General features: G+C 43.5%; 1 protein-coding gene across 1 annotated transcript; it reads right to left on the bottom strand.

Moving 5' to 3' along the window:
* Positions 1-7979: 7979 nt before the first annotated feature.
* LOC116539686 (insulin growth factor-like family member 1) lies at positions 7980-37404 on the bottom strand. The gene is made up of 2 exons (XM_032262842.1): positions 37120-37404; positions 7980-8091 (listed from the first exon to the last, which is right to left on the bottom strand). Exons 1-2 carry the CDS (start codon positions 37371-37373, stop codon positions 7980-7982), a joined length of 366 nt encoding a protein of 121 aa, XP_032118733.1. The 5' UTR covers positions 37374-37404.
* Positions 37405-51966: the final 14562 nt, after the last annotated feature.

Genomic DNA, 51966 nt, shown 5'->3' with positions numbered 1-51966 from the left:
TCTCAAAGCAGACTCTGAAGGTGCAGTTTCCACACCCCCGGGTCCTGCCCAAGGGCACGACAGCATTGTCATAGCAACAGTGCTGCAGGGGGTCGTAGAACTTGTCCCCACATCTGAGGTGTGGCTGGCACAGCATCAGGTAAGGACTCATGGGGACCACTGGAGGAGACAGAGCTGGTGAGGTCCAGGTGGGGTGGCAGGTGGGTCCCAGTCAGGGGTCCCCTGGGAACTACACTCATCCCCCAGCTTCCCAGTCCCTCCTGGGCTCACCTGGGGCTCCATGTGAACAGAGGAGCCTGAAGATGCAGAGAGCAGCCAAGACAGCTGTGGGAGAGGGAACGGGAGGAGTTGGTAACCAGGCAGCCACAGGTGTGACTAGCACTGACATTTAGGAGATTGGGTGGGAGTGGGATCAGGGCTTGGTATGGCTTTGGTCAGTAGTTCAGGGACTAAAGCAGGGCTGTGGATGGAGCTGACCTGGGGCTGTGAGTGGGGAATTGCTGTGAGCAAGTCATCTGGGGAGATGGCCAGGCATGGGAACATGGATGAGGTGTAGGGTAGAGTGGGGAGCGAGCCCTGGAGGTGGCTGAGTTGGGAGATGGGCTCAGGTGGGAATGGGGTCCAGTCCTTCTTACTTAGGATGCAGCCTCGGGGAGCCATGGCTCTGGGGTAGCTGCAGTGGAGTGAGCAGGTGATCAGCAGATCTCAGCAGCTCCTGTTATCCCACTTTTTATCACTATCACTCCTTTTATTACCGGAGTTGCTGGTGATGTGATGACCTGTTCTGCCTGCAGAGACAGGCTGGGTCCTTGGGTGGGAGGGGTGCCAGGCAGAGTATGTGTCACAGTAGATTTGATCTCAGACATTTTGATAGCCAAGGGGAGAATTGGTGCACTCTCCACCTTCTCTGTTCTACCCACCTCACTCTCATGTCCTGCAGTGAGGCCTCTTTGGTAAACAGAAGGTGCAGGATGCTCCTGGCATTAACATCCTCTTACACTCACACGCAGCTCCTGGCATTCAGGTGGGAGACTGTGTGACTCAGGCACCTGACTTTCACAGGTTTGGAAGGTAGGAGTGGATCTGGAGGGACCCCTGGGACTCACACTCCTCTGGGGGCTCTCCAACTCCTTCTCTGTCTCATTAATGGTCATTTATCCAGGACAGATTCACTTGGAAGCCGACATGTCCCAGGCTTTATGTCAGACACTGGTGATGCAGAGCTGAGTAGAATATTCAAAGTCAGTGCCTTCAAGAAGTTCATGACAGTGAGAGGAGAGAGAGAGAAGGTAGGAAAATAAAACTCCTTAGTTTTGGTTATTGTGGTTCCTGTGTTCAGTGTCATTATCACTGTGGAGTTCTGGTGAATTTCCATACCTATCCTGAGATTCTCAAAGGCATTTTTCCTTAATGTGCTTTTTCAGAGGGTTGGGTTGTGATTTTCCCTGAGAAGAGCCATCCTGAGGCCATGATGTGAAGACAGAGGGGAAGGGGCTGTTTTGGGTCAGTTCTGTGGGCCCCTCCCAGCTTCTGCAGGAATTCCTCAGCTGGGAAGCTCATAGGTCATGCCTGTCATGAACAAGCCATTCTCCTCAAGGCCAGGCAAGGTGACCTGTCACCCTGTAGGCACCATGGCTGGGTCCTAGCAGGGATGGATGTGGTCAGATTTGTATGTGTGGAAGATCCTGCATCTGTGTTCCTGGGGAGCATGGATAGGGGCTCTCTCTGGAGGCAGGAGACAAGGGAAGAGGGTGACAAATACCAGAGTGCTCAGCACTCACCTTCTCCTGGGGCAGAGCAGACCGTTTCCAGCACCATCTCCCTGTCTGCTCCATTGGCCTCCATGCCTCACTAGCATGAGCTAGAGTGGTGTTTTCCAGGACACAGATTAAGACATGCTAGTAGCATGTAAAACCAATTCAGTTGGGCATAAACAATGTTATTTTTAATTGAAAAAAAAATGGATTAGAAAATGGGACAGTATGCACTAACCAGAGTGCTGTGCTGGATTGTTTGAGACCCTCTTATTGGGACTGTGTGTATTCCAGGCAATGATAGAATATTATTATATCATTGTGTCAGATTATATTATTACGTGATAAAATGTCATATATTTAGAACTAGATATCTAGTTTTTTGAGTGAATCACAAACAAGTAGTGATAACACTAGGAAGTACAGAAGGCTCCGGGTTGAGTAAGTCACAGATAAATGGTGAGGATACTTGGGAGCACCTCTTCCTTCTCTAAGAGCCACTGACAAAGCTGCCCTTTAGTGTCTTCCAAAAATGGGTGCAGTTCTCAGATTCTTGGTTCCAGGCATTTTCTGAGAAGTTGGAGTGGGGTCCTGCACTAGGTCCTAGTGTCTCTACCAAGAAGAGGGGAGGCTGGGCCTGCATATAAGTCAGTTAGAGAGGGGAGCCTCTGTCCTGGGGCAGGGGCAGGGTGGGCATCTCTGAGGAGGAAGGAGTCAAGCCCACCCTCATGGCCTAAGCCTGGTCTCTCAGAGCAACTGAATCAGCCCAGCATCTGGAAGGTAGAGGAAGACTGTAGCACAGCATGGGGGCCTCAGAGGCTGGGACATTGTGAGGGCAGTGGGGGCTTGTCCAGGGCTCCCTGGACACTAAGAGCTTCTGAGTAGACATGATGAGGCCTTGGGGCCATACAGCCCTTTGTTAAAATCCTGTCCCTGCTCCTTCCTAAGGTGTCAGAAGGGCCTATAAACACAACTCTGTCCAATCCCACCACCAGTTCCTCAGAGTCCCCCTTCCTAACATGCCCACTCTGGGGCAGCCATGTCTGTGCTTGGGTCTGTCTTCTGTCTGGGAGCCCAGTTGTGTGAGGCAGGACCAGGATGTCCTGGTGGAAGCCTGTCCTCGAGTATCTAGAGAAGATACCAGGTTTCTGGACAGTAAATGTAAACCTTGACCTCAAATGACCATCACCATAATTCTCTCACCCCACTTCCTGGATCCAAGCAAGACATGGACTGAGGTCCTGCTGCTGGTCAGTGACACAGGCTGAGCCAGAACCCAGGTCTCCAACCTCCTACCCAGGGGCTGCCAAACTCCCCAGGCCTGGCCCCTCTTGGAAGAGCAGGAAGACTGTTCACAGACACGCCTAGAGGACACCCAGGTCTGATGTTCCCAGGGCTCCTGGGCAGGACTGGCAGGTCTTGGCTCCTGGAATGTGAAATCCTGGAGGACACTGGCATTTCCTGCTGTCAGCAGCTTCCCCACTGCTTGCCCTTTTACTCCAGGAGAAAATAGAAGGAATCTCCCTCCTGGCAATTTGGGGTTGTCTTTCCAACTGCCCTCAGGGAAGCCCTGCTAGGAAACAGGCAGGAATGAGGTGGAATTTTTGTTGTGCAGGTATGTCAGGTACATAGAAAGAAGTCCAGGGTTCCCCAGGCCAGAGACCCCTCCACTGCTGGCTGACAAGGATGAGTCTGTGAATCATTTTGTTCAGACACAGTGTCAGGATTTCAGAAGCTCCCTGCAAAGGGGCTTCTGTTGACCAAAGCCTGATCCCTTCCCTGGCAGAATCCTCCACATGACACAGTCCAGTGAATTTTATCAGAAAACGATGGTGTGGTGGCTCACACCTGTAATTCTAGCACTTGGGGAGGCCAAGGCAGGAGGATCACTTGACACCCTGACTCTTTTTGCACAATTTAAAAAAAATTATCAGAAAATGATAGGATAGCCAATACAAAATTGAAGAAACTAAACAAAGTTATGGACTTACACTAACAGATCAGGAAGTTTTATAAAACTATAATAATTTAGAGTGTGGTTTGCACAAGGTAAACAAATTTATCAATGGATTGAAACAGAATTCAGATACAGATCTACATACAGACAGTCAGTGATTTGTGACAAAGGTACCATTACAACTTACCAGGCAAAGATCAGTCCTTGTAATAGATATCCATATGGGGAGATGTATCTTGACCCATATCTCACACCAAATGTGAAAATTAATTTGAAATGGATCAATTATACGCAAAAGATTTCAAACTATAAAGCAGGACTTGCAGAAGCCAGTGTGAAGAGCATGGGAGCCCTCCTTCCAGCAAAAGAACCATTTAACTGGTCAAATTTTTTTTTTTTTATGAAAACAATTAAGTCTCGGGAAATTGTCCTAAGGGCATACAGCAAATGAAATGTTTATTCAAGAAATTCTACTCAATCTATATAGAGCAGCGAGAGTCTGAGGGCATTTAAGCCACAGATTACTCCTATTCCCCACATCCCCAGCCAACAATGTGTAATTGAAGTTCTATGCTGGGCAATCACAGACAAGAAAATGGGACTCCATTTCTTCCCAGCTCCCAGCCTAGGGCTACAGTTTCAGTCCAGAAAGGGTAGCATCTTTTATGCTGCCATCTTCATGTTGCAGATGTCCTACATTAGTTAGAAATTGTGGCTTACAGGACTGGGGCTCCTTCTCCAATCCAGCCCCTCCTCCTAGCATGAAAGTTCAACGGCAGCTTTAGTAGGTCAGGCACACTGGGCTTCATTGATCCTGCCTGAGTTCACTCATGGCAGAGGTTCCCTGCAAGAAAGGGCAAATGGAGAAGACTAGCAGCTACCACCCCCTCCCAGTGTTCCAGCTGTGGAGCAAAGGCATCGCCACAGGAGAAGCTGACTGCTGTCCCTGACACCAGCTCCAGTCCAGTGGCTCAGCAGTTCTGCCCAGGGAGGAGGGAGGCCATCAGAACAGAGAGCACCACAGGTCTCCCTAAAGCGGGCTTTATTTGAAATGGAGTGTGGAGAAGTTCATACTTAAGAACATGTAAAAAAAAAAAAAAATGGAAATTTTGGTGCTGAAAAGCCGAAAAGAGGGTGGTAATTCCATGACAGTAGCAACAACAAACAAAGACCAGGCAGAAGCTTAACAGAGATAATCAGAAGAAGAGATAACTAAGAAGGGCCCTCCTGGGGTGAGAGACAACCTCAAACCCTAGCAACACTCTCACTTGGCAAAGAGGCTAGACTTTAATCAGCCCACAGAATGATTTATGCATTGTGCTGTAGGCCTATTAAAAAGAATAGAGCAATCAATTAACAATTAGAGGAGTCTAATAGAGGCAAGTCTTATATGTATGTTACATTATTATTGCTTATATGTAATTGTATAATTACTTGTAAAAACAGCATAATTGCTTATTTCTTACCTTTTCTTCCCTTAACTGGTTTTAAAAGTAATGGCATAGAACAATATGTACATAATTGCATTGCTGGAAAAAATAAAGAATCTGATTTTAAAATGGGCAACAGGTTTGAATAGCCATGTATTAAAGGAAGACATACAAATAGTCAACGGATATATGAAAAAATGTTCAAAAACACTTACCATCAGGGAAATGCAAATCTAAGCCACAGTGAGATACCTTACTCCAGTTAACATGGTTTTTATCAAAAAGACAAGGAATAACAGCTGCTGGCAAGGATGCAGAGAAAGGGGAATGCCCATAGACTGGAAATGTCCATCCAGACCCAGATACTAAAATTTACAACACATTTAGAGAAGAATTAATACCAGTCATTCACAAACTTAAAAAAAAATAAAAAGCTTTCCAGTCTACTCTGAGGTCTTATTACCCTAACGCCAAAACCAGACAAAGATATCACAAGGAAAAAAAATACAAACCAACATCTCTTATGAATGTAAATTAAAAAATCCTCAACAAGATATAGCATGCCAAATCCAGCAGGATATATAAAGAATGATACATCAGCCAGGTGCGGTGGCTCACACCTGTAATCCCAGCACTTTGGGAGGCCAAGGCGGGTGGATCATGAGGTCAGGAGATCAAGACCATTCTGGCTAACACAGTGAAACCCTATCTCTACTAAAAATACAAAAAATTAGCCAGGCGTGGTGGCGTGCACCTGTAGTCCCAGCTACTGGAAGGCTAAAGCAGGAGAATCTCTTGAATCTGGGAGACAGAGGTTGTAGTGAGCCAAGATCGTGCCATTGCACTCCAGCCTGGGCAACAGAGTGAGACTCCGTCTCAAGAAAAAAAGAATGATACATCATGACCAAGTGGGATTTATCCCAGGGATGTAAAGTTGGTTCAACATATGAAAATCAATCAATATAATATACCATATTACTAGACTATGGAGGAAAGACACATAATTCTCTCAAATGATACTGAAAGAGCATTTGACAAAATCTACACTCTTTCATGATAAAATACAAAGAACAAACTAGGAATAGAAGAGAGCTTCCTCAACCTGTTAAAGATCATCTACAATAAATTCACAGCTAACAACATACTTAATTGTGAAAGATTGAATGCTCTCCCCCTAACATCAGGAACAGGACAAGTATATCCACTCTTACCACTCTATTCAACCTAGCACTGGTGGTTCAAGCCAGGAGTTAGGCAAGAAGAGAAAATGCATTCAGATTGAGAAAGATTAAGTAAAAGCATTTCTATTTGTAAATCACATGATCTTGTATGTTAACAATCCTAAGGGCCAGGCACAGTGGCTCATGCCTGTAATCCCAGCACTTTGGGAGGCCAAGTGGGGAGAATCACTTGGGACCAGGAGTTTGAAACCAGCCTGGTCAACAAAATGAGACCCCGTCTCTATGAAAATAAAAACAAAAAAATTATAAGTACCTGAGGTGATAGATATAGTAATTAACTTGATTTAATCATTCAACAAATTAAAACTATATTAAATCATCACATTTTACCCAATGTGAATACACAATTAGTTTTTATCAATTTCTTAAAAAGATTCCTAGCAGAAAACATGGAAGTAAATCTTGATGACCTCGAGTTAGGTAATACTTTCTTAGATATTACACCAAAAGCACAAGAGACAAAAGAAAGAATAGACTTCATAAAAAATCATAAACCTGTGCACTGCCAGCAACAGCATCAAGGAAATGAAGACAATCCACATAATGAGAAAAGCATTTGAAATCATATATATAAGGGATGAGTATCTGGAATATCTTTTAAAACTTTTACAACTAAATAATAGTAAAATAACCCAAGCAAAACATGGAAAAAATCTGAATAAACTTTTTTCAGAAAGGAATACAAATGGCCAGTAAGCACATGGAAAAGACAGCATCGTTATTCACTAAAGAAATGCAAATTAAAACTACACAGGATATCATACATATCCTCCCAGATGACTAATAAACAGGAAAATAGAAAATAACAAAGGTTGGAGAATATGCGGAGAAATGTGAGCCTTCACAGATTGCTGGTGGGAATGCAATTGACTCAGCCTCTGTGGAAAATAGTTTGGCAGTTCCTCAAAATGGTAAACAGAATTACCAGGTGGCCTAGCAATTCCACTCCTATGTGTACACCCCAAAATCACTGAAAACAGGTTCTCAAGCAAATACATGTATATGTATGTTTGTAACAGCACTATTCACAATAGCCAAATGGTGGAAACAGCCCAAGTGTCCATCAACAGATGAATGGATAAATGAATGCTGATACGTGCATATAATTTAATATAATTCAGTTATAAAAAGGAATGAAGTACTAATACTACAAATGGGGATATGTCTTGAAAACACTAAGCAAAGCAAAAAACAAAGTGACACAAAAGGTCACATGGTGTGATTCCGTTTATATGAAATGGAAAGCGGACTGGTGGCTGCCAAGGGTGAGGGTAGAGGGGAAGGTGAGGAACAGCTAAGAGGGCATGCAGTCGTCAGAGGCTGTGGAGCCAGATGACTCGGAGGTAAAAAGCAATTCTGGAAGATGACTGTGCTACTCTTCCTTCAACTTGAGAGAGAATGGAAGAGAAGGAAAGAGAGAAAGGAAAAGACAGGGATGGGAAGAGAGGAGAGTGGGGCTGTGACGGGGTGGGGAGAGAGAGAGAGAGAGAGAGAGAAATACTGATGGTTGCCCAAAAAGAAGTTAGTGAACACAGTAGGCATTGCTCACCTTGATGGAACACACATAACAAAACTCCGTCTACTGTCTGGGTTGCGCTTACTTGAGCACACTCCTGGGGTAGTCAGGCCGCATGGCTGGGACCTGGAGCCTCACTACTGCCTGGTGCTGAGAGCCCAGATGCTCTAGGCAGCAGTGCTGAAAGCAGGGCCTGAGGCATCAATCACCACCTGCAGCTGTCTGTCCTGCAGACCCTGACTCATCAATGGATGAATGAATACACTCACACACACTAGAATACCATGAATCTGAGTGGGCTAGGGATGGTTGTCAGCTGCTTTCAGAGGACTATTGCAGCTAACTGACCATAACTTCCTGTAAGTTCTTTTATTTATTCAGGATAGATTTAATAACAGAGGTTCTAAGTCAACATTTTTGTGGACAATTAACATGGTTAAAATAGTGGTTTAACAAATGATAAAAGCTTTAGGTTCTGGGGCCCAGAGTAAACATGATTAATGGGTAATTCCCCTTTGACCTCCCCCTGAGCGGGCCATCCAGCACCAAGTTTACACGAGCCAACAAATTAGAGTAGAGACAAAGGAATGTGGGGTAAACAGACTTCACTGGGGAAGTTTTATTGTCCCTATCTTTTACCCTATAACTTAAAATTCTAACATAATGAACTGGCTGCCTTCAGCCCATTCCATCAAAACCTTTCAGCCTTCCAAAAGGTTTGAGACTACAATCTAACTTTCCCTAATATTTACCTAATATATTGCCAACCACCCCAAGTGAATCTCAATATCTCCCTCTCTCTCTCTGTCTCTTTTTCTCTTTCTTTCTTTTTCTCAACAGTGCCTCATTCGGTTACCCAGGCTGGAGTGCAGTGGCACGATCTCGGCTCACTGCAACCTCCGTCTCCCAGGTTCAAGCAATTCTCCTGCCTCAGCCTCCCAAGTAGCTGGAATTGCAGGCATGCGCCAACACGCCTGGCTAATTTTTTGTGCGTTTTAGTAGACACAGAGCTTCACCATATTGGCCAGGCTGGTCTTGAACTCCTGATCTTGTGATCTGCCTGCCTCGGACTCCCAAAGTGCTGGGATTACAGGCGAGAGCCACCACACTCATCCTCCCATTTCTTTTTGATAAAGTTAGGTTTTGTTGTCTGCCAGTCACTGATGCATTCAGTAATGTGTCTGTCAGGTGAGGTAGTCCTTGCTTTTATTCCTACTTTGCATCCTAGCATTAACAAATAACATAAGACAATTATGAGTACAATTAGCAACATTCTTTTTCCAGTCAGAGTGACTCCCAGGAATGGGGGTCTAACCAGGAGAGATGATCTTGCACACCTTTCCATGTGTCTGTTTGTTGGGTGTGTAGATCTAAAGTGTGAAGGGATTCTAGAATTTTAGTTTTAAGTTGCTTTACATCTGCTGTTAGATTGTCTTGGAAGATTCTCCAGAGGTGTTGTTTCACCTCATTTCAACCATGTACTGATTGATTCCTTGGTAGAGAATTGATGCAAATATGTTTATGTTTCCAGTCGCAGCTTAAGTGCTGTGGAAATGCCAGCGCATCCTGTTGCTCCCCACATATTCTACTGCAGCCTCGAGTGCTTGCAAATGTGCAAGAATTTTTGATCTATACCTTGCTGTAAGAGAAGTTCATTTGACACATTTCTTTGCCAGATTATCTACAAAGGCAGCTGTTTGTACTGACTCAGCAATAGATGCCACTGCAACGCTGGCAGGAGCTACGATCACTATGGCTGAGACTGTAAAATTTATAATTTATATGAATCTTTTGTGTCTGACTTGTAGTGTTACTAGGCATCTCAGTTTACTGTACGCCATTAATGAGGAACGTCACTGGGGGTATGTTAATTTCTTTTTTTTTTTTTTTTAACAACCCAGTTAGAAGCCATGATGGGGATGTTAGTTTAAGTACTCAGGGCAGAAAAATGTAGATAAGAAGATGGGCTTGATAGAATGTAGCAAGTACAGGTTGCAGGCAGAGTGAAATAATAAAAAGTCAACATGTTATTGGAGTGAGTGATGTCTGCCTCTTGCGTTGTCCTCTTCAGCATTTCCTACATGATGTTCAGGGCTTGCGCGTGGTCTGAGGAAGCTGCATCATCCTGCAGGGACTCTCTCAGGCTAGCTTGAGTTTTTTCTTCTTTCCATCCTTTGATAAGGACGTAATCTCCAGGCTGGTGTTAGTGTACTGGAAATTCTAGTGTTTGTGCCTGTGCTAAGAGATCTTTTATAATCTTTGTAAAAGAACAGGCTAGTACCTTAAGAAAAACCTGTTGTGCTTTATCTTAATGTCTAGTTTACAGAAAAACTAGATGATACTTCTTTAACTTTTAACCAATATGTTTACACACAGAATTTCTTCTACGGTTAATGTTTTAAAACTGGCTTAGACCTTCAAAACAAAATTTAGACAACTTACTTGTATAATTTATTTTCTATAACATTTTTCACGGCTTTCAGTGATAAACTTAGACATGCTTTAATTCTTTTTGTTTTATAACCTTCCTCACTAAAGGTACATTCTTATATCTATAACTTTTAAAATATTTCTTTCTCTGCTTTTTGCTTTATCTAGTTTGTCTTGCTTTTCTCTGTCTCTTTTGTCTCCTTGTCTCTCTTTTTCTCTTCTCCCTCTCTTTCTTTTTCTAGTCATTTTTTATACTATTTCTTTCTTTAATTTTTCTGTTTCTGTCTGTCTTGGTCAAGCAGTGATATCATCACTTGTAAATCTGCTTGTTTATTGCCATAAGCTAATAGGCCAAGCAGTGAGCTGTCGGCTTGAGATCAGACTTAATTATACCTGTTTCAAGATTTTGTGGTAGATAAACTGAGTAAGCCAAGTCACTTACTATATTTATGGGCTGAGTGGAAAAAGGTTTTAATGCCAGAATCAGGGCTCTAATCTCAGCTCTCTGACTGCTAGCAAACTTTGAATTGTTCTTTCCTTAAAGTGATCTTGATGATATCCTGATCATAACTTAGTAATTGACTACATAATTCACTAAGATGGCAAGTTGAAATTGGTAACATGAAGTTTAAAGAGGAAATCTGAAACCATCTCTGGAAACAGGGACTCAAATAATACACTTTAATCATGAGCTTAAAGCCACAGGCAGAATAGCTTAATCTTGCAATTGAGTTTTCAGGCTGGCCAAGTTTATGGACCTTAAACTTACAAACAGTTCTGAAAAAAGTGACTCACTAGCACAGCAAAGACTATCTCTAATAAGTCTTTCATGCATATGTTTTCACTAAACTTACATACAAATTTCATTCACTTTCTGAGAATGGGAACAACATTTTTACTGCTTAATTCAACAAATATTATTTAATTTGGTTTAAAGTTCTCCTTTAAAGGGTAATGTTTGATTTTACATCCTTAGCTTTTAATTGCTCTTTAATTTGTGGGCCATCTGTAACAATCTCTCTCCTTTCAGAGATGACTGTTTTACTTAGATTAGGAGAGAGTTATGTTAGAGATAACAACAATAGGTATTATTAGAATTATTATTATTGTTATTTTTGAGATAGAGTTTTGCTCTTGTTGCCCAGGCTGGAGTGCAATGGCACAATCTCCGTTCCCTACAACCACCGGCTCCTGAGTTCAAGTGATCCTCCTACCTCAGCCTCCCGAGTAGCTGGGATTACAGGCATGTGCCACCACACCCTGCTCATTTTATATTTTTAGTAGAGATGGGGTTTCTCCATGCTGGCCAGGCTGGTCTCGAATTCCCGACCTCAGATGATCCATCTGTCTTGGCCTCTCAAAGTTCTGGGATTACAGGTGTGTGCCACTGTGCCCGGCCAGAATTTTTATTTTAACTTAAATTTTAGCAGAGAATTACAATTTGGGATGTTGCTTGTATACAAGGAGCACATGAAATTTCACTGTGAGACATCTGTGGAGCCAGAGCACAGTGGCATGAGTCTTGGGATGGCATCCATGCAGGCCCTGCCCAGGTACGGCTCTCTATTTGCACAGACAGAGAGAGAGAAAGAGAGAGAGAGAGAAAAAATAACAAGAATACCAACTGCTGACAAGAAAGAAAAAAAAACGAATTCTCATATATTACTGATGGAAATGAAAACGGTCTTTCACTCTGAAAAACATTTTAACTGTTTTTTTTTTTTTTTAAATTTTACATTTACCACATGACCCATCACTCACTCTCCTGGGTATTTATCTCAGGAAGATTAAAACTTATGTTCCTACCAAAAAAGCACAAGTGTTCATAGTATTCTACTTGTCATAGCAAAAAACTGGAAACAACTCAAATATCTATCAACAGGCGAAATGGTAGACAAACTGTGGCACATATGTACAACAAACTTTTGAGCAATAAAAAAGCAAGGATCTCGGCCAGGTGTGGTGGCTCACACCTGTAATCCCAGTGCTTCGGGAGGCCGAGGTGGGCGTATCACCTGAGTTCAGGAGTTCAAGACCAACCTGGCTAACATGGTGACACCCCATCTCTACTAAAAATACAAAAAATTAGCCAGGCGTGGTGGTGCACGCCTGTAATCCCAGCTACTCGGGAGGCTGAGGCAGGAGAGTCGCTTGAACCCAGGAGGCAAAGGTTGCAGTGAGCCAAGATCGCACCACTGCACTCCAGCACGGACAACAGCAAGACTTCGTCTCAAAAAAAAAAAAAAAAAAAAAAGAGGCAAGGATCTATTTAAGTATACCATGACTTGGTGAGATCTCAAAGGCACTGTGTCAGACACAAGAAGTTGTTCTCAACAATTACATAGGTAAGAATCCATTTATGTGACACTCAGGAAAGGCAAAACTATAGGAAAGAGTAGATACCAGGGGTTGGGGTGGGGAAGGATGTGGCCATAAAGGATGTCATGAGGCTGTTGTTTGGGGTGAAGAGTGACCTAACTTGTATCCTGATTGTGACAGTGATTATATGAATCTATATCTGTGTTGAAATTGATTAAGTTGCACACAGAAAAGATTCAACTTACTGTGTGTGTGTGTTTTTTTTTTTTTTTTTTGAGACGGAGTTTCGCTCTTGTTGCCCAGGCTGGAGTGCAATGGCGCGATCTCAGCTCACCGCAACCTCCGCCCCCTGGGTTCAGGCAATTCTCCTGCCTCAGCCTCCCGAGTAGCCGGGACTACAGGCACGCGCCACCATGCCCAGCTAATTTTTTGTATTTTTAGTAGAGACGGGGTTTTACCATGTTGACCAGGATGGTCTTGACCTCGTGATCCACCTGCCTCGGCCTCCCAAAGTGCTGGGATTACAGGCGTGAGCCACCGCGCCCGGCTTACTGTGTGTTTTTAAATAAAATAATTAAAATCGGGGTGTGGAAACTAACCTTTGCATTCACTTATTTATTCAGAAATAATTTTGAATATATATTAATAGTAAGTGTTGTTCTAGCTGCAAAGAATACAGCTGTGAGCCAAAGAAGAGGCTTAAATTATGTTCAAGGGAGACAGAAAATAAACATCAAGTAAATATATGATGTGATAGCAACCAATGATGCATCCCATGAAAAAATAACAAAGGAGATTAGGAGATAGAGAATTACATGGACAGGTATCAGCAAGTCATGACCTGAGGGTCAACAGCCAGAAGCTAAGAATAATTGTATCAATGGTCAAAACGATCAAAAGAGGAGTAACATTTCATGACACACTTAAAATATATGAAATTATATGAATTCTATAAAATTGGCATTTCGGTATTCGTAAATAAGGTTTTCCTGGAACACAGCTGTACTCACTCATTCATTCATGTATTGTCTTCATGCTTCTGTACTACAAAAGCAGAAGCGATGGTTGCAAAAGAGACTTATGTTTTGCAAAGCCTGACCTTTTACATAAAAAGTTTGCCAACTTCTGCTGTAGACAATGCTAAGTTAGAGTGATCAGGGAGGGCCTCTGTCATGAGGTGTCTTCTGAGCAGAGGTGAGGGGTGGACACACAGGTTATTGGAAGAATCCAGTAGGGTTCTAGCCCAAGTTGGGGTTGCCTGCATTGGGCATTTATAAAATAACAAAGAGGCCATGTGTTGGGTCTGAGTGAGGGAATGCAAAGTGGGTGGTGATGGGTCAGAGGAGACCAAGAGCCTGTTTATATAGCTCAGTAGGCCATGGTGTACAATCTTGACTTTCTCTGAGCCACAAGGAAGCCATTGGAGGGGTTTGAGCAGAGACAAGATCTATAGTGCCTGGCAAATGGGAAGGGGTTTATATATGTGAGCTATTGTTATTGCCAGTAATACCATGTTATAATACAGTCGATTCTTGAACAATATATGGGTTAGGGTGCTGACACCCCTGTGCAGTTGAAAATCTGCATATGATTTTTTATTTCCTAAAAACAACTACTGGCTCAGCCTGGTGGTTCACACTTATAGTCTTGGCACTTGGGAGGTTTGCTTGAACCCAGGAATTCAAGGCTGCAGTGAGCCATGATTGCACCACTGTACTCCATCCTGGGTGATAAAGTAAGACCCTGTCTCAAACAAAAAACAAAAACAAAAACAAAAAAAGTAACTATGAATAACCTAATGTTGATGGGAAACCTTGTTGATAACATAAACAGTTGATTAAAACATATCTTGTATATTCTATATATTATACACTTTATTACAATAAAGTAAAATCAAGAAAAAATGTTATTAAGAATCATGAGAAAGAGAATATATTTACTATGCATTCAGTGGAAGTGGATCATCATAAAAGTCTTCATCCTCATCATCTTCACATTAAATAAGATGATGAGGAAGAGGAAGGATTGGTCTTGCTGTCTCAGGAAATGCATGTAGAAATGGACCTGCACAAAGTCAAGCCTGTGTATTTGTGGGAGTTAAATGAAATTACTTCTGACTTTGTAGTGTACAGGTATTCTTCATGATATAAACTTATACTATAAAAATATTTGTTATGAAGGCTTAACAGTGGTAAACTAAATGAGATTATCTGAATTGAAAGCTATTGTAGTGTATATGTAGAAGACAGTGGAAGTTTTTAAGTTGGCAGGAGTCCAGGCAAGAGTGTGCAGAGTGCAGCTAGCCCATGTCAGCGGCTCTCTGGGCTTGTTTGTACATACACTGCAGTATCTCTCATCTTCCCTACCATTTCCCTGAGGGTTTGGCCCAGCAAGGATCCCAGAGGTCAAATCTGCTGGCAGCCAGTGGTGCTAATTACTCAACTCCAATTTAAATAGTCTCTTGCACAATTTAAACACAGATAGATAGAAAACATACTTGTATATTTATATTACATTACAGAACATGGCTTTTTCCATTGCAGAAGGAATAGGTAGTTTGATTCAGATATTAGGCAATGTATTTGTTACTTCAGATACCCACACTCACCAGTGAGTAAATGTTAGCAATTAAGTACCTGTTTTCAATTCACGATTTCATGTAGAAACCCTGAACAGACTACTAGACAGACAGCTTTTTTTTTTTTTAGTCAGGTTGGTGAAACAACTTTATTTCACAATTGTGTTTAAAACCACAGAGACACCAATTTTCTTCATATAAAAACATTAGTATGGGTACCCATACTTTCTACAAAATGATTATACAGACCCTTTCAAAGAAAAATGTATTCCATTATATGATTTCAGTGAGGTTGTTTGGAAAAAACTCACATCTGGACTGATCCCTAAAACATAACATTCCACCACTCTGCAACTTTTGGTTCAAAGTGTAGATTATTGTCATCAGTATGTGGTGCCTGTATTCTTACATATTTGGTAGTACATATAGAGACTAGGTTATCACTTAATGTTCCATTGGTTCATCAGGCTTTTCTGCAGGTTTATCAGCAGGTTGAGCAGGCTGTGCCTGTCTGTGGCTTTCCTTCAAGACCTTCCAGGAATGGAGACACATCATCATCTTCATAGATTGTACACATCATCATCTTCATAGATTGTAAACTCCAAGCCTTTACCAACAATTCCAATGGAAACATTCTCTGTAGTTAGGTCCTGTTCTGCTGGAATTGTCTCTCTTAAGGCACGCAGACCATGTCTAACTAGTTCATTTAAATTGCACTCCATAAATTTAGACATAATTTCCTTCCTTTTACCTCATCCCTCCTTTTACTTCACCCCTCATTTGCTTGTTTGCACTCCTCAGAAACAAAAATAAAAACAAAAACAAAAAAACCCTAACTACAAATAGTCTAGTGTTGATGGAAGCCTTGCTGATAACATAAACAGTTGATTAAAACATATCTTGTTTTATCTAGATATTTATCTATATATATTTTTTTATCTATATATTATACACTTCTTACAATAAAGTAAAATCAAGAAAAGAAAATGTTATTAAGACTCATGAGAAAGAGAAAATATATTTACTATGCATTCAGTGAAAGTTTCTGCCTTCAGTGCCTTTGAAGTTTCCTATCATACTCTCATAAAGGAAAAGGAGAGACATGTATCTCCAAGTAAGTACGAGCTGATTGGGAATGGGCTCCAATGGACATAGCTCTGCAGTCAAAATAGTTAGCAGATGGACAGGTTTGGAAAATGTGAGGTCCCATATCATCATAACCGACAATAAGCAGCCCAATACCATATGATCTCCAGCCATATTGCTATGTTGGTATCTGGGTCTTGTTTCCAATTAGAGATACAATACGAGACACAGGAAGTGGTCTATTGAATGCAAACCTGGAATCCAAGCAGTCCTGACACATAAAAGTACATAACAGTCTAGCATCAGCAGTAAGCTCTGCAATTGAGCTACCAATATGGTTGTCAACATGGAGAATTTTTCTGATGAGCTTGCGAGCTCTGATTGTACCTTTTTCAATGCAGTCAACACTGTATGAGTTGTTTTATTTCAGGACAACTGTGGCTGAACCTTGTTTAACAGCTTCCATTGCATATTCAGTGTGATGAATCATGCCCTGAGGGCTCCAAACAGTGACATCATTTTTGTACTGATTTCAAAACATGGTAGCAGCACCGGCCTGGTTGTAGCCTCCAGCAAAACTGAGAATCAAGGAGCTAGACAGCTTTTTGAGAGTATTTTTGTAATGTTTGAGGAAATTACCTGGTGGTATTAATTGGGCCAGAAACATTATTGTCTTTTGCCAATTAAGATAATAGAATGCAAGTTTCTACATTCTGAAAATTTTCTGTCCAACATACTTTCCAAGAGGGATTCACTCGGCATGATAAGGGGTATGTGTGGGGTTCCTGGATCTTATACATTATCATTTCATTGTGCTTAAAGAGAAAACTGTAGCCCAGAGAGGTTAAGTACATTTTAAAATTCCATAACTAGTAATGTGTCCCTAAAGTCATGAGACAGAATTATGAGAGCATTCTAGGAAACTTCAAAGGTACAAAAGGCAGAAACTGTTAATAGCATTAGTCTCTGAGGAGTGCAAATGAGCAAATGAGGGGTGAGGTAAAAGGAGGGGAAAGAGATTTTTATTTTTAATTTTTAAAACCATGTGCTGGAAGTTTTATTCTTTGCATGCATATCTTTGATAATTTAGGGAGAATTCAGGTTGGACAAACACCCAGGAGAGTGACCAATGGCAGGACAAGACAGAGAGGTAAGCATGAGTCCTATGGGGACGCACAGAGGGAGTCCTTAATTCTCTATCAGTGAGTGAAGTTGGAAGCAGTGTAGGAAGGTGGGGAGGTGAGACCCTGATGGGAGGTAAGAGTTACTAGGTGGAGGGCTTCAAGCAGAGCGTCATGCTGTGGAAATATGTTTGGGGTGTTGCAGGTAGTGACTGTTGGGCTGAGGGAGAGCTTGTGAAGGTTTAGGTGAAGAAGGTCCTGGAGGGGAAGGCAGGCCCAGGTAGTGAAGGCCTTGTGGGATGAGCTGGGGAGCCTGGGTCTCATCCTAGATGTGGTGGGGAGTCATTCAATAATTTTAGGCAGTGAAAACTCATAATCAGATTTGCATTCTTCTAAAACCTGAGATTCTTCTCAACAAATCTTGTGGCAGTGGGTTACCCTAATATCCCACTCCTCTAATGGATAAAAGAAGAACCGTGATCCTGGCGTATCTTCCCAGACACCCAGGATTATCACAGTCACCACTGCTGGAAGGCAGCATTTTCCTGCACACTAGTATTATCTTGCTAATGTGTTTATTTACTTTTCAAAACTATTGGTTTGTTGGTGTCAGAGACAATGATCCATGGGTGTCTTGCATTTTTGCCAGCCTGGCAGTGAGGCATTGACTGTCCTTTTGTTCCACACTCTTTTCAATGATGTTTCTGTCGGAACTGCCTTGGAAGACAGAGGTAAAGTTACCCTTTAGAGCAAAGAATAGATGTTTACTGTCCTGGAAAAAAATGATACTCTTGGCTGGGCACAGTGGCTCACGCCTGTAATCCTAGCACTTTGGGAGGCCGAGGTGGGTGGATCACCTGAGGTCAGGAGTTCAAGACCAGCCTGGCCTTCATGGTGAATCCCCATCTTAAAAAAAAAAAAAAAAAAAAAAAAAAATGATACTCTTTTCCTCCAGGCCAGTTCAGCTCTGATAAAACCCTAATAATTTAGGCTCTGGTAAAATGGTTTCTCTTAAGGCGGAGCTTGTTAAGAACAGAATACTCTGGTGTGTTTCACAATGGTTACTTTCCCCCTTGCCACTTCATGCCAGAACATGAAAGAGATTTTTCTCCAATATTCATTGTGAGAACCCGACAGGACTCCTGGAGGTAAAACTCTTAGAAGAGAGCAGAGGCTTCCCTTTGACTGGGCCCCTGGAGTTTTAAATTCTCAAATTGGTCCACACTGGGCATCTGGGAATGCATTAATTATACTTCATGTTTTCCTATCTTGGTACTGGTTCCCACAGAGGTTTTTGATTATGAGCTCCTGTTGCAGTAGTTTTGATTCTCTGTACCCACTTGCCTGTTTCAGCAAATCTTAGGGCAGTGGTTTGCCCTGTGATCCCACTCTTTTAAAGGATATAAGAAGAATTGTTAATGTTTTTCTTTTTTCTTTGTTTGGTACTAACTTTGTGTTAAGATGTAGTGAAGATTTCCGAGCCTCTTACATGCTTGACTGGAAACTGAGAGCCCCAGAGAACATTTCTTTAGAGATGAGATCTCGCTATATTGCCCAGGTTAGACTTGAACTCTTGGGCTCAAGTGATCCTCCCACATCTGAGTATCTGGGATTACAAGTATGTGCCATAGTGCCCAGCTCAAAAACCTGTTTTTAATAATGTTCATCCTCTGGAAGCTGAGACTTTCTTTATGACGCAACATATGATCAATTTAGGGTAAATGTTTTACATAGACTTGAAATAAATGTGTGCTCTAACATTGTTGAGATATATGTATGTGTATATATACGTATATACATATCTGTATTTATGTATGTATGTGTATATATGTACGTACACACACACACACACACACATACACACACACACACACACACACACACACACACACATACACATAAAATTATGCCAGGCATGGTGGCTTACACCTGTAATCCAGCACCTTGAGAGGCCGAGGTGGGGTGCAGATCACCTGAGGTCAGGAGTTCAAGACCAGCCGGGCCAACATGGTGAAACCCTGTCTCTACTAAAAATACAAAAATTAGCCAGGTGTGATGGTGCACACTTGTAATCCCAGCTATGCTTGAGCCCAGGAGGCAGAAGTTGCAGTGAGCCAAGATGCGCCACTATACTCTAGCCTGGGCAATGGAGTGAAACTCCATCTCAAAAAAAAAAAAAAAGATAAAATATATGTGTGTATCTCATACTATGTATACATATATGTATATTATACACATATAAACACATATAGACATGTACACATATATATTTGGTTTTATGTGGTAGTTGCAGTGTTTAGATTTTAAGCCCATTCTGATTTTTTGTCTCCTTGTTATGTGAGCTATCCCCAAAAGTGTATTGAAGTCTTTCACCATCATTGTGAACTTGCTTATTCCTACTTTTATTTCAGTCACTTTTTTGAAGCTATGTTATGTATATTCAGATTCATAATTATTATATGCTGCTTTTAGATCGGCACCTGTGTCATTATTACTTGCTATAGCATTTGCTAAAAACGCTCTAGCAAAGCCTTTTGCATTAAAGCATACCTTGGTGCTCATTTAGCTACAGTAACTTTCTTTTGCTAGTGTTTGCATGATGTAAATACCTTTACCGCATATTAATTTTTAACATTTCTGAAAACTCATATGTAACATATATTTTCTGCAAGTGCATAGAGGTTCTTTTTAAAATTCAGCCTTATAACCTTAGAATTCAATTTGAATTATTTTGTTTAAAAAATAGTTTTGATTAAGGGGAGGAACTGATATGGCCAACTAGATGCAGCCAGGAGACGCTTCTCCCACCAAAAGACTGACCATCAAGAAGACCAGCATACACCAAGCAGATCTTCGAAAGGAAGGCATTGAGAGTGGGTGGAGGGAGGCAGACCCTAAGCTGAAAGGAGAGGAAGCTGGGAACCCTGCGCAGGGTCGCTGAGCATGAAGACTTGTTCCTGCACCTGAGCAGCTCCCAGGGAAGAGGGGAGTTAAATAGACATAATGTGGCCCTCTCTTGCCACAGGCCTCCAGAATCCCAGCTGCAGGATATCCCACAACCCCCATGGACATTTGAGCTGGCAGACAGAGCTGCTTGGAGAGTTGGCTGGGACAGAACTCCAGCCAATGTGGAAACAGCTACAGCGGAACATGGCCAGGGATGCCTATCCCCCAAAGCTCACCATGCTCCTTGGTATGGCTTTGGCCTTTGCTGACTGTCAGACCTGGACAGGAAAGGGCTATCTTGCCCAGGTGTTAGGGCTGGTTTGATCTGAGTGCCCTTGGGTGTGTCAGCCTCTCCCAAGTTCCCTACCTGCAGAACAGCTTCCAATGCCAAACTGATGTGCTTCCTAGGGACTACTGCCATAGCTCTTTCACTAGAAGTCCCCACCCAACAGAACAGCTTCCGATGCCAAACTGATGTGCTTCCTAGGGACTACTGCCATAGCTCTTTCACCAGAAGTCCCCACCCAACCATCAGAGAGCCTCTGCAGACAGGTCTTGCCAGCACTTACATACCCGGAGACACCCCGCACCACTTTGCTGGCAAGCAGTCACCCACAGCCTCCCTTGAACACTTTGCCAGCATGCACATGCACATAGACATCGATGCTCTACCACCACCAGGGCATGTGTAAGTGCACATCCCACTGCTATGGCCCAGATGAAATGCTTTCGTGACACCTACTTTTGGAGTGTTGTTGCTAGTGAATGGGGAACACCTCAGCCCCTCCATTACAGCAGGTGTTTAACCTTGAGGAGCCAAGGAACAAAGCAATGGGCTTGGTTCCAGCCCCCTGGAGTTAGAACAGTGAGCCTAGGAGTGCTGATCTGAGCCTTGGCCTTCTGAAGTTATCCAGAAATTAAGCCAGTTGACTAAACCCAACTTATACCATAGCCAAACCCTCAAGGGTATCAAAGAACATAAAACCCAAAGTCCCATCCAAAGGACAGCAGCTTCAAAGATTAAAGCAACTTCAGCCCACACAGATGAGAAAGAACCAGTACAAAAACTCTGGCAACTCTAAAAGCCAGAGTGTCTTCTCACCTCCAAATAACTGCACTAGCTTCCCAGCAATGGTTGTTAACCAGACCGAAATGATAGACATAGAATTCAGAAGCTGTATGGCAGTGAAAGTCATCGAGATCCAAGTAGAAAGTTGAAATTCAACCCAAGGAATCAAAAGAATCTACTTAAATGATTCAAGAGTTGAAAGAGGAAATAGCCATTGTAAGAAAGAACCAAACACATCTGATGGAACTGGGAAACTTACCAGAAGAACTTCATAATATAATCAGTATTCACAACAGAATAGACCAAGCTGAGGGAAGGATCTCAGAGCTCAAAGACTAGCTTCAAATAAACTCAGACAAAAAATTTAAACAAGAATAATTTCTTAAAATGAATGAAAACTCAAAGAAATGTGGGATTTTGTAAAGAGACAAAACTGTCCCAGAGTGACATTCATGTGAGAGGGAGAGAGAACAAGTAACCTGGAAAACACATTTGAGGATACTGTTTGCAAAAATTTCCCCAATGTTGCTAGAGAGGTCAACATTCAAATCCAGGAAATTCAGAGAACTCCTTTGAGATGCTACACATGAGGACCATTCCCAAGACACATAGTCATCAGATTCTCCAAGGACAATGTAAAAGAAAAAAATGTTAAAGGCAGCTAGAAAGTAGGGGAAGGCCTCCTACAAAGGAGGTTAACAGTGGACCTTTCAGCAAAAACCTTACAAATCAGAATAGATTAAGGGCCTATATTCAGAATCCTTAAATAAAAGAAGGTGCTTGCTGCCACACTTTGTAGATACTCCCTAATGAGTTTCAGAAGTGTTGACTGTGAGTGAGGTATGGAAGCCAAGAATTGTTCAATAATTACTAGACAATAAACATCTACATAACTGTTACTGGAAGAGAGATAAGGAATCAAAGGCAGTGAAATGTTTTCACTCAGAACCGCAACCTGTCCAGGCGAGTCCTCCCTTTGAGGCTGGAATTATTTTTAGATCTACACAGCCACAGAAACTGGAATGCAGCCCCTTACAGTCACTTCTCAACTTGCTATTCCTCCAGCATGTTCCTTGCATCAGTCTTCCTGTAGGACCTCATGATCTCACTCTCTTCTCTCCCCATGCACCCCAGTCACTCTCTTTTAGTCATAAACATGCTGTTTCTTTTAGGCTTAAGATCCCCCAAAGACTGTTATTACTTTTTCTTTCTGGACAATGAAGTACAAAAATTCTGGAATTTATGGAGCTCTTGAAAACATTTTGTTCAAATTATCAAAAATATATGTGTAAGAGAAATATGGATGTAGTAAGAAATATAGTAAGAGAAATATGGATAGACTAAGTGAGATATTGATATAGTAAGAAATACTCCTTTAAAATTTTGAAGAATCACTGTCAGAATACAAATACAATGCCAAGATTGCGCATTGTACTCCAGCTTGGGCAACAAGAGCGAAACTCCGTCAACAAGAACGAATGAATGAAAGAAAGAAAGGGAAAGGAAAGGAAAAATTAAGACAGGTATAAGTCTCATTATGATAGGGAGCTGTGTTCTGACGTCTTGGGAAAAGCTGTCCACAGCATAATGTAATCAACTTCTCATGCTGGTTTGCAGTTAGAGTTTCTTTGGTTATGGCATTGGGCATTTCAGTGAAATTTCTGTGTGGCCCACATATCAGACACAAGAATTATCCACTACCCCCCAGCCGAAATTTACATAAACTTCTCTAGCTCTAGCTTCTAACGCTTCAGGAACAGAGCAGCTAGTGTTCTTAGTTGAAGAGTTAGAGGAAACTAGAATTCAGGATCCAGTCCAGTCTACAGGTAGATAATCAACTCAGAAACAATGTGAGGTTGAGCGTAGTGGATCATGCCTGTAATCCCAGCACTTTGGGAGGCTGAGGCAGGCAGGAGTTCGAGACCAGCCTGGCCAACATGGCAAAACCCCATCTCTACTACAAATATAAAAATTAGCTGGGCATGGTGGCACATGTCTGTGGTCCCAGTACTTAGGAGGCTGAAGCAGGAGACTCGCTTGAACCCAGGAGACAGAGGTGCAGTGACCTGAGATCATGCCATTTCACTCCAGCCTGGGCGACAGAGTGAAACTCTGTCTCAAAAACAAGAATAAAAAAACCAATGTGAACAGGACTACTATAGTCTAACAACAGGTCTAACAACAGATGTACTATAGTTTTTTTCTGAAACTTAATTTTTCTCTCTATAGTTACCCACATTTCTACCAAAGATAATCAGAGTAAAACTAACTTGTTTGTAAAATAAGTTTAGTCTCACCAAACTTGGCCTGATTATTTCTATAAGTGCAGCAAGAACAGTGATTGACCACATAAACTCTTTTTAAAATTTGCTTTACTGGAACTTTTGATAAAGAATCTCAGATTGGACTTTTTAAATTTATTTTTTTGAGACTGGATATCATGCTGTTATCCAGGTTGGAGTGCAGTGTCATGATCACAGCTCATAGCCCAAACCTCCAAGGCTCAAGTGATCCTCCCACCTCAGCCTCCCTAGTAGCTGGGACCACAGGTGCACATCACCACACCTGGATAATTTAAAAAAAAAATTTTTTTTGACAGTCTCACTATGTTTCTGAGGATGATATCAAACTTCTGAGCTCAAATGATCCTCTCATCTTGGCCTCCCAAAGTGCTGGGATTACAGGCATGAACCACTGTGCCCAGCCTCAGACTGGACTTTTAAAAATCTCTCAAGGCTAGGAGGCCAAACCAAGGCAGGCTTCAGATTTCACCTGCAGTACCTGTAGATTTATTTTATACACATATCTGGAAGGACATGGTAGGAAAAGGAGAAAGTGAGTGAGAAATCCTAGGGATACAGGGTTGATGTGCTTGAGAACTAAAAGAATTATACAACATCACCAAGTTAGATTTATTTCTGGAATGCAAGGATAGTCCTACAAATAAAAATCAATGTAATACACCATATTAGCAGAGTGAAGGGGAAACAAAGCACGTGATAATGACAAATGGTACATAAAAAGGATTTCCTTTTATTATTAAAAATAATCAAAAACTAATAATAGAATAAAAATAAAAATATCAACATAATAAAGATCACATATGAAAAACCAGTGGTTAACATCCTACTTAATGATGAAAAACTGGAAGCTCTTCCTCTAAGATCAGGAACAGGACAAAGAAACCTGCTTCTTTCACTGCTATTTAATATTCTACTAGAAGTCCTAGCCAGAGCCTTTGAGAGAAAAAAAAAAGTTAAAAGGCATCCAAATTGGAAAGGAAAATTATCTGTTTACAGACAACATGATTTTATATGTAGAAAACACTAAAGATTACATACACACAGAGCCCGTTAAAATTAACAAATGAATTCATCAGTTTCAGTTATAAAATCACCACACAATACTCTCTTGTGCCAGGTGCAGTGGCTCAGGCCTGTAATCTCAGCACTTCTGGAAGCTGAAGCAGGTTGATAACTTAAGGTCAGGAGTTCGAGACTAGCCTGGCTAACATGGTGAAACCCCATCTCTACTAAAAATACAAAAATTAGCCAGGCATGGTTTTGGGTGCCTATAATTCCAGCTACTCAGGAGGCTGAGGCAGGGGAATCACTTGAACCTGGGAGGTGGAGGCTACAGTGAGCTGAGATGGCACCACTGCACTCCAGCCTGAGAGATTGAGCGAGACTCTGACTTAAAAAAAAATAAAAAAAATAAAACCTATATTGCATTTCCATACAGAAACAATGAACAAACCAAAAAAGAAATTAAGAAAACGACCTCATTTATAATAGCATGAAAAAGAATAAAGTGCTTCAGGCCAGGCATGGTGGCTCACGCATGTACTCCCAGCACTTTGGGAGGCTGAGGCAGGTGGATCACTTGAGGTCAGAAGTTCAAGACCAGCCTGGCCAACATGGTGAAACCCCATCTCTACTAAAAATACAAAAATTAGCCAGTCATGATGGTGCTCACCTGTAATCCCAGCTACTCAGGAGGCTGAGGCAGGAGAATTGCTTGAACCTGGGAGGTGGAGTTTACAGTAAGCTGAAATCTGTGCCACTGCACTTCAGCCTGGGCCACAGAGCAAGACTCTCAAAAAATAAAAATTTTTAAAAAGAATGAAATACTTCAGAATAAACTTAACCAAGAGAGTAAAAGGATAGTATAGTGCAAACCACAAAACATTGTTGAAAAAAATTAATGAAGACACAAATAAATTGAAAGACAGCCTGTGTTCATGGGTTGGAACATTTAATATTGTGAAAATGTCCATACTACCCAGAGTGATCTACAGCTTCAAATCAATCTCAAAATCTCAATGACAATTTTGCAGAAATAGAAAAAATCCTAAAATTCACATGTACTCTTGAGGGAACTTCAATAGACAAAATAATTTTGAAAAAGAACAGGTTGGGCACAGTGGCTCACACCTGTAACCCTAGGACTTTAGGAGGCTGAGGCAAGTGGATCACCTGAGGTTGGGAGTTCAAGATCAGCCTGACCAACATGGAGAAACCCCATCTGTACTAAAAATAAAAAATTAGCTGGGCGTGGTGGCCCATGCCTATAATCCCAGCTGCTCGGGAGGCTGAGACAGGAGAATTGCTTGAACCCAGGAGCAGGAGGCGAAAGTTGTGGTGAGTTACTCCAACCTGGGTAACAAGAGCAAAACTCTGTCCCCCTAAAAAAGGCAAAAAAGAACAAAGTTGGACTCATCAACTTCCTGATTTCAAAACTTGTTACAAAGCGAAAGCAATCAAAACAGTGTGGTACTGGCATAAAGACGGGCATATAGACCAATGGAATGGAATAGATATCTCAGAAGTAAGTCCTAAAATATATGGTTAAATAGTTTTTCAGCAAGGATGCCAAGACCATTCAGTAAGAAAGGACAAGCTTTTTCAACAAGTGGTATTGGGGAAACTGAATGCAAAACATGCAAAAGAAGGAACTTGGACCCTTCTCTCTAATCATGCAGAAACATTAGTTCAGAAAACTAATTAGATCCAAGGCCTAAATGCAAAAGTTAAAATTATAAAGCTCTTAGAAAAATACATAGGGAGAAAGCTTCATGACACAGAACTTAGCAGATTTCTTGGATGTGACACCAAAAGTACAGGCAACAATAGTAAACACAGATAAATCAAACTACATTTAAGTCAGAAAGAAGAACAAACTTCAGGACCATGTGTTGTGGACATTTACCATGCCCTACAGTAACGGGCACGACCTTGATTATTCACTTTTAGGCAACAGATCTGGTTCCTTGGCTAACCACTCTGGTTTCTTTAGCTTCCTACTTTCCTGGAGGTTTTCCTATTCCATTGTTTAGTGGGGCTAACACTGAAAAGAAACTAGGGCAATCCCTGCTGGAGTATTTATCTCCTTTGTTGGAAATAGATGCTCTGAGCCACAAAGAAAAATTAGCACTGAGACAAAGGATCTTTCAGCAATGCAATTTTTACTTCCTGGACTGCAGGAAAGGTATCCTTGCTAGCCATTGTGCCACGAGAGTACAGTGAACAAAGGAAAACACAAATTTATCCCTTACGCATTTGGGGTCATCCTTACTGCTGTGTCTGATCTCCGTTGGCTGCAGCCAGACTGCACAATCTAAAATAAAATCCAATTGGCTAACAACTTAAAACTTTTCTAAACAGGTAAAAGCAATGGAGAGCTGGGACATGCCTGTGAGCACGTCCAGCACAGATATTTTGGTTAAAGTACAAGGACATAGAATATACTACATACCTGTAAGCCTGGCATGTCTAACAGCTAGGTAGGATACAGCTTAAAAAGTTATTAGCACACTTATTCTTTAACAAGAAAGGAAACTTTAAAAAGGAACTTTTCTACTTTCCACATCTACTAAATACAAAAAAAAAAAAAAAAAAATTAGCTGGGTGTGGTGTTATGCACCTGAAATCCTAGCTACTAGGGAGGTGGGGGCAGGAGAATTGCTTGAACCTGAGAGGCGGAGGTTGCAGTGAGCCGAGATTGCACCACTGCACTTTAGCCTGGGAAACAGAGTGAGACTCTAAAAAAAAAAAAAAAAAAAAGATTAACAAATTCAGGAAAGTTGCAACATGTGAAATTGACACCAAAAGCACTCTATTGCATTTCTACACACTAACAAACCTTGGTCAACACAGTGACCTCGCCCTGTGTCAGAGGGCCAGGAACACAGAGGTACTGAGTAAACGTTTTACTTCTCATTAAATAAATAAATAAAACCAAAACCTATTATTTATCACTCTCCTTTAACACCTCTCTAAAAGCAGAAAGAGACACCTTCATGAAGGACTTTGTGACACTTTGGGCAGAACTAATGCTGGCACTAGTTTGGATGCATCAGCAAATGCTGGGCTTCTCATGTTGAGGATTCTCTTGGTGCCCTCCTTGGGCTTGTTTCTTCCATAGAAGTCAAAGAGAACAGGGTTTTCTGGTTTTTTGTTTTGGGTTATTTTAGGGACAAGATCTCAACTATGTTTCCCAGGCTGGATGAACCTGGTCTCAGGCAGTCACTGGCCTCTGCCTCCAGAGTAGCTGGGAATACAGGCATGCGCCACCACCATATCCAGCTGTTTTTTTTTTGTTTTTTGTTTTTTTAATGTTTCTCTAATAAACATTGTCCCTGTGGCAGCCAGCCATCCTCAATATTGTCAACTAACGGCTCACATATGAGCCCCATGCAGCCTCTCGCCTCACACACTGTATGAATCCATGTATGTGAAATATTCAGAATAGATAAATTCATAGAGCTAGAAAGAAGACCAGTGGTTGCTGGAGGCTGAGAGGAGAAAATGAGGAGTGGCTCCTTCATGGATTCAGAGTTCCTTTAGGGTGACGTGACTGTTTGGAAATAGTGGTAATAGTGGCACAACATTGTGAAAGCACTCACTGCCACTGAATTGTACATTTTTAGAAACTTAATTTTGCGTTATATGAATTTTACCAATTAAAGAATGCCATTCTGGACATAAGGCAGTACCAGCTTTGCCCTGACTCCGTTTCACACAGCACTGCCCCGCTTATTGCCCGCTGCGTTATTCACAGTGCTCTCTCACACACTCCCTTCAGATCTCTACTGAGATACCACCTTCTTAGGGCAGCTTCACACACCATTCTCTCTAAAACAGCATCAGCCATCACCTTATGCCTTCACAACTTTTATGTTTCTTCATCATAGAACTATCACCACTGGAACTACGCCTATTTCTTTCATTTTTGGTGGTTTCCTTTCTGAGCCAGAAGCTCACTCCATCACTGAGGCTGGAATGTGATGGTACAATCATGGCTGGCTGCAGCCTCCAATGCTTGGGCTCAAGTGATCCTCCTGCCTCAGCCTCCTGAGTAGCTAGGCACGTGCCACCACACCACACCTCGCTAACTTTGTAAATTTTTGTAGAGATGGGGTCTCGCTATGTTTCCCAAGCTGGTGTCAAACTTTAGGTCTCAAGCAATCCTCACATCTTGACCTCCCCAAGTCCTGAGATTACAGGTATGAGCCACCATTCCTTGACTTTTTTTTTTTTTTTAAACAGCCAATAGAATTTAAGATTATGGAATTAATATCTTGGTTCAGTGCTGGGTCCTCTGATCCCAAACAGCAATGGGCACACCATACTTTCTCCGCAAATAGCTATTGACTTAATTAACCAAACTAATTAAAGGAGGAAAGTCATATGATTTTATACATATATAATTATGAATAAAGAATTTGATGAAATACCTGTGGCAGAAATTTCTAATATGAAAGTATGACTAAGTAAAATAGCATTTTAAAACCCTTTATAAATTTGAAGATATTTATCATAAACCAACAGAAACCATCACATTATTCTCCTTAATATCCACATAGGACAGAGATGTCGGAGTTTCCCTCTCTCAGCTTTGGACCCCCAAGCCCCTGTCTCTGTATGGGGGAACTCCTTCCTTCTCCCTTCTCCCTTCTTTCTAGCCTGTTAAACTCTTCGCTCCTTAAAACCATTCCATGTCTGTCCAGGTCATTTTATCTAAATCAGCATGAGGACCAAGAACCCTGGTGTTCCTCCACTCATCAGAGCCCTATCATTTTGGTTCATTGGCCAGTAAAGGAAATTCATTCAACAGAGTGAATGAATTATCAGACTATGTAGCAGATTTCAACTTTAAATCTTTCCTATAATCTCAATGCTCTCTTCCATCTACCCTGTTGCCAAACTTTCTCTTTTTATCTGCAGTCTCTTACCTTCTCTATGTGTGTCTACTGTGCAGGAGTCCTTACAGTTCAGGGAAACAGGTCTGTTAAAAAAGTTAGCAAATCACAGCAGGCAGTAACTCAATAACTCTCTACGGTTTATCTGGCGAGCACATGATATTTCTAAGCCACCTAGTAGAAATGAGGCTTTAGGCCTCTTCTGAGAATGGGAGTAAATGCTTTTAATAGGAGTAAACTGTCTTCAGCAGCCAGATTTTAGTCCCAATATTGTCCCATCAGTGGGAAAACAGCCATTCAATTCCTACCTTCTTTTAAGGCATCCATTCTGTCTCCAATTAAGATAGTACTTAATTAGTAAGGGAATTTTAACCAGAACTGTTTTCCCTTAAGAGCAAGTGCTTTAGCATGGGCCATAATAGCAGGTAATCTAGGACATTGCCTCTGTTAAAGGAGACTTGCCCAAAGGTGACACAGTCTCTCCAGAGACCCGTTTTTGGGGAGCCAAGCAAATCACATGGGTTCTAGGAAGTCAAAGGGAAATCACATAAGGCGGATAAGCTAAGGCTGCTTGGGTATCTGTGATTAGCCCCATCACTTAGTTCATCTGGTTCCATGGCTTGGAGGGCCACACCTGCAACCATGTGGGGCACATCTTAGAAAGTACCAGAATCCAGAAACCGGGGAGGCAAGACATTCAGAGGACACTCCCTGTCTTCTACTCTGTGGGAAGTAGGAAAGTTCCTCTTTAAAGTTTCCTTTCTTGTTTAAGAAAAATTCATAAGTGTTAGAAATAATAGTTTGTTTTAAACACTTTCTTCAAAAGCCTTCCTGCCTTTTTGCTAGAAACCCTATGTAGCTGTTAGACATGCTTACAGGCACGTAGTACATCCTATGTCCTTGTACCTTAACCAAGATATCTGTGCTGAACGTGCCCACAGGCATGTCCTAGCTTGCAGCCTATGCCCCTTCCTTATTTGGACTTCTTTTTTTTTTTTTGCTCTCCATTGCTTTTACCTGTTTAGAAAAGTTTCAAGTTATTAGTCAATCAGGTTTTAGTTTAGATTGTGAGGTCTGGCTCTCCAACGGAGATCAGACACAGCAGTAAGGACAGCCCCAAATGCATAAAAAATAAATGTCTGCTTTTCTTTGTTCATTGTACTCTAGTGGCAAGATTGCTAGTGGGAGTGCCCTTTCTGCAGGAAGTAAAAAGCATTGCTTTGCCGAAAGATCTTTGTCCCAGTACTAATTTTTCTTTGCGGAACCAAAAGAAAAATTTAATACATGACATCCTCCACTCTGGGTCATACAGAAAGGAAGGAGACTAAGAAAACGCTTTTATTCTTGCTTCGTCTTCTAAGTGGGTAATAAATTATCTTCAGCTTGCAACTCTCTGGACTGCACTCTGAAACACTGGAACTTCCTTAACCTCAGAACTTTAAAGAAAGCAATTCATTTTCTTTTGCACGAGAGCATGGTATTTCTACTAAACCTCTGCAAGCGTCGTAAGATCAATCCATATGTTTTAGCAACCATATCGGGCAGGCCCAGGGAAAATAGTTCCCCAAAATTAAAAAAGTAACTTTCAGGGAAATCATTTGAGGGTCCCCCTTATTTGGAACCCCTTCAAGTTCCCTGCTCATTGCAGGACTTTAGGCCAGTAAAAGGAGACTTAGGGTGATTTTCTAATGACTCTAATAGGTATATAGGAGCTTTCCAAAATTTAACTCAGTTATTTAACCTCAAACAGAGGGATATTATGTTGCTGTTAAGTCAGACCCTCACTGCAGCTAAAACAGGCAGCTCTGGAAGCAGAAGAGAATTCTGAAGATAAGCAATATGTCTCCTGTAGTAGGCTAAAAGGGAAAAGAAAAAAATAGGGAAGGCAAAGAAATAGAGGCAACGCTGTTCCCAATAGGAAGAGAGACAATACCTCTTGAAAACCCTAATGGGAATTCCTTTCTATGGCGTTTTTCCTTCTTTTGCGGCTTAAAATGACTTTTATCTCTTTTATAATGTTCTTCCAAACTGAAAAACGTTAATTTTCCAAACCTTAAAATGCTTGGCTTAAAGTTAAGCTGGGGGGAAGGGAACCCAGAAGCCGGATGCGCCAGCAAAAGTGTGAAAATGGCTTACCAGGCGGGCTTTTGGCTTCTCTCTCCCTGTGCAAACTGGCAAAAGGGATATAATAAGGAAGATTGTTTATATTCTCTGTAAATTTATAATTAATGAAGAAGGATTTGTGAGGTGGGTCTTAAGCTGTAGACAATCTGGTGTGGTTTGCATGTCTTTCTGTATGGTTCTGTCAAAGAATGGGTAGGAGTTATTAAGAAATTATTTTAGGCAGATAGAGAGGTAAAAGGGTCCTTGGGAAGTTTTCACTTTTTAAAGCATCTCCAGAAAAGTTTCTTGTAAAGCCCCAGCTCTTAGAGCCAGGCTGGCAACCTTTGATATGCAAATGCAGGCCATTAGAAACTGGGTCCACTCAAACATGGTGATTCCTGAGGCCTCCTTGCCCTTGCACCACATGTTCCTGGCAACGTGGCCACCCCCACATACCCCATGTGTGTAGAACATCATGGCACCTTGCATTTGCATATAAAAAGCTAGGGTGAGAGGGCCAGCTTTTTCATGGGCTACTGAATGACATGCCTAGTCAAACCAAACCCCTGAGCCCTATGCAAATTGGACACCTCTTCCGGCCTCTGCATATATATCTGGCTGCTGTCCACCACACTTGGGGTTCCCTCTCAGCTTTGGAGCCTCCCTCCCTCTGTCTCTGCCAAAGGAGCTTCTTCCATCTACCTTCTCCCTTCTTTCTGGCCTATTAAACTCTCCACTCCTTAAAACAAAAAACAACCAAACAAAGACAGAGATGTCTTCTTTAACCTCTATTATTCAGTATTATTTTGCTGTTGCTAACTATTGCGATACATTAATATATAGAAATGAGTTAGGGTTATAGGCTCATGCCTATATACATTAATATATAGAAATGAGTTAGGCTTATAGGCTCATGCCTATAAGCCCAGCACTTTGGGAGGCTGAGGCAGGCAGATCACCTGAGGTCAGAGTTCAAGACCAGCCAGGTCAACATGGTGAAACCCTGTCTCTACTAAAAACACGAAACTTAGCTGGGCATGGTGGTGCATGCCTGTAATCCCAGCTACTCAGGAGGCTGAGACAGGAGAATCGCTTGAACTCGGGAGGTGGAGGTTGCAGTGAGCCAAGATTGCGCCATTGCACTCCAGCCTGGGCAACAAGAGTGAAACTCAAATAAATAAATAAATAAGTAAGTTAGGAACACTGGAAGAAAAGATATTATTATTTTTAAACAATATCTTTGTATATTCAGAAAACCCAAGAGATTTGCCTTAAAAGTAGATAAATGGAATAGGAGTGTTTAATATTATGATATAAATATAAATTAAATATACATAAATCAATAGATAATGTTATACTAGCAATAACCAGGGAAATTGAAATGGAAAAAAGTAGAGTATTACAAATTACAGGAATTAATTGTATCAAGAAATGTGTAAGATTTATGGTAAGAAAACCATAAAGTGATAATTCATACTTAAAACTAGACCTAATTTTTAAAAAGTAAATAAACCTCTGGGACGGGAAGTATTAAAACATTTTGATCATTATTCCCAAAGCCAAACAATATTTACAAAAAATTTTCATCTCAATCCACATTTCTATATTTTGCTATTTTACAGGAGAGGGTATTAGGAAATTATTTTGGAGCTCTTAAAGCTAACTGCACAAATATTGTCAAGTAAAACATGATAGACTGTAATAGGGAGATAAGATTCTTTGCCTATTACTAAAATTTAAAACAATGCAATTATAAATGAACATGACACTACCTAGAAAAATTACACATCAATCAGTTGAACAGAATAGAGTCCATGAACAGATAAAGCTAATAATAGAAAACTGCTGTATGAGAAAGGTGACATTATATATTAGAATAAAGGGGTGAAACTAGTCAACAAGCAGTTTTAGATTCAATGAGCCATTCATTAGCCACATAAGGATACAGAATTTATTTTTTTTTCTGGTGACTCAAAGCCAACAAGAATGAAGTAGCCAGGTGCAGTGGCTCGCGCCTGTAATACCGGCACTTTGGGAGGCTGAAGCAGGCAGGTCACCTGAGCTCAGGAATTTGAAACCAGCCTGGGCAACATAGTGAAACCCCATGTCTACAAAAACTAGCAAAAATTAGCAGGGCATGTCCTGCGCCTATAATCCCAGCTCTCGGGAGGCTTAGGCCCAAGAGTCGCTTCAGCCTGGGAGATGGAGGTTTCACTGAGCCAAGATCGCACCATTGCACTCCAGCCTGGGTGACAGAGCAAGATCTTGTCTCAAAAAATAAAATGAAATAAGAATTAAATTTTAAAAGGAATGAAGAAGGGTGCAGACATGGCCTGGCTTCCTTCTTGCCTAAGTGCTACTGACTTAGATGCCCCAGAATGTCTTTTAATAATGGGGTTCATCTCTCAAGCCATGATTCTGGGTATTTCCTGGGTTGGCTCGAGGCAGGTAGAGGCCTAAACACGGGTGAGGGAAAGCAGGTTTCCTGGGTCAGGGTTGGGGTTGTGTCCCCGAGGAGAGAGGAGTCCAGCCGACCCTCCTTGGCTTGAGCCTGGCCTCTTGGGGTGGCTGAGTCAGGCCCAGGGGTGAGAAAGTGGAGGGAGATCATGGTAGGGCAGGGGGGCTCTCAGAGGCCGGGAAGAGGGGAGGGTGGCCAGGCCCAGTCCAGGGGTCTTGTCCCTGCCCCTTCTCCAGGTATCAAAAAAGCCTTTGCACACAGCGTTGTCCAATCCCTCCACCAGCCCCAGGGAGTCCCCCACCCTATCCCATCCACCGTCTGAGGACAGATCTGTCTTCAGCACGGGAACCCAGCTCTGTCTTGGTGGAACTGATCCTCAGGGGTTGGAACTCTATCCATGGTTCGAGAAGGTTCTGTTGGACCCAGCATGGTGGTTCATGACTGTAACCCCAGTAATTTGGGAGGCTGAGGCAGGCGTATCACCTGAGGTCAGGAGTTCAAGACCAGCCTGGCCAACATGGTGAAACCCTGTCTCTACCCTGTAATTTTGTAAAAATACAAAAATTAACCAGGCATGGTCGTGGGCACCTGTAATCCCAGCTACTTGGGAGGCAGAGACAGGAGAATTGCTTGACAGTGGGAGGTGGAAGTTGCGGTGAGCTGAGATCTTGCCATTGCACTTCAGCCTGGGGAACAAGAGTGAAACTCTGCCAAAAAAAAAAAAAAAAAAAAAAAAGTACTGTTTTTCTGGCCAGTAAGTGCAAGATTCTGGCCTCAGACAGACATTTGTTTATTTCTCTCATCCCACTTTCTAATCCAAACAAGACACGGTCCAAGGACCCACTGCTGGTCATGGATACAGGCTGGACCAGAACCCAGGTCTCCTGAACTCCAGTCCATGGGCCTCCAACTGCCCCGCTCCCGCCTCTGCCGGCCCAGCCCCTCTGAGAAGGAGAGACAGGCCTTAGTCACAGACACCCCTGGATGAGACTCAAATCTGACAGTCCGAGGGCTCCTGGGTGGGGCTGGTAGAGCTCAACTCCTGGAATGTGAAACCCAGGGACCCGGACCTTTCCTGCTCTCAAAGGCTCTCCCATCACTTGCTCTTTTGTAAATAGAGAATAAATAGAATGACTCTTCCACCTGGCACCTTTGGGGTCTTAGTTTCATCTTGCCTCAAGGAGCCCCTCCCAGAGGATAGCCAGGAATGTGGTGCCATACAGGCGTGCAGGTGTGCGGGGGGAAAGGAGGGGTGGAAGCTCTCCAGTCTGGAAACCTCTCTTTGCTGGCTGACAAAGAGGCTGTATAATTTATTTGCTCCAAGTATGTACAATTATCAGATTTACAGGGGCTGATCTCTCCCTGCAAAGGGTCTTTGGTGACCAAAGACTGGATGGTATCAACCTGAAAGAATCAAAACCATCAGAATCTAATTTAAAGAGAGTTTATTACAGCACAGATTTTGAGGATAGCACGCCCGGAAACACCAACTCCAAAGACTGGAGCCAGCACCCAGAATGTGGAACACATGGTTTCATTTCTGTAGGTAGAGAGGCCTGGCAAGGTGGCTCACATCTGTAATCCCAGGACTTTGGGAGGATGAGGAGGACCTCTTGAGCCCAAGAGTTCAAGACCAGCCTGAACAAGATGGTAAAACCCGTCTCCACAAAAAATACAAAAGTTTGCCTGGTAGTGCATGCCTGTGGTCCCAGCAACTTGGGAGGCTGAGCTGGGGGGAGGGGGTCTCTTGAGTTTGGGAATTTGAGGCTGCAGTGAGCCGTGATGGAGCCACTGTACTCCAGTGTGGGCTGACACTGAAGAGAGACACTGAGCAGGACAGAGATGGGAAAGAGACTGGACATGGGCAGAAAGAACAGGAGAGTCAGAAGGAGAGGAACCAAAGGACCAAGGGACCAGCCAGGAGCCCACCTCCCCTGACAATTGTGGAGGACCAAGTTGGGGATTCTCAGGATCCACTATGCCAGGCAGGAGTGAGCAGCTCCGCCATACAAGGCTGGAGACCCTGCCCTCGATGCTCAGTTGCCACTGCCTCGTGACAGCAATGCTGAAAGAGTGAGGTTCTGAGAGGGAAATTATTGGAAATAGATGCTCGGTGCCGCAAAGAAAAATCAGCACTGAGAGAATCTTTCAGCAACAAATTTTTACTTCCTGGACTGCAGGAAGGGTACCCTTGCTATCCATCGTGCCACGAGAGTACAATGAATAGAGGAAAACACAAATTTATCCCTTACTCATTTGGGTCATCCTTACTGCTGTGTCTGATCTCTGTTGGCTGGAGCCAGACCTCACAATCTAAACTAAAACCCAGTTGGCTAACAACTTAACACTTTTCTAAACAGGTCAAAGCAATGGAGAGCTGGGACATGCCTGTGAGCACGTCCAGCACAGATATCTTGGTTAAAGTACAAGAACATAGAATGTACTACATGCCTGTAAGCATGGCATGTCTAACAGCTGCATAGGATAGGGTTTAACAAAGAGTTATTAGCACACTTATAATTTGTTCTTTAACAGGAAAGGAAACTTTAAAGGAACTCTACTACTTCCCACAGAAATCAAAACAGATGGAGGAAGAGAAACTAGTGGAGGAAAAAAGAAAGGTGGAGTGAATAGAGCAGGGAGAACGGGGACTCCACCCAGGGTAGAACAGGCATGCAGCCCATCTGCTTCCCTGCACAAACAATCCCATGCAGGGGGCTGAGGCAATTGCTTGAACCCAGGAGGCGGAGGTTGCTGTGAGCCAAGATAGTGCCACTGCACTCCAGCCTGGGTGACAGAGCGAAACTCTGTCACAAAAAAAAAAAAAACACAAAAAAACAAAACTAGACCTAATTTTAAAAAAAAGTAAATAAACCTCTGGGACAGGAAGTATTAAAACATCTCATCTCACCTGCGACAAAGCCTGTCATCCGAAGTCAGGGCTGAGGGGCACTTCTGGCCTTTCATCTTCACCATGAGGGATGCCTCGGAGATGAGGGACCAGGGACAGCACTGCTCGAAGCAGACCCTGAAGGTGCAGTTTCCATACCTTTGGGTCCTGCCCAAGGGCACGACGGCATTGTCATAGCAACAGTGCTGCAGGGGGTCGTAGAACTTGTCCCCACATCTCAGGTGCGGCTGGCACAGCATCAAGTAAGGACTCATGGGGACCACTGGAGGAGACAGAGCTGGTGAGGTCCAGATGGGGGTGGCAGGTGGGTCCCAGCCTGGGTTCCCCTGGGAGCCACACTCCTCCCCCAGCTTCCCAATCCCTCCTGGGCTCACCCGGGGCTCTGGGTGAGCAGAGGAGCCTGAGGGTGCAGAGAGAGGCCAAGACAGCTGTGGGAGAGGGAAAGGGAGGAGGGGTGATCGGGAAGCCACAGACAATCCTTGGAAGCCCAGCCTGGGGAAGGGTGGCTCCGAGGGAGTCTCTGCCCTGAGTGAGGCTCTGGGAAGGGCTAGGAGCCGACCTTGCCCTGCCCTCCTGAAGAGACACACTGGGCCCTGGGGCAAGAGGGGTGCCATACAGGATATGTGTTGTGGTGGATTTAATGTCAGGTCCTTTGAGTGCCAGGAGAGGACAAATGCCCTCTCCACCCTCAGTCTCTCTGTGGTCAAGGGGTGCAGGCAGGACTCTTGGAAGAAATGGCCTTAGGGTTCAGTGCATTGTGGTTGTTTCCTGGTTTTGGAGGATTTCAGAGCTGGAAGCTCAGCTGGGGTCAGGCAGGGAAGAGGCTGCGCTGAGACTTGTGCTGTGCTATGGGGGTGACCGGCAGCAACATTTAGAAAAAGATCAGGCTGGAACTGGAACCAGTGCTAGGCAAGACTTTGGGCAGTAGTCTGGGGACAGAAACAGGGCTGTGGATGGGGCTGACCCGGGGGCTGTGGGTGGGGCTGACCCGGGGGCTGTGGGTGGGGCTGACCTGGGGGCTGTGGATGGGGCTGACCCACGAGCTGTGGATAGAGAATTGCTGTGATGGAGCCATGTCTGGGGAGAAGGCCGGGCATAGGAACAGAAGAAGAGGTGAGGTGTAGTTTGGGGTCAGGAGTGAGCCCCTGTGGTGGCTGAGATGAGAGATGGGTTCAGGTGGAAATGAGGTCCTGTCCTCACTCAGGATGTGGCCTTGGGAGCCATGGCTCCGGGTGGCTGCAGTGGAGTGAGCAGGTGATCAGCAGATCTCAGCAGCTCCTTGGCTCCTATATTCCTAGAGGAGCTCGTGATGTCGTGGGATGCCCTGCCTTCCTGCAGAGACACGCTGGGCCCTGGGGCGAGAGATGTGCCAGACAGGTTATGTGTCATAGTGGATTTGATGCCATGTCCATTGAGAGCCAGGAGAGGACTGATGCTCCCTGCACCCTCTGTCTCTCTCTTCTCCAGAATGGAGGCTTCTTTGGCAAACAGGAAATTGCAGGATGGTCCAGGGGTCGTCCTCACCCTCCCACACCCACACATCCACAGTCTTACATCTCACCCTGTGAGTCTAGAGCTGAGACATGGACTGAGGGTTACTCTACGACCTGGTCCCCTTCTAGATGTGAATCAGTGTGAGGGCCCAGGCCAGCAGCAGTGTGAGGCCATCCTCTGATGGGGGAGCCACATGGTGTCCAGACACAGCGGGAGCTGAGAATTCAGGAAAATCTCCCCAGTCAGCTCCAGAGGTGCCCACGGTGTGAGTTCAAGTGTCTCCCAGGTAGGAGCAGAAACATCTTCATCAGCCCGGCTCTGGGGGTGGAAGTGGAGTGGACAGCAATCCTGTCTGGACAACAGAGTGAGACCCTGTCTCTAAAGAAGTACACACATTTACGTAGACTCCTCTGTACGTGTGTGTGTGTGAGTGTGTGTGTGTGTGTGTGTGTGTGTGTATACACATACATGTATATAAAGACAATAGACAAGGAGGCATTTTTATCAGGATTACAACATTTTTCCTACAAGGTTGGCACATAGTTACAGCAAGTTGCTTATAGGCAGTGTTTCTTTTTGAGAAGGGCACATTTAACATTTTTTTTTAATTATTTTTTTTTTAAAAGATGGGGTTTCGCCATGATGGCCAGGCTGGTCTTGAGCTCCTGACCTCAGGTGATCCACCCACCTCAGCCTCCCAAAGTGCTGGGATTACAGGCGTGAGCCACAGTGCCCGGCCCTTCTTTTATTTATTTATTTTTTTTGAGACAGAGCCTCATTCCGTCACCAGGCGCCAGACTGGAGTGCAGTGGCACGACCTCGGCTCACTGCAACCTCCGCCTCCCAGGTTCAAGCAATTCTCCTACCTCAGCCTCCCGAGTAGCTGGGACTACAGGCGTGAGCCACCACGCCGAGCTAATTTTTTTTTTTTTTTTTTTTTTTGTATTTTTAGTAGAGACGGGGTTTCACCATGTTGGCCAGGATGGTCTCGATCTCTCTTGACCTCATGATCCGCCGGCCTCGGCCTCCCAAAGTGCTGGGATTACAGGCGTGAGCCACTGTGTCTGGCCCATTTTTTTTTAACAAAGGGTGTATAGTCATGTCTTCCCTCTTAACTGGTCTAAGCAAAGCAGGACAACCAAGGGGAACTTAATTGATAACAAGGGTCATTAATTAAGAAGGCACCACTGGTGGATGTGATGGCGTCTGTAATTCCAACACCTTGGGGAGGCCGAGGCAAGAGGATTGCTTGCGCTCAGGAGTTCAAGACCAGTCTAGGTAACATGGCAAAACCTCTCCTCTACCAAAAGATACAAAAATGAACTGGGCACAGTGGCACACACCTGCAGTCCCAGCTACTAAGGAGTCTGAAGCAGGAGGATGACTTGAGCCCAGGAAGTGGAGTTGAGCTGAGATCGTGCTACTACTCACCAGCTTGGGTGACACAGCCAGACGCTGTCGAAAAAAGAAATAATAATAATAAAAAAAAGATGGCAGTAATTTTTTGCCCCAACATGATTTAATTCTCCCTAGTCATTGTACAGAACAAGAAAAATAAAAACAAGGCTGGGCACGGTGGCTCACACCTGTAATCCCAGCACTTTGGGAGGCCAAGACAGGTGGATCATTTGAAGTCAGGAGTTCAAGACCAGCCTGCCCAACATGGTGAAACCATGTCTCCATTCAAAATACAAAAATTAGCCAGGTATGATCCCAGCTACTCGGGAGACTGAGGCAGGAAAATTGCTTGAACCTGGGAGGGGGAGTTTACTGTGAGCTGAGAGCACACCATTACACTCCAGCCTGGGTGACAGAAAGAGACTCTGTCTCAAAAACAGAGAAAAAAAAAATAAGTGAATTTAACCTGTAATATGAGAAACGGAAGTTGTAATCATACGTGACTCAGACCACAGTCACATCGCTGAAAGTGCTGTCGTGGTTCATACGGCTTTTCAATAATATTTATTTTAACAGTGGTCAGACCACATCCCTACCCTGGGGAAACCCACTTCGTGAAGCACAGCATTTGGAGGAAGAGGACAGGAGGAGGAGAGAAGGAACCCAAAACCCTCATTCGGCTGCTCTGCTCTACAAACTAGAAACACTGTCAACTTCTTTTGATACAAATGCTTATGACCCATTTTTATTAAGGAATTCTGTCACTTTTGGCTATTTTTCTGAGATTTCTCTATGGCACCTGCTCCTGAAATTTTCTTTTTATTTATTTGAGACAGAGTGTCACTCTCACCCAGGCTGGAGTGCAGATCTGAGCTCACTGCAACCACTGCCTCTCGGGTTCAAGCGATCCTTGTGCCTCAGCCTCCTGATACCTGGGATTACCGGCATGTACGACCATGCCCAGCTAATTTTGTATTTTTAGCAGAGACGGGGTTTCACCATGTTGGCCAGGCTGATCTCCTGCATCAGCCTCCCAAACATGTTCCAGACATGTTTATCATGCTAAGGTTTCTAGTTCATGTACAAACTATACGTTTCCATTCTTTTAGACAGTCTTTGATTTATTTGATCAGAGGCTTTTAGTTTTCAGGATACAAGTCTAGTATCTTTTTTGTTTCTTTTTATTTTTTATTGTTGTTTCTTTCCTTCCTTCCTTCCTTCCATCCTTCTTTCCTTCCTTCCTTCCTTTCTACCTACCTACCTACAGGGTCTCCATATCTCACACTGGAGCACAGTGGTGCTATCATGGCTTATTACAGCCTTGACCTCCCAAACTCAAGCATCTCTCCCACCTGAGCCTCCTGAGTAGCTGGGACCACAGGTGTGTGCCACCACACCTGGCTAATTTTTTAAATGGAGGAAAAAGAAGAGGTGGAGTGAATAGAGTCAGGAGGACAGAGACAGGGAGACACGGAGAACAAGGACTCCTCCCAGGGCAGAACAGGCATGCAGCACCCCAGCCTCCCTGCTCCCCAGCACCCACAATCTCATGAAGGGGACAGGACTCACCTTCGACAAAGCCTGTCATCCAAAGTCAGGGCCGAGGGGCACTTCTGGCCTTTCATCTTCACCACGAGGGATGCCCCGGAGCTGAGGGACCACAGACAGCACTGCTCGAAGCAGACCCTGAAGGTGCAGTTTCCACACCCCTGGGTCCTGCCCAAGGGCACGACGGCATCGTCATAGCAACAGTGCTGCAGGGGGTGGTAGAACTTGTCCCCACATCTCACGTGCCACTGGCACAGCATCAGGTAAGCACTCATGGGGGCCACTGGAGGAGACAGAGCTGGTGAGGTCCAGGTGGTGGTGGCAGGTGGGTCCCAGCCGGGGGTTCCCTGGGAGACACACTCCTCCCCCAGCTTCCTAGTCCCTCCTGGGCTCACCTGAGGCTCTGTGTGAGCAGAGGAGCCTGAGGATATACAGAGAGACCAAGACAGCTGTGGGAGAGGGAAGGGGAGGAGGGGTGATCAGGAAGCCATGAAGAATCCTTAGAAGCCCAGCATGCGGAAGGGTGGCTCCTAGGGAGTCTCTGCCCTGAGTGAGGCTCTGGGAAAAGCCAGAAGCCGACCTTGGGTGGGGGCTAGAAGCTGACCTTGCGCTGCCCTCCTGCAGAGACACGCTGGGCCCTGGGGCGAGAGATGTGCCAGACAGGTTATGTGTCATAGTGGATTTGATGCCATGTCCATTGAGAGCCAGGAGAGGACTGATGATCCCTGCACCCTCTGTCTCTCTCTTCTCCAGAATGGAGGGTTCTTTGGCAAACAGGAAATTGCAGGATGGTCCAGGGGTCGTCCTCACCCTCCCACACCCACACATCCACAGTCTTACATCTCACTCTGTGAGTCTTTAGCTGAGACACAGACCAAAAGTTGCTCCATGACCTGGTCCCCTTCTAGATGTGAATCAGTGCGAGGGCCCAGGCCAGCAGCAGTGTGAGGCCATCCTCTGATGGGGGAGCTACATGGTGTCCAGACCCAGCAGGAGCTGAGAATTCAGGAAAATCTCCCCAGTCAGCTCCAGAGGTGCCCACGGTGTGAGCTCAAGTGTCTCCCAGGTAGGGACCAAAATATCTTCATCAGCCCAGGCCTCTAAAGTACATACATTTATTTAGACTCCTCTGTCTTCGCAGATATATATAGATAAAGACTGTAGACAAAGAGATAGGTATTATTATCAGGATTTTTATCAGGATTACAACATTTTTCGTGCGTCGGCACATAGTTAACAGCAATTTTCTTATAGCAATGAGCCACTCTGCCTGGGCCCAGCTGATTTTTGACAAAGTTGCAAAAGCAAATCAATGAAGGGAAGAGAACTTATTAACAAATGGTGCCGAGCAATTGGACATCCATAGGGAAAAAAATCAAAAGAACATCAACCTCTCTCCTCCTTCACACCTTATATAAAAACTAACTCAAAATGGATCACAGTCTGAAGTGTAAGACAAAACTACAAAAATTTTAGAAACGAACATACAAGAAGATCTTCAGGATCTAGGGCCAGGCAAACAGTTCTTAGATTTGATGTCTGAAGCACAGTTCATAAAAGGAAAAACTGAGAGATTGGATGTTATCCAAATGAAAAACTCTTGCTCAAAGAAAAACCCAGTTAGAAGGACAAATAGGCTGTAGTCTGGGAGAAAATATTTGCAAAGCACATATCTGACAAAGGACAATTCTCTAGAAAATGTGAAGAACTATAAAAACTTAATAGCAAAAAAAAAAAAAAATCCATTTAAAAAATGGGCAAAAGTCCATGTGTGGTGGCTCATGCCTGTAATTCCAGCACTTTGGGAAGCTGAGACAGGTGGATCACATGAGGTCAGGAGTTCAAGACCAGCCTGGCCAACATGGCGAAACTCAGTCTCTACTAGAAATAAAAAAATTAGCCAGGCATGGTGGCAGGTGCCTGTAATCCCAGCTACTAGGGGGACTGAGGCAGGAGGATCACTTGAACCTGGGAGGCAGAGGTTGGCGTGAGCCAAGATCATGCCACTGCACTCCAGCCTGGGCAACAGAGCGAGACTTCATCTCAGGAAAAAAAAAAAAAAAAAAGGACAAAAGGCATGAAGAGGATCTGGTGCCATGGCTCATACGTGTAATCCCAGCACTCTGTGGATCCAAGGTCGGGGGATGGCTTGAGGCCAGGACATCTCCTCAGTGTATATGCTCATTTACAAGGACAATTAGTAGAAAAAGTAGTCAGAATTCGTAGAAGTAGTAGTCAAGGAGAGGGAGGGAAATATAACTTTTTTTTTTTTTTTTTAATAGAGACGCGGTTTCACCATGTTGCCAAGGCTGTTCTCAAACTCCTGGGCTCAAGTGATCTCTGGGTCTTCCAAAGCTTTGGGTTTATGGGCGTGAGCCACCCTGCTAGGCCAAAAGGAATTTAAAACTGAATATGCCTCCCTCTACCACAGGAGGGAGCCGTAATCCACGTTAATATTTCAGGAGCAGGACCCAGATGTCGGAGTCAAACCAGCTCTGATGTCTTGCCAGGCTGAGGATGTAATTTAGGGACATTTAGGAAATTCAACTGAAACTCATAGAATTACCTAAATGAAAAGGTCTCTGAAGGATTTTCTTTCTCCAGTATAACGTTTGCTTAATTTTGTGGCCTCAGACAGCTGCTAACATTGTTCAAGTTTGGAGGTCCCAAATATTCTGGCACCTTCAAAAAGATGTTTCCCTCTTGTGAAAACACTGTCGCTGGCTTCTTCACACTGCCTGGGTCAAGATATTGTGTTTTGTTTTTTGTTTTGAGATAGGGACTTGCCATGTTGGCCGGGCTGGTTTGAAACTCCTGGCCTCAAGCAATCCTCCTGCCGTGGCCTCCAGGCTGGAGTGCAGTGACACGATCTTGGCTCACTGCAACCTCTGCCTCCTGGGTTCAAGACATTCTTCTGCCTCAAGCTCCCGAGTAGCTAAGATTACAGGCATCTGCCACCACACAGGCCTGGCTAATTTTTGTATTTTTTATTTTTAGTAGAGACGGGGTTTCACCATGTTGGCCAGGCTGACCTCAAACTCTTGACCTCAAGTGATCGGCCTGCCTGGACCTCCCAAACTGCTGGGATTATAGGCATGAGCCACCCCGCTGGGTCGTTTCCCACCTTCTAACCTCCCATACAGGTTAGATTATATGTGGGAACTACCCATGGGACCATCCCTCGTGAGCACCACCCCTTATAACAGAGAAAGCTCCTAGCAGGTATAGCTGACTAATGAACCCTTAACCTCTGCCTTCGAAATTATTGGAGCTCCCACACTGATATGTGACTTTGCAGTAGAGGATCTGAGATATATATGTGTGTGTATATATACCTATATACATACATATACATACACACATACATATATGTGTGTGTGTGTGTATATATATATATATGAGTGATACATATATCACTCTGTCTCTGTCGCCCATGCTCAAGTGCAGTTTGTGATCTTAGTTCACTGCAACCTCCACCTCCTGGGTTCAAGCAATTCTCCTACCTCAGCCTTCCAAGTAGCTGGGATTACAGACAGGCACCACCACACCTGGCTAAATTTTGTGTTTTTAGCAGAGTGGCTCCTCTCCTCCTGACTCTCTTGTTCTTTCTGCCCATATCCAGTCTCTCTCCCATCTCTGACTATCTTTGTCCTTCTCAGTGTCTCTTCAGTGTCAGCCCAGACTGGAGTACAGTGGCTCAATCATGGCTCACTGCAGCCTTGAACTCCAAACTCAAGAGACTCCACCTCTCCCCAGCTCCCAGCCTAGGGCAGTGCATTCAGTCCAGAAAGGGCGGTGCACTAGCATCTTTTATCCTGCTGTCTACATGTTACAGATGCTCCACATCAGTCCAGAAAGGGCAGCATCTTTTATCCTGCTGTTTCCATGTTGTGGATGTTCTATATTAGTTAGAAATTGTGGCTTACAGGACTGGGGCGCCTTCTCCCATCCAGCCTCTCCCCCTAGCGTGGAAGTTATACGCCAAGTTTAGTAGGTCAAGCATACTGGGCTTCATTGATACAGTGGCTCAATGATTGATACACCCCCACCCCCTGAGCCTCCCAAGGAGCTGGGATCACAGGCATGCACTACCAAGTGAATTTTGGTATTTTTTTGTAGAGATGGGATTTCATCATCTTGTTCAGGCTGGTCTTGAACTCTTGGGCTTAAGGAATCCTCCCTCTTCATCCTTCCAAAGTCCTGGGATTACAGGTGTGAGCCACTTTGCCAGGCCTCTCTGCCTACAGAAATGAAGCCCTCCGTTTCCCATTCTGGGTGCTGGCTCCAGTCTTTGGAGTTGGTGCTTCCAGGCGTGCTGTCCTCAAAATTTGTGCTGGAAGAAACCTTCTTTAAATTAGATTCTGAGGGTTTTGATCCTTTTAGGTTGATACCATGCAGTCTTTGGTCACCAAAGACCCTTTGCAGAACCGCTGAGCCACTGGACTGGACTGGAGCTGGTGTCAGGGACAGCAGCCAGCTTCCCCTTCGGCGACGCCTTTGCTCTACAGCTGGAACACTGGGAGTGGGTGGTAGCTGCTAGTCTTCTCTGTTTGCCTTTTCTTGCATGGAACCTCTGCCGCATGAGCAAACTCAGGCAGTATCAATGAAGCCCAGTGCGCCTGACCTACTAAACTTGGCGTATAACTTCCACGCTAGGAGGAGAGGCTGGATGGGAGAAGGAGCCCCAGTCCTGTAAGCCACAATTTCTAACTAATATAGAACATCCACAACATGGAAACAGCAGGATAAAAGATGCTGCCCTTTCTGGACTGATGTGGAGCATCTGTAACATGTAGACAGCAGGATAAAAGATGCTAGTGCACCGCCCTTTCTGGACTGAATGCACTGCCCTAGGCTGGGAGCTGGGGAGAGGTGGAGTCCCATTTTCTTGTCCATGACTGTCCAGAATAGAGCTTCAATTACACGGAGTTGGCTGGGGATGTGGAGAGTAGGGGTAATTTGTGGCTTAAATGCCCTCAGACTCTGGCTGCTCTGTACAGATTGAGTAGAATTTCTTGAATAAACATTTCTTCATTTGCTGTATGCCCTTAGGACAATTTCCTGATACTTAATTAGCTGATTTTATTTAAAAAAACATTTTCATCAGTTAAGTGGTTGTTTGGCTGGGAGGAGGGCTCCCATGCTCGTCACACTGGCATCTGGAAGTCCTGCTTTGTAGTTTGAAATCTTTTGCGTGTAAGTCTATGATCCATTTCAAATTAATGTTCACATTTCGTGTGAGATAAGGGCCACAATACATCCCCCCATATAGATAGGTATTAAAAGGACTAATCTTTTCCTGGTGAGTTGTAGTGGTACATTTGCCAGAAATCACTGATTGTCTATGTGTGAATCTGTATCTGAACTCTGTTTAATTCCATTGATAACTTTGTTTTCCTTGTGCAATACCACACTCTAATTTATTATAGTTTTATAAAAAATTCCCGATCTTTTAGGGTAAGTCCATAACTTTGTTTAGTTTCTTCAATATTATATTGGCTATCTTATCATTTTCTGATAATTTTTAAAAAATTTTTTGTGCAACTAGAGTCAGGGTGTCACTGTGTTGTCCAGGCTAGTCTTGAACTTCTGGGCTCAAGCTATCCTCCTGCCTTGGCCCAAAGTGCTAGGCTTACGGGTGTGAGCCACCACACCTGGCCATCATTTTCTGATACAATTTAGAATCAGTTTGTTAAGTTATACAAGACCTTGCGGTTATATTTATTGAATTTGCCTTGAATTTATAGATCGATTTGGGGAACGTTGACATCTTTATTACATGGAGTCTTCCAAAGCATAAACATAGTATGTTTCCCATTTATTTAGGTCTTCTTTAATATCTTTCAGCAGAGTTTTGCAGAGGTCTCTCACCTTTCTTTAGATTTGATTCTAGGTATTTGCTATTTCTGATGTCACTGTAAATGGTAATGGAGGATTGGCTTCTATCTAAAGCCATAAAACAAACCTCAGCAAGTTCTAAAGTATTGAAATTTCACAGAGTATGTCCTCTGACCATAATTTGATCAAACTACAGATTATAGAAAGATCTGCAAGCACTTGGAAGCTAACAAACACATCTCTAAATAACTCATGGTTTAAAGATGAGCCTCGAAGTGTTGAGAAATGCTGAGTGTATGATGGAATGTATCGTTTGCTAGAAAGAATGAACACAAGGAGAAGCTAGCCACCCACCCCCCCCACCAAGTAGAAAACTACTTGAGGTATTCTAAAGTGGCAGGATAATGTATAAATATCATACACCAGTTAAAGCAATTCTTTAAGCACGGGACATCTGACCCTGCCCCCGTGAATCCCTCGTGGAGAATACTTTTTAGTTTGTCGGTGATCAGTGGTAAGCAGGCACCAGCTGCCTACTTGGTATATTTTGTGTTATAAGAAAATACGAAACATCTGTTTGTTAGTAATCATCACCTGCTCAGAGAGAATAAATGCGGGGGTCAGAGTCTGCTCGAGGCCCTCAGCCCGGAATGCTGTCAGCCCCTGAGGCTTTCAGCTTGAAAGGCTGTTGGCCCCCCAGCTAGACCCACTTTGCTGTTCTATCCAGGTGTCTGCTTCTCAATTCCTTCAGCGCTGCCTGGGTGGGGTTCTCTACAGGAGAGCTGGTTCTTGGTATCAAAGATTTTAAAAAATATATTTAACTTAATGAAATGACAATACAATATGTCAAAATTTGTGAAAATATATAAAGCAATGCTAAGTGGGAAACTGATTGCACTAAATAGTTGTATTAGGAAAAAGGAAAAATAAGGCAGGAGAATCGCTTGAACTCAAGAGGCGGAGGTTGCAGTGAGTCGAGATTATGCCACTGCACTCCAACCTGGGCAACAGAGTGGGACTCCATCTCTAAAAAAAAGGAAAAAATTCTTGACAAAACATTTGCAAATGAAATTCAGCAATATAAAAAATAATTACACACCATGACTATGTAGGTTTTATTCTAGAATGTAGGCCTGGCAGAATATTTCAAAAATCACTCTCAATGTAATGCACCATATTAACAGGCTAAAGAAGAGAAATGACATGATCACATCAGTTGATAATGAAGAAGCATCTAACAAAATTTCACACCTATTATGATAAAAGCTCTTAGAAAAATAGAAATGGGGGGAAGTTTGTTTAGGAGTCTAAGAATGTGGTGAAGTTTACCAGTTGGGCAAAGGATGGAGCAGCTGTTAAAGATTAATCATGATTAAAATTAAGATTATTAGGAAGGAGGAAGGAAGCTGAGTAAGGCTAGCGAGGAGAGAATGGGGTGCAGAATTGTAGAGATGGAGTTTCACCACGTTGGCCAGGCTGGTCTCAAACTCCTGACCTCAGATAATCCACCCGCCTTGGCCTCCCAAAGTGCTGGAATTACAGGCATACACCACCGCGCCCAGCCTGACTTCTGATTCAAGACGGCTTTCATAACACTTGTTTATCTACCTTAAATTATTTGCTTAATCATTATAATAACAGCCGGCTGATTTCCATTGTCTGTTGTCTCTCCATGTTTGGTAAGGCTCATTTAGCAAAACCACGGCCTTATTTCAACTCAGTTCTCTACCTATCCTCCTTCTACATCTTTGAAGATACGGCTAGACAAAAATACAAAAGCACAGTGAGGCAAGTTGTGGCGAGTGGGGGGTGCACGGTAGCATATTCAAGCTTATGTACATGGCATTTGAGGTCCGGGCATGGAAAAACACTGAGGCACTGTGTGTATGTTATTTGTGTTTGGGAATGAAACTCCTTGACCCTGAAAACAGGACAGGGAGTGGAGTGTGTGGTGTGATAAGGAACGCTGAAAACAGCCTCCAGAAAATGCAGTTTGAGTGTATACAAGGTCACAGTTACCTCCGTAACTCACCTCAAATGACCATCTAGTGTATGCTTGTAGTTAATATAAGCCCTTTCAATTAAATACTTGGTGGACGGATGCTGGGGCAGACTCTCAGAAGAGCTACCCCTTAGCCCTGCTCAGCTGGAACTGTCTGAGTACTTCATTCTCGGCATTCACTGTAAGCCGTAAGCTCTGCAAATGGTGACCCCGACGTGATCGCCTTGAATTTACGCATGAAGGAGGAGAGCTCATCAGTTTTTGGGGAATCCTGGTAAGGGACAGTCCTGACTCCCATCAGAAGGACGGGATACGTGTGTAAAATATCAGGGACTAGGTTATCATGTTCAAGAAATGACCAAAGAGCAGAAAGTATTTTTTAAAACAGTGCAACAGCTACTTAAGACTATCCAGTGCACTGTAGAACCTGGAGCTGTACACAGGCTTATGATCTTACTTCGGCAGGAATGCCCTTGGTTTCCTGATCAAGGAAACTTAGACTTAGGGTTATGGGAGCAGGTACATTGCTGCCTAAAAAGAGGATATGAGCAAGGTCATTTTACGTACTGATGTTACTATTTTGACCACCTGGCGCTAGTACGCTCTGTGTTGGATCCTTTACCACCTGGTCATTCTCTAGCCTCTTACTGCCACATGTAGTCTTCCTTCCTCTCAGGGTAAGGGCAGCAACAGGGGCAGGCTATTAAAATGAGAGGCTGCCCAAGGAGCCCGGAGCAGATGGGGAGAAACGGGCCATAGCTCTACTTTCCCAAACTCGATTCTAAGGCATTCCAGGTAAAGGCTAATGCAGGAAAATGGCCAACACCTAAGGACATTTTTTAAAGTTTTCTGTTTTTTCTTTTCTTTTTTTTTTTTTTTCCACACTTAAGCTAACTCAATGCAGGTTTATGATCCTGGCCACTTGAAGTCACATTCTAATGACTTTCAAGGGCCAAAATATGGTTAAAATCACTTAAAATATTCATCTCTTCCATGCCTTAGTATAAGAGGTAGGCTTTATCTTTTGCCATTTCTGTATTTTATGTGCTATTTACCTGTCTCATCCCTCTAAACATATATGATAATCTGCAGATTTAATAGCTTCTCTTCTCATAAAGGGGCGGCAACATTGCGTTCATTTATTAAGATATGACCCTGCTACTTTTTTCCTACTATTAAGCAAGGAACAAGTTCACACTCTCTTAGCTTGTGATCTTGATTGGCAGGTCGCAATGGCTGACTTTATTGGTATCAGCTTCCATTTACCAGCCTGTCAGCTCCTGAACATTTTACAAACTGTGCCTGTTAAATCTGTGTCCATTGTTGTCTCTGAGCCCTTGCTTCCTGCCACTATTGTCTTTACAGATGATTCAGAAAAAAACTTAAAGGACAGCTATAGTGTGGTAAAATGACGTGCAAAATTGGCAACACAAAATCTGGGAACATTTCAAAACCATGCAGCAGGCAGAGTTAGGTGCCCTAATGTGGGTAACACCCCCCATGGGCACCGAGGAAGGAGAACTGTGCAGGCCCCAGGCACAATTAGTGCCTGAAGTATAACTCACTGCTTACTTATATCTAGCTTATGTATATAATCATACTTAGTCCCATATAATCTTTGTATAAATCATATAACTTACTGCTTACTATATATAGCTTATATATATAATCATACTTAGTTCCATATAATCTTTCTATGTAATCATATAACGGATGTAGTCGGAGCCGTACCGACACATTTAGTGCTGATATATAGACTCCTTCTGTATAACCATATAGTAGTTTGTAGTAGGAGGAATGCCTAGAGCAGTCACAGAACAGAAACAGTACATGGGAAAACAGCTAGACCAGGACAAGAACCAAAGACCCAGGCAGTGGAGTCCCTGCCCAAAAGGGCATACGCTGTATGGCAGGCTTAGAGCAAGAGCCTCTTCTCCTGATAAAGGACTTGTAGTACCTTTCATCCAGTTCTGTAGAAAGTAGGCCTCAGGCCTGAGATCCTGCAAATAAGCAAGGGAGAAGAACCCCTCTGGTGTGACCAGTCACCGCGCTGTACACACTGTCAGTCTTTTCTCACTTCTGTGCTAGCTCAAATCATCCTCCCATAAATATCTTAAAAGAAGAGCACAAGTCTGTCAGCTCCCACTGCACTGGCTTACGGTATCCTTCTATTAGAAACCCTTTGAAGTCTCCAGCCCCCAGATAAGAAGTGTTGTTCACAACACCTGTTGCACACAGCCCACCTCCTTGCCTCAGTGACCTAATGGGGGTGGCCCCCTTTTCTGTACACGACCCTCTACTACTGCACATGGCCCACCTCTCTGCCCAGGTGACATAATGGGGTGGGCTCCTCGCTTGTGACTCACGCGATTATGTATGCCCTATCACTAAGCCTGTAGGTGATGACCTCACTTATGACCCTTCCCCCTGCTTGTACCTAATAAATACAGATGCTTCTGGGCATCTGGGGCTTCGCTGATCTCCTCTCACAGGTTATATCCCCCCACCTCCACCACCAAGTCCAGCTGCTCTTCACCAGTTCTTTTTTTTTTTTTTTTTTTTTTGAG

The sequence above is a fragment of the Sapajus apella genome, unplaced genomic scaffold (genome assembly GCF_009761245.1).
Source record: "Sapajus apella isolate SASKATOON/1434 unplaced genomic scaffold, GSC_monkey_1.0 scaffold130, whole genome shotgun sequence".
Taxonomy (NCBI): domain Eukaryota; kingdom Metazoa; phylum Chordata; class Mammalia; order Primates; family Cebidae; genus Sapajus; species Sapajus apella.
The sequence above is the reverse complement of the archived record's forward strand: the minus strand, read 5'-3'. Positions and strand labels throughout refer to the sequence as shown.

Excerpts from the sequence above, each read along its gene's own strand:
- LOC116539686 (XM_032262842.1), bottom strand. The coding sequence starts at position 37,373 with ATGAGTCCTTACTTGATGCTGTGCCAGCCGCACCTGAGATGTGGGGAC. Across the intron at positions 8,092-37,119 it reads GATGACAGGCTTTGTCGCAG|GCCCTGCTTTCAGCACTGCT; the intron begins GTGAGATGAGAT and ends TTGATGCCTCAG.